Below are 72089 nucleotides of genomic sequence, written 5' to 3' on the forward strand. Positions count from 1 at the left end.
CGTTGGTTCTAGATGTCTCGAGCCAGCCGGAGAACTGACTACCCCTAGAGGGAAAATAAGACCTCACTTGCCTCCAGAGAAATTGAACCCCAAAGATATAGAAAGCCCCCCAACAAATAATAACGGTGAGGCAAGAGGAAAGCACAAACGTAGAGATGAACTAGATTCAGCAAAGTGAGGCCCACTAGTCTAGATAGACAGAAAATAGATAGTGGACTATGCGGTCAGCAGAAAACCCTACAAAAACATCCACGCTGAACATTCAAGAACCCCCACACCGACTGATGGTGCGGAGGGAGAATATCAGCCCCCTAGAGCTTCCAGCGAGCCAGAAAATCAAATATTAAGCAAGCTGGACAAAGACACTGAAAAATGCAAACGATCCAAATTATACAAAACGGACTTAGCTTTTCTTGCATGAGACAGACTGAAAGGAATCCGGAGGAGACCATATAAGTCTGGATACAACGATGCCAGGCAAGAGACTGAGTCCGGAGGAGACTTAAATAGGGAACACCCGCTGCTTAACGACACAGCTGGAGCTCAGGCCTGCAACAAGACATGCCTAACACAATACCGTTAGTGACCACCAGAGGGAGCCCAGAAACACAGTTCAACACAGTACCCCCCCCTTGAGGAGGGGTCACCGAACCCTCACCAAGACCCCCAGGGCGATCAGGATGAGCAGCGTGAAAGGCATGAACCAAATCAGCCGCATGAACATCAGAGGCGACAACCCAGGAATTATCCTCCTGACCATAGCCTTTCCACTTAACTAAATACTGGAGTTTCCGTCTAGAGATACGAGAATCCAGAATCTTCTCCACCACGTACTCCAACTCGCCCTCAACCAAAACCGGGGCAGGAGGCTCAACAGCAGGAACCATAGGCACCACGTACCGCCGCAACAAGGACCTATGGAACACATTATGAATAGCAAATGACGCTGGAAGGTCTAAGCAAAAAGACACCGGGTTAAGGATTTCCAAAATCTTATAAGGACCGATAAAGCGAGGCTTGAACTTAGGAGAGGAGACTTTCAAAGGAACATGCCGAGAAGACAACCAAACCAAATCCCCAACACGAAGTCGGGGACCCACACCACGGCGGCGGTTGGCAAAACGCTGGGCCTTGTCTTGTGACAATTTCAAATTGTCCACCACATGGTTCCAAATCCGCTGCAACCTATCCACCACAGAATCAACCCCAGGACAGTCAGAAGGTTCAACCTGGCCCGAGGAGAAACGAGGATGAAAACCAGAGTTGCAGAAAAAGGGTGAAACCAAAGTGGCAGAACTAGCCCGATTATTAAGGGCAAACTCGGCCAGTGGCAAAAAGGTAACCCAGTCGTCCTGATCAGCAGAAACAAAACATCTCAAATAAGTCTCCAACGTCTGATTAGTTCGCTCGGTCTGGCCATTAGTCTGAGGATGAAAAGCTGACGAAAAAGACAAATCAATACCCATCTTAGCACAAAAGGATCGCCAGAATCTGGACACAAACTGGGATCCTCTGTCAGACACAATATTCTCAGGGATGCCGTGCAAATGAAACACATTCTGAAAGAACAAAGGAACCAAATCAGAGGAGGAAGGCAACTTAGGCAAGGGCACCAAATGGACCATTTTAGAAAAACGATCGCACACCACCCAGATGACAGACATCTTCCGAGATACCGGAAGATCCGAAATGAAATCCATGGAAATGTGCGTCCAAGGCCTCTTTGCGATAGGCAAGGGCAAAAGCAACCCGCTGGCACGAGAACAGCAAGGCTTAGCCCGAGCACAAATCCCACAGGACTGCACAAAAGAACGCACATCCCGCGACAAGGAAGGCCACCAAAAGGACCTAGCCACCAAATCTCTGGTACCGAAAATCCCAGGATGTCCCGCCAACACCGAAGAATGAACCTCAGAAATAACTCTGCTGGTCCATCTGTCAGGGACAAACAGTCTCTCTGGTGGGCAACAATCAGGCCTATCAGCCTGAAATTTCTGCAGCACTCGTCGCAAATCTGGGGAAATGGCAGACAAAATCACTCCCTCTCTGAGAATACCAGCCGGCTCAGAGACTCCCGGAGAATCAGGCACAAAACTCCTAGAAAGTGCATCAGCCTTCACGTTCTTCGAACCAGGCAGGTACGAGACCACAAAGTCAAAACGGGAGAAAAACAATGACCAACGAGCCTGTCTAGGATTCAGGCGCTTGGCAGACTCGAGGTAAATCAGATTTTTATGATCAGTCAAGACCACCACACGATGTCTAGCTCCCTCGAGCCAATGTCGCCACTCCTCAAATGCCCACTTCATAGCCAACAACTCCCGATTACCAACATCATAGTTCCGCTCAGCAGGCGAAAATTTTCTAGAAAAGAAGGCGCATGGCTTCATCACAGAGCCATCAGAACTTTTTTGCGACAAAACGGCCCCTGCACCAATCTCAGAAGCATCAACTTCAACCTGGAAGGGAAGAGAGACATCCGGCTGGCACAAGACTGGCGCTGAAGTAAACCGACGCTTCAGCTCCCGAAAGGCCTCCACGGCCGCAGGAGACCAATTAGCAACATCAGAACCCTTCTTGGTCATATCCGTCAAAGGTTTAACCACGCTGGAAAAATTAGCGATAAACCGACGGTAAAAATTAGCAAAGCCCAAGAACTTCTGCAGGCTCTTAACAGACGTGGGCTGAGTCCAGTCATGAATGGCACGGACCTTGACTGGGTCCATCTCCACAGTAGAAGGGGAAAAAATAAAACCCAAAAAAGAAACCTTCTGTACCCCAAAGATACATTTTGAGCCCTTCACAAATAGAGCATTCTCCCGCAGAACCTGAAACACCATCCTGACCTGGTTCACATGGGACTCCCAATCATCAGAAAAAACCAAAATATCATCCAGATAAACAATCATTTATTTATCCAGATATTTCCGGAAGATGTCATGCATGAAGGACTGAAACACAGAAGGGGCATTAGATAATCCAAAAGGCATCACCAGGTACTCAAAATGACCCTCGGGCGTATTAAATGCCGTTTTCCATTCATCTCCCTGCTTTATGCGCACAAGGTTATACGCACCACGAAGATCTATCTTGGTGAACCAACTGGATCCCTTAATCCGAGCAAACAAATCAGACAACAATGGCAAAGGATACTGAAATTTAACCGTGATCTTATTCAGAAGACGATAATCTATACAAGGTCTCAAAGACCCGTCTTTCTTGCCCACAAAAAAGAATCCTGCACCAAGAGGAGAAGAGGATGGGCGAATATGTCCCTTCTCCAAAGACTCCTTTATATAACTCCGCATCGCGGCATGCTCTGGCACAGATAAATTAAAGAGTCGTCCCTTAGGAAATTTACTACCAGGAATCAAATCTATAGCACAATCACAGTCCCTATGAGGAGGAAGGGCACTGGACCTGGCCTCATTAAATACATCCTGAAAGTCTGACAAAAACTCAGGGATCTCAGAAGGAGTAGAAGAAGCAATAGACACTAATGGAGAATCGCCATGAATCCCCTGACACCCCCAACTAGACACAGTCATAACTTTCCAATCTAAAACTGGATTATGGGCCTGTAACCATGGCAGACCCAAAACGACAACATCATGCATTTTATGCAGTACCAGAAAACGAATCACCTCCTGATGTACAGGAGTCATGCACATGGTCACTTGCGTCCAATACTGAGGTTTATTCTCTGCCAATGGCGTAGAATCAATTCCTCTAAGAGGAATAGGATTTTCCAAAGGCTCCAGGACAAAACCGCAGCGCTTGGCAAGCGACAAATCCATCAGACTTAAAGCAGCACCAGAATCCACAAAAGCCATAACTGAGTAAGAAGATAATGAACAAATTAAAGTCACAGACAAAATAAACTTAGGCTGAAAAGTACCAGTGGCGACAGGATTAACATTTTTTTTAAGCGTTTAGAGCATGCTGAGATAACATGTGTTGAATCACCACAGTAGAAACACAACCCATTTTGACGTCTATGATTTTGTCGCTCGGCTCTGGTCAGAATTCTGTCACATTGCATAGAATCAGGTGACCGTTCAGACAGCACCGCCAAAGGATTATCAGATTTGCGCTCCCGCAAACGTCGATCAATTTGAATGGCTAGAGCCATTGAATCATTCAGACCTGTAGGGATAGGAAACCCCACCATCACATCTTTAATGGCTTCAGAAAGACCATTTCTGAAATTTGCGGCCAGGGCACACTCATTCCATTGAGTAAGCACGGACCATTTCCGAAATTTTTGACAATATACCTCAGCTTCGTCCTGACCCTGAGAGATAGCCAGCAACATCTTTTCAGCCTGATTTTCAAGATTAGGCTCCTCATAAAGCAAACCAAGTGCCAGGAAAAACGCATCAACATTCACCAATGCAGGATCTCCTGGCGCCAGAGAGAAGGCCCAATCTTGAGGGTCGCCGCGCAAGAAGGAAATAACAATCTTAACTTGCTGAGCGGAATCACCAGAGGAACGAGGTTTCAGAGATAGAAACAATTTGCAATTATTCCTAAAATTCAGGAACTTAGATCTATCTCCAAAAAACGGCTCAGGAATAGGTATTTTTGGTTCAGACATAGGGCTATGGATAACAAAATCCTGAATGCTTTGCACCCTAGCAGCAAGCTGATCCACACTAGAAGTCTGAGTCTGGACATTCATATCTGCAGCAGAGTTCCAGCCACTCAGAGAAAAAGGGGATGGAAGAAGCTAGGCAAACTGCAGCAACAAAAAAAAAAAAAAACTCAGAACTTCTTTTTAATCCCGCTTCTGCGATGCAATAAACATTTTCTTTCGGCCTGGCATACTGTTATGATCCCAGTGGTAGAGGATCTCTGATATTCCGGCAAGATAGCAAAAACATAAATACTGCTCTAGGGAGGTGGAAACTGGGCTAACCGCATACCTGATCCTAACACACACAACTAGAAGCAGCCGGTGAACGTGCCTACGTTGGTTCTAGACGTCTCGAGCCAGCCGGAGAACTGACTACCCCTAGAGGGAAAATAAGACCTCACTTGCCTCCAGAGAAATTGAACCCCAAAGATATAGAAAGCCCCCAACAAATAATAACGGTGAGGCAAGAGGAAAACACAAACGTAGAGATGAACTAGATTCAGCAAAGTGAGGCCCACTAGTCTAGATAGACAGAAAATAGATAGTGGACTATGCGGTCAGCAGAAAACCCTACAAAAACATCCACGCTGAACAATCAAGAACCCCCACACCGACTGACGGTGCGGAGGGAGAATATCAGCCCCCTAGAGCTTCCAGCGAGCCAGAAAATCAAATATTAAGCAAGCTGGACAAAGACACTGAAAAATGCAAACGATCCAAATTATACAAAACGGACTTAGCTTTTCTTGCATGAGACAGACTGAAAGGAATCCGGAGGAGACCATATAGGTCTGGATACAACGATGCCAGGCAAGAGACTGAGTCCGGAGGAGACTTAAATAGGGAACACCCGCTGCTTAACGACACAGCTGGAGCTCAGGCCTGCAACAAGACATGCCTAACACAATACCGTTAGTGACCACCAGAGGAAGCCCAGAAACACAGTTCACAACAGGAGGCGTTGTTGATGCATTCTGGCTTGTGATCTGGCAGTGCCCGTCTTTTTAGGCTTGCCTAAAAGCGCCATAGGCCACAGTTTTTGTGCACTTCTGAAAAGAAGGACACTGCAGAATAGAGGCCAGATGGAGTCCAGAGTAACTGTGCTGCCTCATTTTTGCAAATGGATCCCTCGGGGGTTTCATCTGAATCACTTTACTTGGAGATTTAGATGCAAACCCCAAAGTAAGTTCTCAGCGTAGAGTGCCAGATAAATGTGATCCCAAATCACGTCAAATTACGTCAAATTTTAAAAAAAGTTTAAGAAGGGGTTGTCCTAGTAGTGGACAGCCCCTTTAAGATGCATATGAGTGACCATGAAAGCTGCGTGTCCAGTCTGTTAGCGTTTGTTCTATTTCCTTAGGGTATGACTGTGTATGTTCATGTACACGGTTTGAGAAAATCATGTGCAATGTGGGGCTAGAAGGTGAGTGGTGCATTTTCTTTATGCAATAAGGTTATGTGCACTACAATTGGTATATAATCAGAGTGCGTGCACCAAGTACGATATGTGCTTAGTATGTGAATGATGTGTTTCTTCTACAGCATGTGCCCAGGGTGTAAGTGCTTCAAGTATACTATGTGCCCAGGGTGTAAGTGCACATGTATAGTATGTGCCCAGGGTGTAAGTGCACATGTATAGTATGTGCCCAGGGTGTAAGTGCACCGTGTATAGTATGTGCCCAGAGTATAAGGGCACTATGTGTAGTATGTGACCAGAGTATAAGGGCACTATGTGTAGTATGTGCCCAGAGTATAGGTGCACTATGTGTAGTATGTGCCCAGAGTATAGGTGAACTATGTGTAGTGTGTGCCCAGAGTATAGGTGCACTATGTGTAGTGTGTGCCCAGAGTATAGGTGCACTATGTGTAGTGTGTGCCCAGAGTATAGGTGCACTATGTGTAGTGTGTGCCCAGAGTGTAAGGGCACTATGTGTAGTATGTGACCAGAGTATAGGTGCACTATGTGTAGTATATGCCCAGAGTATAGGTGCACTATGTGTAGTATGTGCCCAGAGTATAGGTGCACTATGTGTACTATGTGCCCAGAGTATAGGTGCACTATGTGTAGTATGTGCCCAGAGTATAGGTGCACTATGTGTACTATGTGCCCAGAGTATAGGTGCACTATGTGTAGTATGTACCCAGAGTATAGGTGCACTATGTGTAGTATGTGCCCAGAGTATAGGTGCACTATGTGTAGTATGTGCCCAGAGTATAGGTGCACTATGTGTAGTATGTGCCCAGAGAATAGGTGCACTATGTGTAGAATGTACCCAGAGTATAGGTGCACTATGTGTAGTATATGCCCAGAGTATAGGTGCACTATGTGTAGTATGTGCCCAGAGTATAGGTGCACTATGTGTAGTATGTGCCCAGAGAATAGGTGCACTATGTGTAGAATGTACCCAGAGTATAGGTGCACTATGTGTAGTATATGCCCAGAGTATAGGGGCACTATGTGTAGTGTGTGCCCAGAGTATAGGTGCACTATGTGTAGTGTGTGCCCAGAGTGTAAGGGCACTATGTGTAGTATGTGACCAGAGTATAGGTGCACTATGTGTAGTATATGCCCAGAGTATAGGTGCACTATGTGTAGTATGTGCCCAGAGTATAGGTGCACTATGTGTACTATGTGCCCAGAGTATAGGTGCACTATGTGTAGTATGTACCCAGAGTATAGGTGCACTATGTGTAGTATGTGCCCAGAGTATAGGTGCACTATGTGTAGTATGTGCCCAGAGTATAGGTGCACTATGTGTAGTATGTGCCCAGAGAATAGGTGCACTATGTGTAGAATGTACCCAGAGTATAGGTGCACTATGTGTAGTATATGCCCAGAGTATAGGTGCACTATGTGTAGTATGTGCCCAGAGTATAGGTGCACTATGTGTAGCATGTGCCCAGGGTCTTGGTGCCCTATGTGTAGTATGTGTCCAGAGTATAGGTGCACTGTGTGTAGTATGTGCCCAGAGTATAGGTGCACTATGGGTAGTATGTGCCCAGAGAATAGGTGCACTATGTGTAGAATGTACCCAGAGTATAGGTGCACTATGTGTAGTATGTGCCCAGAGTATAGGTGCACTATGTGTAGTATGTGCCCAGAGTATAGGTGCACTATGTGTATTATGTGCCCAGGGTCTTGGTGCACTATGTGTAGTATGTGCCCAGAGTATAAGGGCATTATGTGTAGTATGCGCCCAGGGTGTTGGTGCACTATATGTAGTAAGTGCCCAGAGTATAGGTGCACTATGTGTAGTATGTGCCCAGAATATAGGTGCCCTATGCGTAGTATGTGTCCAGAGTATAGGTGCACTGTGTGTAGTATGTGCCCAGAGTATAGGTGCACTATGTGTATTATGTGCCCAGGGTCTTGGTGCACTATGTGTAGTATGTGCCCAGAGTATAAGGGCATTATGTGTATTATGTGCCCAGGGTGTTGGTGCACTATATGTAGTATGTGCCCAGAATATAGGTGCCCTATGTGTAGTATGTGTCCAGAGTATAGGTGCACTGTGTGTAGTATGTGCCCAGAGTATAGGTGCACTATGTGTAGTATATGCCCAGGGTCTTGGTGCACTATGTGTAGTATGTGTCAAGAGTATAGGTGCACTATGTGTAGTATGTGCCCAGAGTATAGGTGCACTATATGTAGCATGTGCCCAGGGTATAGGTGCACTATGTGTAGTATATGCCCAGGGTCTTGGTGCACTATGGGTATTATGTGCCCAGAATATAGGTGCACTATGTGTAGTATGTGCCCAGGGTGTTGGTGCACTATGTGTAGTATGTGCCCAGAGTTTAGGTACACTATGTGTAGTATGTGCCCAAGGTGTTAGTGCACTATATGTAGTATTTGCCCAGGGTGTTGGTGCACTATGTGTAGTATGTGCCCAAGGTGTTGGTGCACTATGTGTAGTATGTGCCCAGGGTGTTGGTGCCCTATATGTAGTATGTGCCCAGGGTGTTGGTGCAGTATGTGTAGTATGTGCCCAGAGTATAAGGGCATTATGTGTAGTATGTGCCCAGGGTGTTGGTGCACTATGTGTAGTATGTGCCCAGAGTATAGGTGCACTATGTGTAGTAAGTGCCCAGAGTATAGGTGCACTATGTGTAGTGTGTGCCCAGAGTATAGGTGCACTATGTTTAGTATGTGTCCAGGGTGTTGGTGCACTATGTGTAGTATGTGCCCAGAGTATAGGTGCACTATGTGTAGTATGTGCCCAGGGTGTTGGTGCACTATGTGTGGTGTGTGCCCAGAGTATAGGTGCACTATGTGTAGTGTGTGCCCAGGGTGTTGGTGCACTATGTGTAGCATGTGCCCAGAGTATAGGTGCACTATGTGTAGTGTGTGCCTAGAGTATAGGTGCACTATGTGTAGTGTGTGCCCAGAGTATAGGTGCACTATGTGTAGCATGTGCCCAGGGTGTTGGTGCCCTATATGTAGTATGTGCCCAGGGTGTAGGTGCACTATATGTAGTATGTGCCCAGGGTGTTGGTGCACTATATGTAGTATGTGCCCAGGGTGTAGGTGCACTATGTGCAGTATGTGCCCAGGGTGTTGGTGCAATATATGTAGTATGTGCCCAGGGTGTTGGTGCCCTATATGTAGTATGTGCCCAGGGTGTTGGTGCCCTATATGTAGTATGTGCCTAGGGTGTTGGTGCACTATATGTAGTATGTGCCCAGGGTGTTGGTGCAGAATGTGTAGTATGTGTAGTGTATGAGTGGCGCGTTTGTTTTATGCAGCATGTATGGTATAATGCATTTCCAGTAAAATTGCTCCATGTGCAGTGATCGTCCAGTATGTGAGTGCTGCACGTGTCCAGGTACACAAGTTGTCATGGTGGCCCCTATAGTCTTCTTCCCCAGGGCCCTTCCGCAGTCTTGCAGCCCCTTGGAATGACTGCAGTGCCTCACATCACATCTCAGCTCAGTTCACAGATAAAATCCCCACAGATCGTTTCTTCTCAGCTCTAGATTGCTGAAATATGTCTCCACACTGAAGAGGTAAACCAGAGGAAAATGTAAAAATAATAAAGTTTATGTAGCAATAAATGAAATGACATTTACACCAACAATTCCGATACTTCCTAATTCAAGAAGTGAATACAGAATAATCCGCTCACGGTAAACTCCGCAGCCATCTGATTAAACAGGACAATTTACTGGAGCTGCCGTAGTGTAAGAGCGCCGGGTATTCGTCTTCTCGAGTGGTTTAATGCCGCAGTACAGTGCAGATACCAGATAAATAACGCCGGAGTCAATGAATTGTAATAGAACGCTGTATATTTAACATTACCAGCGACGTTTAAAATGCTAATAGCAGAAATAACTTCTCCTCTCTGACAACAATGAAGGAGATTAAATAAGTTTCAAAAATTAAACGCTGTTTTACTAAAGTAGGGTAAACCATACAGACTGCAGTTTATGAGAAAGCAGAGAGAGATGGATAGATAGTGCTAGGGAGCACTACACGCCACAGCAGGCGGAACTTGCGGGATGGCACATTGATCAGCGATGACCAGGGCAGCCTGGCATGGAGGACAGCAGTCAGACAAGCAATGCAAGAAAAAGCAGAAGACACAGCTTTGCTGTTTGTATCAGATACATTTAGCATTTAGTGTAGTTATGGAGAGAGAGTTGCAGGAGCCGGGTGAGAGGCTAAATACTGTCTCTAGGCGGGGATTAAGGCTTTGCAGTACATTGCTAAATATATAGCTGCGGTAGTTCAAAACATTTTTTGGGGGGTGAAGACATTGACTATATTGTCATCCATAGATTATTAAGCACTCTGTAGTACATTTCAGTGTTATACAACAGTCCAGAAAAGCTTTGAAAAATCTTTCTGTATGCACTTACCAATCCATATACCATTACATGCTCTGTGGTACATTTCACTGTTTAATAAAAGCCCAAAAAAGTGCTGTACTCAATTACTCATCCATATACTGTTACGTGTTCTGTGGTACATTATGGTGGCATATAACTCTCCAAAAAAGAATTTGTGGTGAAATATGTATGTTTATGTGTGTGTGTGTGCAGTGAACCATGTATAGGTTTATTGTGTGACTAGTAAAAATGTAACATCTGTCCTGAAGGCTGCAGGTCTCACCCAGGTGTTAATATGTATTTTCCTGAGACAGCAGACTTCTGTCCCCAATCTCACCAGGGCGTCGTGCTGGGAACCAAGAAGAAAGGGAACATTTGACACCTCCTAGCTCTTTGGAAGAGAGATATCAATTGCAGCCTGGCACTGTCTATCTGTGGGAACTTTTACACAGGGAGTCTCGGAGCAAATGGTGTGTTCTTTGGGGGAGCCGCCGCAGTCCAATCAAAAACAAGCATTTATGGTGTTGGCCTGAGGGGCTGGTCTGGAAGTCTGACCTCCAGAGTAAGGGTATGTGTCCACGTTCAGGATTGCATCAGGATTTGGTCAGGATTTTACGTCAGTATTTGTAAGCCAAAACCAGGAGTGGTGATAAATACAGAAGTGGTGCATGTGTTTCTATTATACTTTTCCTCTATTTGTTCCACTCCTGGTTTTGGCTTACAAATACTGATGGAAACTCTTGACCAAATCTTGATGCAATCCTGAACGTGGACACATACCCTAAATCTATAAATTAGGCCTGTATACATAGAATCGTGTTCACATGTGAGAGCAGCCTGGGAAGCTGATGTGTTCCACCAAGTCTATATTCATCCTACCCTCAGGGAGCAGAAGTAGACTACCAGTTAGATATTTCTGTAAGTTTTCTCCTGTTTATTTTATACTGTTTTGCATACCTGTATGTCTTTTTATTATCATATTTTATACCTTTTTCTTACTGTAAGCACTGAACCTTTTTGTATTAAAGCATAAAACTTTAACAGTTGAACCTGGTATGTTCTAAAGAATCCATAGCCTAAGGTGTGTGACCCTTATGAATGGTAGACAGTATTAGTAATCTCCGGGACTCATCGCCCTGTGTATTCGGTGAGTGGTGGCAGCATGTGGCAGCCACCTGGACCGCGGTCTAGTGGTTCCACATTTAACCTCAATAAATACGATTGAGAACTTCTACATCTGTGCCTCCGTTTCCATTCGTTACAACAGCTTTGCCAATTCTGGTGCTTTGCCTGGCTCTTCACACTTGCCCTGTAGCATTGGCAAGAGGGGTTCATATTTTTGGGGTTGATGTCACCTGTGTATTGTCCTGTGACATCAAGCCCATGGCTTAGTAATGGAGAGGATTCTATATACTAATCCTACAGCTGTATTGTAAATAAAGACACAGCAAGAATAAAGTCCTCTAATTGAAAGAAAGACGCAGACTCCTTTAATAATCTTAATTAAACCATACTTACGACCTCGCCTAGTTCCACCGAAGCTAAATAGTTTTCAACCTTGACGGTGCCAACATGCGACTGTCCAAGTTTTTCTCAAGTGCTAGCGGGGATGTCACCGAGTTCACTGCAGTTCAGCATGGCTGGGAACAGAGTCTCAGTGACCATAGGTAACCTCCATGATGTCATCTCCAGTCACTGAGGCTGCGCTAGCGGCAGTTCATTCCCCTGTGGTTCTCAGCCTGGACGGTTGCATTTTCGCACCATCCAGGTTGAAAACTATTTAACTGCTTACCACCAGGTCCTCATTGAAACTTCAATTCAAAGCTGCAAATGCTGGGCCAGACCCTGATACCTCATGCATGTCCCATGGCTGACTACTTTGGGTCAATTCATGCCACTTTTCATGGTGTCTGCCCCAACTTTAGCTGTTTGGAAAGCTTTTTGCCACCCCTTAAGGTGTTGTACATACTTTTGGTTTGGCCTCCCATTGAATCAAATGGGGTCTTGTAAATTTGTCAAACCGCTCGGAGAACGTTTTCGGCGAACATCTTAGGCTACTTTCACACTTCTGTTGAGAAACACGTGATGGTGTCTCCGCGGTGTTGGATGTTTTGGTCTCCCCGAGGCCAATCATCTGTGCCTTTACAGCCTTTTACTAGGCACTGCTCCTAATAGCCATATTCCTACTCCACACTGATGAGGGGAAAACACCCCGAAACAGCTGTCTGTGGATGGATACCATGCTTGGCATAGGTGGTTTTCCTGTATTGGATGTTTTCCTTTATTGGATGCTGCCCTTCCCGTGGTTGTTCCTTCCCGGGGAAAGGTCTGGCTATTCACTGCTTGCGTTGAGAAACACATGATGGTGTCTCCGCAGCTATCCTACATGCATTTGCATATTTCCCATAAGGGATGGGGGCAGTGTTCTGGATCACTGCGTTGAGAAACACGTGTCGGTTAGGGTTGAGCGAAACGGGTCGTTCATTTTCAAAAGTCGCCGACTTTTGGCTAAGTCGGCGTCTCATGAAACCCGATCGGACCTCTGTGCTTGTCGGCCATGCGGTACGCGACTTTCGCGCCAAAGTCGCGTTTCAATGACGCAAAAAGTGCCATTTCTCAGCCAATGAAGGTGAACGCAGAGTGTGGGCAGCGTGATGACATAGGTCCTGGTCCCCACCATCTTAGAGAAGGGCATTGCAGTGATTGGCTTGCTGTCTGCGGCGTCACAGGGGCTATAAAGGGGCGTTCCCGCCGACCGCCATCTTACTGCTGCTGATCTGAGCTTAGGGAGAGGTTGCTGCCGCTTCGTCAGAAGCAGGGATAGCGTTAGGCAGGGTCCACTAACCACCAAACCGCTTGTGCTGTAGCGATTTCCACTGTCCAACACCACCTTCGGTGTGCAGGGACACTGGAAGCTACATTTTTTTTTTTCCCTCAGCGCTGTAGCTCATTGGGCTGCCCTAGAAGGCTCCGTGATAGCTGTATTGCTGTGTGTACGCCACTGTGCAAACCAACTGCTTTTTTCAAAGCACATATCCTCTTGTTCCTTCCTTTCTGCACAGCTATCTTTTTTGTTTGTCCACACTTTTTATTTAATTTGTGCATCAGTCCACTCCTATTGCTGCCTGCCATACCTGGCTGAGATTACTGCAGGGAGATAGTAATTGTAGGACAGTCCCTGTGTTTTTTTTTTTTTTTTTTGTGGAAGATTAAGATTGACATTTCTGCTACAGTGCCATCCCTGAGTGTGCCATCTCTCACTGAGTGGGCCATAGAAAGCCTATTTATTTTTTTCCTTGATTTGTGTTCTAAAATCTACCTCAACACAAAAACACTACATCAATCAGTGGGAGAAAAATATTGGCCTCAGTCAGGGCTTGTGTGCCACTCCTGTGTGTGCCATCTCTCATTCAGTGGGCCATACAAAGCCTATTTATTTTTTTGGTTTTTTTAATATTATTGGGTTTCTAAAGTCTCCGTGAAAAAAAAAAAATACATAAAAAAACAGTGGGAGAGTAATATTGCCCTTTCAGCTTGTGTGCCAGTCTTGACTCCTGGGTGTGCCACCTCTCTCTCTCTAATTGTGGGCCATAGAAAGGCTATTTTATTTTTTTATTTTTTTTATTAGTATTTGGTTTCTAAATTGTCCCTGAAAAAAACATTTTATCTTATTTGGTTTCTAAAGTCTCCCTGAGAAAAAAAAAAAAAAAAAAATTAGGTGGGAGAATAATATTGACATTAGTGCTTGAGTGACAGTCCTGCGTGTGTGTCATCTCTGTGATTTTGTGCCACAGAAAACAGAGTGTGTAACATTGTGCCTGATTTTCCTTGTGGTCTCACCAACCTGTTAAGGGATATAGAAATCATACTGAAGTTATAGCTCACCGTGTAAGTTGTTTGACAGCAACAAATAAAGTTACTTTGGTTAATTTTTTAAAACAATGAGGAAGTCTGGTGCAAGAGGTCGTGGCCGTGGGCGTTCATTGTCAGCTGGTAATGATGGTAGTGGTAGTGGAGCATCAGGTGGTCGTGGGGATAAAAATATTCCACCTAAGTCTGGAGCTGTGGAGCCAGTTTCGTCGTCTGGCTACACAAGGCCTCGAACGCTCTCTTTTCTGGGAGTAGGAAAAACGCTTTTAAAGCCGGAGCAGCAACAGCAAGTTTTGGCTTACATTGCAGACTCAGCCTCTAGCTCTTTTGCCTCCTCTTCCGAAACTGGTAAATGTAAAAGCAGCGCGTCGCTTGTGGATGTTCACGGTCAGGGACAAGTCGCTTCCTTGTCCTCCTCAGCAAAAACTACAACAAGAGAGAAGGATGCAGCAGGCGACACAACGGGTCACTCCATGGAGCTCTTTACACATACCGTCCCTGGCTTAGAAAGTGAAACACTTAACAGGCCATGCCCATTACAAGTATATTCTGACATGGAGTGCACTGATGCACAGCCACAGCCAGAGTACTATGCTGCTCCTTTGACTCAGACCACCACATTGCCCTCTCAGGGTACAGATCCACAATCAGACCCTGATGAGACTATGTTGCCCCGCCACGAACGCTATACCACAGACCGACACAGTGACACAGACGAAGTTGCACACGAGCTCGAAGAGGAGGTAATAGATGACCCGGTTGTTGACCCCGATTGGCAGCCATTGGGGGAACAGGGTGCAGGCAGCAGTAGTTCAGAAGCGGAGGTGGAGGAGGGGCCGCAGCAGGCATCAACATCGCAACAGGTTCCATCTGCCGGGCCCCTATCTGGCCCAAAACGCGTGTCAAAGCCAAAACCTGTTGGAGCACAGCGTTGCCATCCGGTTAAAGCTCAGTCTGCAATCCCTGAAAAGGGATCCGATGCTAGGAAGAGTGCAGTCTGGCATTTTTTTAAACAACATCCAATTGATCAGCGCAAAGTCATCTGTCAAAAATGTTCTACTAGCTTAAGCAGAGGTCAGAATCTGAAAAGTCTCAATACTAGTTGCATGCATAGACACTTAACCACCATGCATTTTCAAGCCTGGACTAACTACCAAACGTCCCTTAAGGTTGTAGCACCCTCGGCCAATGAAGCTAGTCATCAACGCAACATCCCTTCCGTCACTGTAAGGCCACCATTTTCCGCACCACCGGCAGTATCTGTGCAGGTTTCTTTGCCAGCCAAAAGCAGTCAGGGTCAGGGAATCACCAGTTTTGTAGGCAGAAATATTGCATCTAGGGCACCGGCGGAAACAATACCGTCTCCAACCGTCTCTCAGTCTGCCATGTCCACCGGCACACCCGCAAGTTCCACGATCTCCATCTCTCCAGTTCAGCTCACACTACATGAGACTCTGGTTAGAAAAAGGAAGTACTTATCCTCGCATCCGCGTACACAGGGTTTTAACGCCCACATAGCTAGACTAATCTCGTTAGAGATGATGCCCTACCGGTTAGTTGAAAGCGAAGCTTTCAAAGCCCTGATGGAGTACGCTGAACCACGATACGAGCTACCCAGTCGACACTTTTTTTCCAGAAAAGCCATCCCAGCCCTGCACCAGCATGTTAAACAGCGCATCGTCCATGCACTCAGGCAATCTGTGAGTACAAAGGTGCACCTGACTACAGATGCATGGACCAGTAGGCATGGCCAGGGACGTTATGTGTCCATCACGGCACACTGGGTGAATGTGGTGGATGCAGGGTCCACAGGGGACATCAATTTCGGGACAGTTGTGCCTAGCCCACGGTCTAGGAAACAGTTGGCTGTAGGCGTTCGCACCCCCTCCTCCTCCTCCTCCTCGTCCTCCTGCAGAAGCTACAGCTCTTCCACAGACCGCAGTCGGCCAACCACTCCATCGGCAGATGACACTGTTGCACACCAGTTGTCCCATTATGGGCCAGCTACTGGCAAGCGTCAGCAGGCTGTATTGGCTATGAAGTGTTTGGGCGACAACAGACACACCGCGGAAGTTCTGTCCGAGTTCTTGCAACAAGAAACGCAGTCGTGGCTGGGCACAGTAGATCTTGAGGCAGGCAAGGTAGTTAGTGATAACGGAAGGAATTTCATGGCTGCCATCTCCCTTTCCCAACTGAAACACATTCCTTGCCTGGCTCACACCTTAAACCTGGTGGTGCAGTGCTTATTGAAAACTTATCCTGGGTTCTCCGACCTGCTCCTCAAAGTGCGTGGACTTTGCTCACATATCCGACGTTCGCCTGTACACGCCAGCCGTATGCAGACCTATCAGCGGTCTTTGAACCTTCCCCAGCATCGCCTAATCATAGACGTTGCAACAAGGTGGAACTCAACACTGCACATGCTTCAGAGACTGTGCCAACAGAGGCGGGCTGTTATGTTTTTGTGGGAGGATACACATACACGGGCAGGCAGTAGGATGGCAGACATGGAGTTGTCAGGTGTGCAGTGGTCGAAGATACAAGACATGTGTCAAGTCCTTCAGTGTTTTGAGGAATGCACACGGCTGGTTAGTGCAGACAACGCCGTAATAAGCATGAGCATCCCCCTAATGCGTCTGCTGATGCAAAGTTTGATGCACATAAAGGAGCAGGCGTCTGCACCAGAGGAAGAGGAAAGCCTTGATGACAGTTAGCCATTGTCTGGTCAGGGCAGTGTACAGGACGAGGTAGCGGGCGAAGAGGAGGTGGAGGATGAGGAGGATGATGGGGATGAGTATATTTTTAATGCGGAACCTTTCCCGGGGGCACTGGAAATTGGTTGCGTGTCAAGGCCGGGTTCTGGTTTTTTGAGGGACACAAGTGACGTAGATTTGCCTGCAACTGCCCCTCACCCAATCACAACCGGAGATTTGACAACTGGAACTTTGGCCCACATGGCGGATTATGCCTTACGTATCCTAAAAAGGGACACACGCATAACGAAAATGATGAACGATGACGATTACTGGTTGGCCTGCCTCCTTGATCCACGCTATAAAGGCAAATTGCAAAATATTATGCCACATGAGAACTTGGAACTAATTTTAGCAACCAAACAATCAACTCTTGTTGACCGTTTGCTTCAGGCATTCCCAGCACACAGCGCACATGATCGTTCTCACACGAGCTCAAGGGGGCAACAGACTAGGAGTGTTAGGGGTGCACACATCAGAAGTGGCGTTGGACAGAGGGGTTTTCTGACCAGGTTGTGGAGTGATTTTGCTATGACCGCAGACAGGACAGGTACTGCTGCATCAATTGAAAGTGACAGGAGACAACATTTGTCCAGTATGGTTACTAACTATTTTTCATCCCTTATCGATGTTCTCCCTCAACCGTCATTCCCATTTGATTACTGGGCATCAAAATTAGACACCTGGCCAGAATTGGCAGAATATGCATTGCAGGAGCTTGCTTGCCCGGCAGCAAGTGACCTATCAGAAAGAGTATTCAGTGCTGCAGGTTCAATATTAACCGAAAAAAGGACTCGTCTGGCTACCCAAAATGTTGACGATCTAACATTCATTAAAATGAACCACAACTGGATTTCGAAATCTTTTGCCCCACCTTGCCCGGCCGACACCTAGCTTTCCTATGAAAAGCTCTTGCCTGTGGACTACTGTGAATTACTTTTCTAATGTCTAATTTGCTGCAGCTGATTGTCCAGCATACGACATGTTTACACCTCCCTAAATGGCCAAACTCCCCACACGGGGCCGTGGTATCGCGACTTGGCGCAAGCACCCGTGAGACTGCTGTTTGTCTGAAGAGGTGGGTGTACTCGCTTTTGGTCGACGGCATTGCTACTGGGTTCCTCATAGTACAATAAAGTGTCTCTGGCGGTGGTGGTGCGCACCCAACGTCAGACACACTGTTGTAACATGAGGGGCCTTGGGCCTGTAACGCCGGCCACAAGAGAGTTCACCCACCCCCAGGTCAAACATTGCTCTACCACTTCCACAGTTATCTCTCACACTTCCACCAATGTTAAGTCTATGCGCTGACATCCTTCCATACCTGCCACTGACAATACCATTGTGTTGACATGTATGATGGTACTTAACATAGTCAGGGGCAGTGTCCTCTATTTACCACAGTAAATACTTTGCGCAAAATTAGTAGGTCTGAAACAACGCAGAGGATCCCACCCCTGAACCTAATGATTGCACCCTTTAGTGTTTTTGTTTTGTTTTAATGCGAGACATTCACATTTAGTTGTTGTTTTGGACTACTAACTGGCAGACACTCATTACAATCGGCCTCCGTTGACCAGACCACTGCTGCCCGTGTACCCCTGTAACTAATAATAAAGTGCCTACAGCCAGCCCAATTTAATTATGTTAGGCCTTCGAAGCCTGTCTGCGGTCCCTCCTTCCACTAGGCCTCCACTGACCAGACCACTGCTGCCCGTGTACCCCTGTAACTAATAATAAAGTGCCTACAGCCAGCCCAATTTAATTATGTTAGGCCTTCGAAGCCTGTCTGCGGTCCCTCCTTCCACTAGGCCTCCACTGACCAGACCACTGCTGCCCGTGTACCCCTGGAACCAATTATAAAGTGCCTACAGCCAGCCCAATTTAATTATGTTAGGCCTTCGAAGCCTGTCTGCGGTCCCTCCTTCCACTAGGCCTCCACTGACCAGACCACTGCTGCCCGTGTACCCCTGTAACTAATAATAAAGTGCCTACAGCCAGCCCAATTTAATTATGTTAGGCCTTCGAAGCCTGTCTGCGGTCCCTCCTTCCACTAGGCCTCCACTGACCAGACCACTGCTGCCCGTGTACCCCTGGAACCAATTATAAAGTGCATAGAGCCTATTTTTTAATTTAATTTAATATTAATAAAGCCAGGATGAACTACGATATACCACGCTATGAGCTACCCAGTTGACAATTCTTTTGCGAGAAAAGCCATCCCACCCCTCCACCTGCATGTTAAAGACCGCATTGTCCTTGCATTCTGTCAATTTGTCAGTCCAAAGGTATACCTGACAACAGACACATGTGGAGCGCCCCCACACCGCCGCAGGGCCGAGGGGTACCCGGAGCCGGGCCTCTGGGTCTCAGTCCTGGGGTTGTCACGGTGGCTAGACCCGGTCCGTGGCCCTGTCTGTCAGTGGGGGACATCCGGTGCAATAAGTCGTGTTGTAACGGTGCAGTTGTGGGGTGCAGGTCGCGGTAAATAACGAGGACACCAGGTTGCAGTCTCTTTACCTCTTTACTGGAGATCTCTGAGTCCTCAGTCCAGAATACGGTTCACCAAGCTGCGCAAGTCCGGCCGGTCCAATGGCACCTCCAGAGTTCACTTCACAGGTGGAAATCGGTGCCTTCCTTCTTAGCGCTATGTGTTGTAGTCCTTCCCTGCTGTGCTTACGGAAAGTACCCCACAACCGTTGTGTCTGTTTCTTAAGTTCCCTCACAACTCGATTAAATGATGTTCTTCTAATCTCCCGTCTCTTCCTGATGTTACAGTTGGAACGGCACCCGTTTGTCGGATAGGCCTGGAGTTCTTCCGGGACCCTAGAGACGCCCCTCTCCCGCAATTGCCTCCCAAGACTTCATAGGTGATATGTGTTAGACAGCCCGCCTCAAACTGACTGTCCTGCCGCTGTTTAGAGTATTGCTTGAAGCTGAATGTTATAATACTCCCTCGGCGTTCCGGCCACCGGTAATGCGCCTCAGTAGGGTGTTGCTCCGGTCTTACAGCACGACCCCTACTGGAATTCTCCTATTGCTTGATCTCGTTTCTCACTCAGCACAATCTATCTCGCTTCTAGTCCTTTCTTGGGGCACCGCCGCTATTCTGAGCAGGCACGGTCCCGTTACGTTCTTTCCAATGCCAAGCCTCTGCCAGGATCCCACCCCTGGCAGAGACCCTACTGTCTCTTCCTCCACAACACCCTCTGCCACAAGGTGTTGCTTCGTTCAATCCAGTCAGCCTTCTCCTCTAACTTCCTGCCTGACCCCCAGTTTACCCACTATGGTGGGGAGTGGCCTAATGAATAGAACCCTTAGCTCCCCCCGGAGGCCCTGCTGTGAAATGTATTGGTGTCTGTGATACCTGATCAGATGAACTCCTTCAGTGCCATCGGACGCACCATGGCTCCCCATAGTGGCGGAGCCACAGTACTGCAACGACCAGGACTCTGGGGCGCTGCACATGGACCTGTAGGCCTGGCCACGGAAGGTTACGTGTCCTTTGTGGCTCAATGGGTTAATGTATTGGATGCATGGTCCACACAAGGGACAGCCTGCAAAGTCTGTCTGCAGTCCCTAATTCAAGTTGGCCTCAACTGAATAAAGCTGAGCTTCTACCTTCTGGCTCAGATTAACTGCTGTTTTTTAAAAAATTGGCTTTTCCGTCCTTCTAAAGGTGTCTGCCCCTGCCTGGTGTTGTCCTCAACTGAATAAAGCTGAGCTTCAACCTTCAGTTCCAAACATACAACAAAAAACTGGTACAATACAAAAAGTGGCCTCCAGCTACAAAAAATTTCTCCTACAAGTAGTTAACTGACAGTTTATTTTCCAGTGAAAACACAGATATGGCATCCAACGAGTGTTGTCCTGTCTCGTCTTCTTTATATTATTGCCAAGAAGCTGCAACTGAATAAAGCTGTGCTTCAACCTTCTGTTCCAAATTACCATTTTTAAAAATGCAATTGGCTGTTCCGGCCTACTAAAGGGGTCTGCCCCTGCCTGGTGTTGTCCTCAACTGAATAAAGCTGAGCTTCAACCTTCAGTTCCAAATTACCATTTTTAAAAATGCAATTGGCTGTTCCGGCCTACTAAAGGTGAATGTCTGCCCCTGCCTGGTGTTGTCCTCAACTGAATAAAGCTGAGCTTCTACCTTCTGTTCCAAATTACCATTTTTAAAAATGCAATTGGCTGTTCCGGCCTACTAAAGGTGAATGTCTGCCCCTGCCTGGTGTTGTCCTCAACTGAATAAAGCTGAGCTTCAACCTTCAGTTCCAAATTACCATTTTTAAAAATGCAATTGGCTGTTCCGGCCTACTAAAGGTGTCTGTCTGCCCCTGCCTGGTGTTGTCCTCAACTAAATAAAGCTGAGCTTCAACCTTCAGTTCCAAGTTACCATTTTTAAAAATGCAATTGGCTGTTCCGGCCTACTAAAGGGGTCTGCCCCTGCCTGGTGTTGTCCTCAACTGAATAAAGCTGAGCTTCTACCTTCTGCCTCTTACTAACTGCTGTTTTTTAAAAAAAATTGGCTGTTCCGGCCTACTAAAGGTGTCTGTCTGCCCCTGCCTGGTGTTGTCCTCAACTGAACAAAGCTGTGCTTCAACCTTCTGTTCCAAATTACCATTTTTAAAAATGCCATTGGCTGTTCCGGCCTACTAAAGGTGTCTGTCTGCCCCTGCCTGGTGTTGTCCTCAACTGAATAAAGCTGAGCTTCAACCTTCAGTTCCAAATTACCATTTTTAAAAATGCCATTGGCTGTTCCGGCCTACTAAAGGTGTCTGTCTGCCCCTGCCTGGTGTTGTCCTCAACTGAATAAAGCTGAGCTTCAACCTTCAGTTCCAAATTACCATTTTTAAAAATGCAATTGGCTGTTCCGGCCTACTAAAGGTGTCTGTCTGCCCCTGCCTCGTGTTGTCCTCAACTGAATACAGCTGAGCTTCAACCTTCAGTTCCAAATTACCATTTTTAAAAATGCAATTGGCTGTTCCGGCCTACTAAAGGTGTCTGTCTGCCCCTGCCTGGTGTTGTCCTCAATTGAATAAAGCTGAGCTTCAACCTTCAGTTCCAAACATACAACAAAAAACTGGTACAATACAAAAAGTGGCCTCCAGCTACAAAAACTTTCTCCTACAAGTAGTTAAATGACAGTTTTTTTTCCAGTGAAAACACAGATATGGCATCCAACGAGTGTTGTCCTGTCTCGTCTTCTTTATATTATTGCCAAGAAGCTGCAACTGAATAAAGCTGTGCTTCAACCTTCTGTTCCAAATTACCATTTTTAAAAATGCAATTGGCTGTTCCGGCCTACTAAAGGGGTCTGCCCCTGCCTGGTGTTGTCCTCAACTGAATAAAGCTGAGCTTCCACATTCTGGCTTTCGCCCTATACTATCAGATATTAAACTGCATTTGGCCTGCTAGTGTGGTTGGGCCCTTGAAACAGTGTCTGCTGCTCTTGGGTTTGCTACTCCACTGAACAAAGCAATGCCGCCTGTTTAGTCCTGTTACCAATTTTGAACTGCATGTAGCCTACTTTATTCTTTGGCCCTATATCTGTTTCCTCCTCATCCTGCCCATTGCCCAGCCACTGCTAGATGAGTCTGCTGGTACATTGACCTAGACCACTACATTCCCCTTGCACTCTACACAGCCAGAATCTGACCCTGCTGAAAGTAAGGTTCCCCTTCCCGCATGTTATACCACCTTACACAGGGACAGAGAGGAAGGTGCAGATGAAAGTGCAGGTTCCTTCATCAGGTGGGGGGGCATACTCGTTGGCGACGTCACTGGCACAGGGCCCCTCAGAGTACGCAAAAGTGTCGCTGCTGGTGGGAGGCGCCCCCGCCATGCAAACACACCGCCGTACTTTGAGGGGCCCTGTGCCAGTGCCAATGCAAACGAGTGGGCCCCCCCTGCTTGCTCAGGATCACAGCACTTGCAACGTTGAAATACTTACCTTTCCCTGCAACACCGCCGTGACGTAGCCCGCATTTCCTGGGCCCACGAAAAACTTGAGCCAGCCCTACTCCCCCCACAACTTTTGCCAAATGACCCCCAATTCCCTATGCCCAACTATTATTATAAAGTTAATTAAGATTGACAAGCTTCAGAAACAAGAATGGATGTTTTTGGCATTAAAATGGGCACTGTAGGTGTTTTCCTGGCCTCCACTCACTGCCGACTATGCTTCCCCATTGACTTGCATTGGGTTTCGTGTTTCGGTCGATCCCCGACTTTTAGCGATAATCGGCCGACTGCACTCGACTCGACTCTGGACAAAATCGGGTTTCACAAAACCCGACTCGATCTTAAAAAAATGAAAGTCGCTCAACTCTATTGATGGTGTCTCCACGGTGTTGGATGTTTTGGTCTCCCCGAGGCCAATCATCTGTGCCTTTACAGCCTTTTACTAGGCACTGCTCCTAATTGCCAGATTCCTACTCCACACTGATGAGGGGCAAACACCCCGAAACAGCTGTCTGTGGATGGATACCATGCTTGGCATAGGTGGTTTTCCTGTATTGGAAGTTTTCCTTTATTGGATGCTGCCCTTCCCGTCGTTGTTCCTTTCCAGGGAAAGGTCTGGCTATTCACTGCTTGCGTTGAGAAACACGTGATGGTGTCTCCGCAGCTATCCTACATGCACTTTTACACTTCCGTCTTATGGCCTACGTCGCAATGCGTCGTTTTGGAGAAAAAACGCATCCTGCAAAGTAGCCCGCAGGATGTGTTTTTTCTCCATAGACTTGCATTAACAACGCATTGCGACATATGGCCACACATCGCATCCATCGTGCAACGGATGCGTCGTGTTTTGGCGGCTGCGACGCACAAAAAAACGTTCAACGTTCAAACGCCCCCTCCTCCCCGGAACTCACAATGGGCAGCGGATGCATTGTAAAACTGCATCCGCTGCCCACATTGTGCTACACGACAGAAGTGTGAAAGTAGCCTAAGCGAAAGGTTCGCTCATCTCTAGTTATAAAAGGACAGGCACCACCCAGCCCAGAACAATGATCCCATTGCACATCTCTGTATTGTAGGAAGAGAGTGTGCACAGTATAATGAATCAGAGCTCTGTAGTGTTGATACTGGTGCTGAAGCTGAGCCATCATACTAACAGCCCTTCTAAGAGCTAATTGTTTGCAACACATACAATCTGCATTTAGCCTAGGGAGGGAGAGAGAGTTGCTGGAGCAGGAAGAGTGACAGAATCCAGTCTATAGACAGGGATTAGGTCTGTGGAGTCCATTGACAAATACAATACAGACCAAAAGTTTGGAGATACCTTCTCATTTAAAGATTTTTCTGTATTTTCATGACCATGAAAACTGTACATTCACACTGAAGGCATCAACACTATGTATTAACACATGTGGAATTATATAATTTACAAAAAATGTGAAACAACTGAAAATATGTCTTATATTCTAGGTTCTTCAAAGTAGCCACCTTTTGCTTTGATGACTGCTTTGCACACTCTTGGCATTCTCTTGATGAGCTTCAAGAGGTGGTCACCGGGAATGGTCTTCCAACAATCTTGAAGGAGTTCCCAGAGATGCTTAGCAGTTATTGGCTCTTTTGCCTTCACTCTGCGGTCCAGTTCAGGTCTGGTGACTATGGAGGCCAGGTCATCTGGCGTAGCACCCCATCACTCTCCTTCTTGGTCAAATAGCCCTTACACAGCCTGGAGGTGTGCTTGGGGTCATTGTCCTATTGAAAAATAAATGATGGTCCAACTAAACGCAAACCGGATGGAATAGCATGCCGCTGCAAGATGCTGTGGTAGCCATGCTGGTTCAGTATGCCTTCAATTTTGAATAAATCCCCAACAGTGTCACAAGCAAAGCACCCCCACACCATCACACCTCCTCCTCCATGCTTCACGGTGGGAACCAGGCATGTAGAGTCCATCCGTTCACCTTTTCTGCGTCGCACAAAGACACGGTGGTTGGAAGCAAAGATCTCAAATTTGGACTCATCAGATCAAAGCACAGATTTCCACCGGTCTAATGTCCATTCCTTGTGTTCTTTAGCCCAACAAGTCTCTTCAGCTTGTTGCCTGTCCTTAGCAGTGGTTTCCTAGCAGCTATTTTACCATGAAGGCCTGCTGCACAAAGTCTCCTCTTAACAGTTGTTGTAGAGATGTGTCTGCTGCTAGAACTCGGTGTGGCATTGACCTGGTCTCTAATCTGAGCTGCTGTTAACCTGCGATTTCTGAGACTGGTGACTCGGATAAACTTATCCTCAGAAGCAGAGGTGACTCTTGGTCTTCCTTTCCTGGGGCGGTCCTCATGTGAGCCAGTTTCTTTGTAGCGCTTGATGGTTTTTGCCACTGCACTTGGGGACACTTTCAAAGTTTTCCCAATTTTTCGGACTGACTGACCTTCATTTCTTAAAGTAATGATGGCCACTCGTTTTTCTTAGCTGCTTTTTTCTTGCCATAATACAAATTCTAACAGTCTATTCAGTAGGACTATCAGCTGTGTATCCACCAGACTTCTGCTCAACACAACTGATGGTCCCAACCCCATTTATAAGGCAAGAAATCCCATTTATTAAACCTGACAGGGCACACCTGTGAAGTGAAAACCATTCCCAGTGACTACCTCTTGAAGCTCATCAAGAGAATGCCAAGAGTGTGCAAAGCAGTCATCAAAGCAAAAGGTGGCTACTTTGAAGAACCTAGAATATAAGACATAAGTTCAGTTGTTTCACACTTTTTTGTTAAGTATATAATTCCACATGTGTTAATTCATAGTTTTGATGCCTTCAGTGTGAATTTACCAGTTTTCATAGTCATGAAAATACAGAAAAATCTTTAAATGAAAAGATGTGTCCAAACTTTTGGTCTGTACTATATATAGCTGCAGTTTTTTTTGTGGGTGCTTACAAAAATTTAATATATTTTGATCCATCAAGTACTATGCGCTTTGAGGTCCTATTTTGTGCTATATAACACACCCAAAAATTGTTGAAAAAATGTTTCTGGGCTACATACGGGTGCTTCTCAGCAAGTCAGAATATCATCAAAAAAAAAAATTTATTTCAGTTCTTCATTACCAGAAGTGAAACTCATATATTATATAGAGTCATTGCACACAGAGTGATCTATTCCATGTGTTTATTTCTGTTAATGTTGATGTTATCTCAGTAAATTAGAAAAATTAGCCACAGTTTTTCACTTTAATTTTTGGAGTGTTGACTAGTGTTGAGCATTCCGATACCGCAAGTATCGGGTATCGGCCGATATTTGCTGTATCGGAATTCCGATACCGAGATCCGATACTTTTTTGGTATCGGGAATCGGAATCGGAAGTTCCCAGTGTATGGTTCCCAGGGTCTGAAGGAGAGAAAACTCTCCTTCAGGCCCTGGGATCCATATCCATGTAAAAAATAAAGAATTAAAATAAAAAATAGGGATATACTCACCCTCGGACGCGCCCTGGTAGTAACCGGCAGCCTTCTTTGCTTAAAATAAGCGCGTTCAGCACCTTCCATGACGTCACGGCTTCTGATTGGTCGCGTGCCGCTCATGTGACCGCCACGCGACCAATCACAAGCCGCGACGTCATCCCTCAGGTCCTAAATTCCCTTCTAGGAATTTAGGACCTGAGGGATGACGTCACGGCTTGTGATTGGTCGCGTGGCGGTCACATGAGCGGCACGCGACCAATCAGAAGCCGTGACGTCATGGATGGTACTGAACGCGCTCATTTTAAGCAAAGAAGGCTGCCAGTTCACAGCGGCAAGGTCCAGGCTGCGTCGGAGAGGTGAATATATCAATATTTTTTATTTTAATTCTTTATTTTACACATTAATATGGATCCCAGGGCCTGAAGGAGAGTTTCCTCTCCTTCAGACCCTGGGAACCATCAGGGATACCTTCTGATACTTGAGTCCCATTCACTTGTATTGGTATCGGGTATCGGTATCGGATCAGATCCGATACTTTGCCGGTATCGGCCGATACTTTCCGATACCGATACTTTCAAGTATCGGACGGTATCGCTCAACACTAGTGTTGACTGTTTTCTTCTGATTTTCTATTTTGGAGGTGTGGACATTACCTTAAGGTCGGGGTCACACTTGTGTGGGCAGTGCGAGAAACTCGCGCATCAATATCTGGCACTGCCGCCGGCACTCAGAACCGGAGCGTGCGGTACATGTATTTTTATGCAGCTGAACACTCCGGTCCCGAGTGCAGCGACAGTGTCGGATATTGATGCGAGAGACTAACAGGTTTTATTGCACCGGGTTTCTTTGGGTAGTGCTGCCAAACTTTCTATAGATAGATAGATAGATAGATAGATAGATAGATAGATAGATAGATAGATAGATGATGGCTATACTGTCCTATTTCACATGAAGCTTTTTTGTAGGTTATTATTTCCTATTTCAGTTTTTCAAACTTTTCTCAGCAAAGAAAGTTCCTGATAACAAGCGCCTTGTAGAACAAAGTTCATTCCAATTATTGATGCTCTTAAAAATGCCAGAATAATTAATTCCAGGGAGTGGAGAGAATCTGTCGTGCTGCTGAGGAGAATTGTTAACAGGTGTCATATTTAGAAGGTGATGTTCTGGCTCAGCTTTTATATGTAGCTGTGGGATTTCTAAACCAACATTTTATCTCAGGAGAATGTACATGTTACCGACAATTAACACAGTGACAAGCCAGACACATCCACTGGGCAGACTAACATTCAATATCTCCATTAACAGATGAAGGGACCAAGTTAAAGACTAACAAATGATGGCTAAGACTAGACAGACCGGACGGGGGGGGGGGTAGACAGAAAACACAAAAAAGATCCCCCTTTAGAGCAGCCGCTTGACATCACCTCACTACTTATTATCTGGGTCAAGAGGTGTTGATGCCCCTATCCCATTTTCTTGACTGATATTTTCCTGTGTAGGTTCTTTCCAGGGGCTCTACAGCAGCCATGACTCAGTAAGGAATATTTACCAGTGCGCTATGTCCGGTACTGTATGTGCCTAGTATGTGAATAGTATGTTCATTCTACTGAAGCTGCCCAAGGTGTAAGTCGTTATTCACCTCAAACCTTCAGCATTGTCGTTCCACATACAGATACACACTAGGGTTTGATCAAAACCTGATTAACCCACACTCAACACGAAACCCAGGACTTCCAAGGTAATGGTATTGCGCTATCCTTCCACATCCTTAATTTTCATTACTGGTGTTCTATGGCTCAATAGAGCCTTCACCATAATTAAAGGAGTTTTCTATCACTAATGATTCCTCAGTACATACGCAGTAGAGAAACTCCAATTGCGCATGAGGAAGACACATCTAGCTACTAAAGCATTTAATGTCAGCCATGACTTCTGGCCAGAAAAGAATATCAAGACTTCCTGTATAAGACATCATCATATTGCGGACCATGGGCTTCAAGTGACCAGAGGGTTTCTCGGGAAAATTGCGGTGTTTCAGATCACTTACTACATTAAAAATATGTATTTAGAAATCAGGATCAGTAGTGGAAAAGCCTTCAAAAACATCTCTAGAACTCGATCTTTTCTTACATTTGACTCTGCTAAAACTTTTACTGATTCATTCATGCTTGGACTATTGCAACTCTCTACTAATTGGTCTCCCTCTTTATAAACTCTCTTCTCTCCATTCTGTAATGAATGCAGCAGCCAGGATCATATTTCTGTCCAACTACTACAGTGATGCCTCCACCTTGTGCCAGTCATTGCACTAGTTACCCATCTGCTACAGAGTCCAATATAAAATTATCACTCTTACACTAAAAGTTCTCCACATTTCTGCATCACCCTACATCTTCATCCTCTCTGTCTGCCATCCTACCTGTCCTCTTTGTTCTGCTAATGACCTAAAACTATTGATGGGCGAATCCGAAAAGCAAAATTTGGGCACCGTACCGAACACTTACTGTTCGGGCACAGACCCTAATCACGGACTTCTCCAGGAAGTCCGTGTTACCATTCGGGTTCAGCATGACAAATATTGGGTGCTTCCCACGCTGTCATCTGCATGACAGTGCAAGAAACACTGGCGGCTTTGACCGGCGTAAAATTATTACCTTCCCTATTCTGGGACGGCAGCTAGTTGCTATTTTTAGGCTGGGATGCTAATATCCATGGCCCCCTGACAGCCTGGGAAGCAGCTGTCTGCTTTAGCTTGGTTAGCTGTCAAAAATGGGGGACCCCATGCCTTTTTTTTAAATTGTTCATTTAAATAATAAAAATAAAACATTGTGGGGACTCCACTATTCTTGATAACCAGCCCTGATAAAGCTGACAGCTGAGGGTTGCAGCCCACAGCTGTCAGTTTTACTATTCTGGTTATCAAAAATAGAAAGACCCCCCATTATATTATTTTTATATTTATTTATTTATAGCGCATTCGCAGGATGATGAATACTCCTATCAGCCACCGCCGGCTCTCAATGTTATTAGTGGCAGCAGGCATAGGCTCATAGGAGTAGTACTCTCATATCAGCTGACATCTCTGTAAACTTTTTACCACTGGTCACGGCTGCTCACTAGTGCTGTTATCTGACAGTGCTGGAATCGGCAGCTCTCTGACTAGGGTTAATGATCTTAACACCTATCAGAGACAGTGTTTGCCATGCAGATGACAGTGTGACAAACAATGGATGCTTGGGCCCCCTATTCATCTGAATGGGGTCCGGGTTCGGGTACTGTTCTGGTACCCGAACCAATCTTTTTTTCACTGGACCCGATTTTCAGAGGCTCACCCATCACTACCTAAGACTAACATCCTCTATAATCCCAACCTCCGGGACTTCTCTCATGCTGCATCAGTTTTCTGGACTGCACTACCGCAGACAATCCAGTTAATTTCCAGTTTCTACAATCTCAAGCATGCTCTAAAAACACATTTCTGTAGACTGGCTTAACACCTCACTAATCTAACTATCTATCCCCTGTTCTCTCTTCCATACACTCAGTATCACTCTGTATCTGTATTATTATTATTATTATTTACTTATATAGCACCATTGATTCCATGTTGCTGTACATGAGAAGGGGTTACATACAAGTTACAGATATCACTTACAGTAAACAAACTAACAATGACAGACTGATACAGAGGGGCGAGGACCCTGCCCTTGCGGGCTTACATTGTACAGGATTATGGGGAAGGAGACAATAGGTTAAGGGTTGCAGTATCTCCGGTGTTGGTGAGGAGGCAGTGGGGTCAGTGCAAGCTGTGTGCTTTCCTGAAGAGGTGGGTTTTCAGGTTCCGTCTGAAGGAACTGAATGTGGTTGATAGTCGGACGTGTTGGGGCAGAGAATTCCAGAGGATGGGGGATATTCGGGAGGAGTCTTGGAGGCGATTGGATGAGGAGCGAATAAGCATGGAGGAGAGAAGGAGGTCTTGGGAGGACCGGAGATTACGTGAGGGAAGATATCAGGAGATTATTTCAGAGATATATGGAGGAGACAGGTTATGGATGGCTTTGTAGGTCAGTATTAGTAATTTGAACTGGATACGCTGAGGGAATGGGAGCCAGTGAAGAGATTTGCAGAGGGGGGAAGTGGAGGAGGAGCGAGGAGAGAGATGAATTAGTCGGGCAGCAGAGTTAAGGATGGACTGCAGAGGTGCAAGAGTGTTAGCAGGGAGGCCACAGAAAAGGATGTTGCAGTCGTCAAGGCGGGAGATGATGAGGGCATGCACTTGTACAAATACTGACTGGTGACTGGTTTTTCCAGCGTTATTTGAATACCCCTATTCATTATACTGATGGCTGGGCCATACATACATGACATGCAGTTTTATTTTTTACCTTTTTGTGTCCTCTATTCCTCATTGATTGTGAGCAGAACCCTCACCCCTCTTCATATATGTTTAATTATGTGATTATGTGTTACGCAGCAATGACATATCTTGTTTGTGCAAGTTCCCTCTGAATTGTAAAGTGCTGTGGAATATGTCACCTTTATAGAAATATAAATTATTAATATTTGTATGGCTTATCTACCACAATGACATTAATGACCATCTTTGGGATGGGTCATCAAGATAAGATGGGTGGTGGTTCGATATCCGGCGACCCTACCGATCAGCGGTTGGATGTAAGCAGTGTGTGGAGAAGAGCACCACTGGTTTAACACGCTGTAAAATGGTAGGATCGATTTTACCAAATTTGAGGACCACTGAAAAAAAAAAGAAAAAATCTTGATGGCATTGCTCTAGAATGGAGCAGCGACATACGGTGGTACACCTCTTCCAAAATGGCTCTACACCACATGCTACTCTATGTGGAACAGTCCACGATGGAATTTTGCAGTAGTTTAAGCGCATATGATAAATATTGAACTCATGCTTGTTCCTATAAATAAAGCACGTTATAATAGCGGTTTCACTTACCGTAATGATTTATCGCACCTATGACATAAATCACAAAGCATTACCTTCTCGTAGGTTGTCCCTTGTTTTTTTGCATTTTAATGAATCTGCTCATTAGCTGGTTCCATATAGTTTCCAGGGCTCAGGCTGGAATAAGACATGTAGGGATTAGGGAGGCACTTGTGTAAAGTACTGTATAACTGTATTAAATCATTAGTACAGCTACGGATTCCGTTTGACATGATATTAGTTCCCTGTTCATTACTGTGACCTGGATACATCATTATAAATGGAGATGCGAGGAAAAGTTTCTCCGGCCAGAGCCCACGGTATATTTACAAAGCTCCTATCGGAGACGTATTTATTAGATTCTTTCGCACTAATAATTGGTAGAAGAAACCAATTTATGTTCAGTGATTAGATAAGAGGACAGGACTCTAAAGTAATGGCTCCCCCACCGTGCTGATATATGCTCAGGTGCAAAGCTCACATATTTAGACAATTAAATTTAGCTACATTTTAAAATTAAGTAATATGAGGCAGGTATATAGATTCAGAATGTATCACTGAGTTATTGATATTCTAGAACGCACTAGAAAAATATTGCAATGTTATTGAACAGATTAATTATTGCACTAATTCCTCCAACCACTGGATGGTGCTGTAATTAAATTAATTATTGTGTAATAGCACAACTTGTGGTCATTAGTGGTATTGCAAGTAAACCATAACATAGTTAAAAGAAATGTTGTCATTACTTGGAGAGTTTGTACTGGAACTATATTTGATCTGTTGGGGAGAAAGGGCATTATATCAAATAAAACATCACTATGGTCAATGGGGGTGCCACTATAGCAATACCGAGAGTGAAGGGATTTCACTGTATAATGTCGGCCACCATCTGATGTGCAGGGGGAGCTGCAATACAGATCTATTCAAGTAAGAGAGTCTGGCTGTAGTTCCCCACACAGCTGGGTGGTTCGGAGTGGCACTGTTCAGCGGGTACAAAAGGAGGCACAGTCTTAAACCATCACTGCAGCCCTTTTATACAGCATTTATGAGAAATGGAGGTCTCAGAGATTAGACCCCCAATTATAGCATTTTTTTTAGAGAAAATATTAATTATCATACTAAATACTCCAACCACTGGGTGGTGCTGTAATGCAATTATGGAATGGCATGTTATTGCGTAATAGCACATCTTGTGGTCAAAAATGGTATTGCAAGTAGAGCATAATTTAGTTAAATGGTAAAAAAAATGTGCTGTTACATACAGTAACCATCTGTAGGGGAGAATATGTGAGAGAATATTGATGGCACATCAGTATGATTAGCGGAGGTGACCCCTTTAATGACTTCGAGAGTGAATGGACTTCATTGTCTATTCCTGCCATCTGAGGGGAATTGCAACACAGATTCATCCAAGTAATTGAGTCTTTTTGCAGTTCCTTGCACAGATGGATGGTCAGGAATGGCACTGTTCAATATATACTAAAGTTAGTCACAGTGTTAAACAATCACTACAGCCCCTCTATACAAAACTTAGGAGAAATGGGGGAGAGATTAGTGCCCCAATTGTAGCATATTTTAGTGAATATATTAATTATTGCACTAAATACTCCAACCACTGGGTGGTGCTGTAATACTATTATGGAACTACATTTTATTGCGTAATAGCACAACTTGTGGTCAAGAATGGTACTGCAAGTAAACCATAATTTAGTAAAAAAAAAAGGTATCATTACATGGTGAGTTCATAGAGTAACCAGCCAGCTTTAATGTATAGGGGACAAAGGCAATCTTGTAAAAAGTGATGGCAAATAAGTGAGCTGCAGTTCCCTGAACAGCTGGGTGGTCAGGAGTGGCAGTGTTCAGGGGATACTAAAGGGAGGCACAGTGTTGAACCATTACTGCTGTGCTTTTATATGAAAATTATGAAATTGGAGGTCCCAGAGATTAGACCCTTGATTGGGTACACATATGGAGATAAAGTGGATGCCTTTTTGTCATTCTAGCTTTCATTCTATTTAGACCCCTAATAATAGCATATCTTAGTTATTATTACTTTACAGAATAAGAAAAAAAAAGTCTATAATGTCCCTACAGCGCCTCCGCAGGGGAAATGTGGCATTACATTGTGTCTGGCAAAATTTAGCAGCTGTTTGTATAATGCACAAACCTGTTGGGACCTCCAGAGGGCAAGATACACTTTTTTTGTAGCCATTTTTGCCTATGGCTAATAGATGAGATTGCCAGAATTCATAGCTCCAAAATAGAGATGAGGAAATGATAGAACAATGAGCAAAAAGGGTTTTTTTTTACACCCTTCTCTCACGGCAAATGGTTTAATTTGAATAAATCTGGTTGAATTCAATTTTCAGGAGCTTCTCTGCTCCCGTCCCCCATGATCAAACAGAGAGAGTGCTCGTAAATAGTCTTTGAGTATGTATTTTTGCTAGAACAGCAGTTCAAAGCAGCTTCTAAAAGAGCATGGACTGGGCAGCTAAACCAGCACTATCAGCATTATGTGCTTCCGTCCCCATGATCAAACAGAGAGAGTGTTTATAAATGTTACTGTAATCAAAAAGCCACCATGTGTATACAACTTGAGAGTATAAAACTCTCCCCGGATGCCCCAAGGGCCTCCACTTTACTGGACAACTCCAGAAATATTGTGACGCAAGCAAATGGAGTACAGCAGTCCAAAGTATCATTATAATATAATTTATTAATCAGCAAATCAGAACAAACAAACATTCAAGTATATCTGCTGTCAGCAGAAAAATACCAATCAGGAAGGCAGTACATAAAAGATATGATGGTACATTAGGTGGGATGTGGAAAGGGTAAATAACACCCCTAACTGATGCACATGGTATAACGTCAATAAAGTATGTCACAGGGAAGTAATACCATAAGGCACTAACGTATGTGCGTAATCCCCGCCCCAATGAACATACAAAATACAATTGGCAATATTGATTATGTGCACTTACCCATGGTACAGAGGGAACCCAACCACAGACCACCTAAGAGCCCTGGACGCGCGTTTCGCTGTACTCCATTTGCTTGCGTCACAAGAGAGAGTGTTTATAAATAGTCTTTGAGTATGGATTTTTGCTAGAACAGCAGTTCAAAGCAGCTTCTAAAAGAGCATGGACTGAGCAGCTAAACCAGCACTTTCAGCATTATGTGCTCTCGTCCCCCATGATCAAACAGAGAGAGTGTTCGTAAATTGTGTTTGAGTATGGATTTTTGCTAGAGCAGCAGTTCAAAGCAACTTCTAAAAGAGCATGGACTGGGCAGCTAAACCAGCACTTTCAGCATTATGTGCTTTGATACTCATGGAGCAAGGTTGGAATCAAACAGCCGGAGGAGCACAAGCAGGGAACAGCAAGCGGTAGTAGACATCCTTTTAAGTAGCAATAGGAGTTTGTATGAACAACCTGGGGAAGAGAGAGGGACCAGTCTGGATAAGACAGAACTAACAACTAGACACAACACTCAAGCAATGAGAGAGTGTTCCATGTGGCTTTAAGTAGGCCTAGACAGCTTCAATATCTGCCATCTTAGAAAAGGGCGATTGCAGAACCCAGAAGTAGCCTCCAGTGGTAAGGAGGGGAATTGCAGCATAATTATCAACGTGAACCACAGCAGCCACTAGTGGTCAATCCGAAGAAGGACAACAGAATCCTGTTATTGTGTTTGGTAGAGAAGGAGGCAAAATGAGATAATAGAATATATTATAAAGATTTACAACTTTGCAAAGGCTGAATGAATAATTAAATAGAAATGAAGTTTAGTTTCTCTTTAATAATAAAGATTTTTGAATAGATTTTTCCTGTTGCCAACCAACAGCACACCATGTGGTCGGTTATGGTATTACAAGTGGATTTATTGTGATATAATGTTACTGGGGAATTGCATAAGGAAGATTAGATGTAGCAAAGTTGTATGCAAAGTGATTTCATGCCGAGTGACACTTTTTTTTCCCATGAAATCTTTTCTCGTGTTTGCAGATTTTACACCCCCGAGTTCCATGCTCATTTCTCATTTCTTATTTTGCATATTTAATTTTTATAATATTACAAGTTACAACTGCGTCAGATGGGCTTTAAATCTCGGGAATGTCATTTTTCTAATTGTCCTCATATTCCGGTCCCGGATATCCAGCGTCAGTTATTACACCCAATACTGGCGATAATTGACATGTTTGTTATACCATCTGGAAAAATAAAGTTTAATACGCAATAAAGCGATTGATGAACAGTAACAAATCACAAATCCACAAAGGGAAAATATAATACAACTAAAGGCCAATACTTCCATCTGTCTTCTGCTAAAATTTGCATTTGTGGTAAACCAGCGAAGATCTAATCTGAGGACAAACACATATAATGTACAATAAAGACAATTCTGCAGAAATGTACACTGTGCTCTCTGACATCTCCTCCTATTCGCCTTCTTTTCTCTCTTCAGCCCACAAAATCATAACCTGAAATACTCTGTGCTGCGGGGAGGACACTATTTCCTTTTATTTTTTAACACTCACCTCTTTTTCTGCCCTCATTAGCTCTTTCACATGCAACCCTGGCCTCATTAACATCTTTCCAAATGGACAGGTCACTACCAGCTGCAAGATCAACACACTCTTCTCCTGCTGCGCTCATCATTCCCTAGATCAGATGGGTCTCAGGCCGGCGTCACACTCAGCGTATGTAAATACGGTCCGTTTTTTACGGCCGTAATATGCAGAAATGTTCCCAAAATAGTGATCTGTATGTTATCCGTAGGCAGGGTGTGTCAGCGTATTTTGCGCATGGCATCCTCCGTATGTAATCCGTATGGCATCCGTACTGCGATACTTTCTCGCAGGCTTGCAAAACTGCATTAGCAGAGCTCCTGGGTGTAAAATGATTTGGACATGCCAGAATGCCGGAAGGTATGGGATACTGTTGTTTTTTTATTTTTCCTTTTTTACAGAATAAGGGTCTTCAGGTGGATTGAGAGAGCAATAAAATATTACAACACCCTGTGTCTTTATTTCATTAAAGTACTTTGTAATAATGTGTGTGTGTGTTTTATTAACCATTTCGTACTATTGGATTAATAATGGATAGGTGACATAATTGACGCCTCTCCATTATTAATCTGGCTTAATGTCACCTTACAATAGCAAGGTGACATTAACCCTTCATTACCCCATATCCCACCGCTACACGGGAGTGGGAAGAGAGTGGCCAAGTGCCAGAATGTGCCTTTTCTGGGGTGTCTGGGGGCAGATGTTTTTAGCCACGGGGGGGCCAATAACCATGGACCCTCTCCTGGCTATTAATATCTGTCCTCAGTCACTGGCTTTACCACTCTGGCGGAGAAAATTGCGCGGGAGCCCACGCCAATTTTTTCCGCGATTGAACCCTTTAATGTAACAGCTAGAGCCCGCAAATTTTGCACATACACACTACTAACATTAGTAATGTGGAATATGCAAAAAAAAAAGGGATATGAGATGGTTTACTGTATGTAATCATGTCTCATATCCTGTCGGGTTTGGGAAGAGATAGCAAAAGCCGGCAATTGAATTACCGGCTTTTATGATATCTAGCGCTGTATGAAATATAAATATATACATATATATGTGTCCTACTGATATATATATATATATATATATATATATATATATATATAATTGTCTAAGGGTTTTTCCGTCTGTCTATCTGACAGCATGGCGACGATGATGTCATAATGGAAATCCCAATTCTCTGATTGGTCGAGGCCGCCGATACCCGATGCATTAGAATCGGGCCACAATCTAGTATATATATATATATATATATATATATATGTATATATATATATATATATATATATATATATATATATAGCTATTCTATGTGTAGACATTTATTCTACCTATTCTATTCTATTCTGTCAGTGTGATTTTACTGTACACCGCACTGAATTACCGGCTTTTCCATAGAACACCGCTGTGTATTTCTTGCAGGTCACACTGCTGGTCCGTGTGTAATCCGTATTTTCTCGCCCCCATAGACTTTCATTGGTGATTTTTTTGCGCAATACGGTGACAAACGCAGCATGCTGCAAGTTTCTACGGCCGTACAAGACCGTATAATACGGATCCGTAAAATACGGCAGATAGGAGCTGGGCCATAGAGAATCATTGTGCCGTGTGCAATCCGTATTTTCTGCACCTCTCATACATCCGTAAAACTCGTTAGTGTGACGCCGGCCTCAAAGTTCTGCATTTCTGACTAATCCATAACACTGAAAGAGCCCCATGCAGCCCTAGCCTTACTAACATTATCGCATGATTGAAAAGGTCACTGCCCCTCACAAAATCAGTACACCCCTCTCCTGCTGCGATCATCATTTCCTCCATCTGATTGGTCTCAAGGTTCTGCATTTCTGCCTACTCCTTAGTACTGCCCCATGCAGCCCTGGCCTCATTAACACTATTGTATGATTTAACAGGTCGTTGCCTCCCACAAAATCAGTACACCCCTCTCCTGCTGCCAACATAATTACCTCATTCTGATTGATCACTAGGTAATGCATTTTTACCTAATTTACCTGCTTCTGTCACATGCATCCTGTTCGTCACCAACTCCATGACATTAATAGACAGGTGACTGCCTCCTGCAAAATCAGCACACTCCTCAAAATAGTTTGTGCCGCTAAAAGAACAATATTCCCTTCTAGTTGTCTCTTCTCCCCTTTTTATATCAGGTCATTGTCATCTGCAGCCCTGTCCTCACTAGTCACTGCCATCTATAAGATCAGCACGCTTCACTTCTGAAATACTCTGTGCTTCAGGCAGGGAATACACTACTCCCTTCCCCTTTGTAACACTGTCAACTATCACATTTCTTTTTTTCTTGTCACTTATGACTATGCCCCTGACAAATGCAGCATCACCATGAGACAATTTGGCAGGTCACTGCATTCTACAAGATCAACACACTCTTCTCCTATGGCCATTATAACTGATACCATCTGATTGGTGTCATGGTTATGCATCACTGGCTAATTCATAGCAATGCTCATGTACTGCCTATCTAATAGCTGATAAATAAGAAGGTCACTGTTTCCCATAAAATCAGAACACTCTTCTACTAAAATACTCTGTGCTGTTGGGGTTCTCTGCTGCTTCCTTTAAATAAAAAAGAGTCTCTGAGCTGCCACTTGCTTCTACATCCCTGAACTCCATTAAACTTTGCAACTGCTACATGCAGTCATGTATTTACTAGTAACAATATAATGACATTGGACCGGTCACTGCATCGCACAAAGTCAGCACACTCCTCTCCTGCTGCAGTCACAGCTCCAGTGATTTTATCAACTGTAAAAAATGTCTCCAGCAATCTCATCACAAAGTTTTACATTTGCTGGTGCAAAGATTCTGTCACGGGGTTTCCGCAACAGGGAGAAGGCAGAAGACCATGGCGTCTGATTGCTCCTTCTCCTGCACTGAGAAGAAGCACTTCTCCTTCATTTAAATGGTGCTTATTCCTGTATGGTGCAATAAATGGGGCCAGTATATACTGTCTGTAGCAATTCATGGGGCCCATAATACTGTTTGGAGGACTATGTGGTGCCCATAATAATGTATGGAAGACTATGTGGCCCCCATAATAATGTATGGAAGACTATGTGGCCCCCATAATAATGTATGGAAGACTATGTGGCCCCCATAATAATGTATGGAAGACTATGTGGCCCCCATAATAATGTATGGAAGACTATGTGACACCCATAGTAATGTATGGAAGACTATGTGGCCCCCATAATAATGTATAGAAGACTGTGGCATCCATAATAATGTATGGAAGACTACGTGGGACCCATAATAATGTATGGAAGACTACGTGGCACCCATAATAATGTATGGAAGACTATGTGACACCCATAATAATGTATGGAAGAATATGTGGCACCCATAATAATGTATGGAAGACTATGTGGCACCCATAATAATGTATGGAAAACTACGTGGCACCCATAATAATGTATGGAAGACTATGTGGCACCCATAATAATGTATAGAAGACTGTGGCACCCATAATAATGTATGGAAAACTACGTGGCACCCATAATAATGTATGGAAGACTATGTGGCACCCATAATAATGTATGGAAGACTATGTGGCACCCATAATAATGTATGGAAAACTATGTGGCACCCATAATAATGTATGGAAGACTATGTGGTGCCCATAATTCTCTATGGAGGACTATACTGTTCGGTCTAAAATAATAAGTTTGCAGTCGCACTGTGCGCTGCGACTATTCGCCGGTTTTTGTAGAATTTACAATAGATATCACTCATGTAATGTAAGAAGTGAAATCTTTGGCATTGTACTATACCTGTATTTCTTGTCTGTGCATCATGAATCGTGGTATGTGTTAAAGGGGGAGGGTCCACTGAGATTCTTTCACCTGGGGCCCACAAAAACCTGGATTCGGCCCTGCTGATCACCCCCTTAAATTTTGCCTATTTTGGTCATCATTTGTAAAGAATCCCAGACCCGAGGTTTCTTCTGTGCTAAGTTGATAACACATTGTAAAACGATGCAGAAGATTAGGAGAATTCACTTTATGTATTGCACCTCTTAGTTCTCGAGTCATTTCCCAGCTCATGAATAAACACTTTGCATGGAGAGCAGTCCCCTTTGACTTCCACCTTATTACCGGCGCGGTGACTTGTAGACTGTTTCGCATGATAGGATTAGTATTTTTACTGTAGTTAAGCCTCCTCTGAATCAAGGTACAGACACCGGTTCCCGCTAATGAGGACATCCAGTACTTATCCTTATAAATGATGCATCCTAAACACCGTAGGTTACAAAGACAAAAAAAAGTGCTGATAGGATTTGGAATTTCTCCGATAATCTGCTTTAAATTTGCAGATTCCCTCACGAGTGATTCATTTTTTTTCTTACACTGTAAACCATTAAGCCGAGAATTTTTGCCGTTCTGTAAAAGTGACACTGAGTGAATGCGGAATTCTCTGCAGAATATCTTTATGGCTTCATTTACATTTGGAAATGTCACTTGCACTATGAAAATATATTCAAAGGGAAATTTGCATTGTGGAAAATTTGCTGGTTGTAATTAAAAGGGATTCTGTTTCCGGAACATCTCACCGTACAATTTTCTGTATATATCTTACCGATGCAAAAAAAAGAGGGGTCAACAAAAAGGCAAACTAGCACTGAACACCAACTGCATCCCAACCCTCACCTCTGTCGGACGTAGAAACAGTTTCAAAATTTGCCAAAGAGTTAACACATGCAAAGCAATAGTGATCTCAGCTGACAATGTAACCAAAGAAAGGTGACAGATTTGGAGTTGTCTTTTACCAGGACCAGGATCAACAAAATATACCATCCAAGTCAACCAGAGTTGGGTTGCGTACAAAGTGAACATCTGCTTTTGCCCTTCCTGCAGTGCCACATGGGTCTCCGAGAGGCAACTTTCTATCGCAACCACTCTCACCTTCCCGAAACTCTCGGCCTTGCACCAGCCACTTAGTATATGGATGTTGCCCTATGCTTCGGTGGGTTCTCAGGGCTCCTATAGATTTCCCATTTATCCACATATCTGGCGATGCATTGTGTAAGATCTCTGACCACGTAAAGAAAGGCCCACAGTCTCTTGCCCAAGAGACAGGGGCTAGATGTTGCATAAACTCCAGTAAATATGGGTATTCTTGTACTTCTCAAGCAGTACTAGGTGGTTCTAGTTGCAGGTAGAACCTAAATGTCCTAGTTTAGGGTTTTACCATTTAGGAGAAGGGAGCGGTTATGAAGGTATTTGTTCAATAATATCATACTTTGCTTTCTAAGTAACAGTCAAGGTCAACAGTGGTTTTTCTTTTATCCAAAAGTTCAACATTAATATTAGTAGCCATTCTACGCAAAAAGTCAACATCAGCAACAGTGGATCTTTACTCGAACTTTAACAGTTGGGGATTAGTGATGGGCGAACCCCTGATAATTGGGATCGGTGGGTTCACCCGAGTTTTTTTGTAAAATTTGAGCTGGAGGCCAGAGATGACTCGAACTTGCGTCCGAACCCCGAGCTTGGACTTTGAACAAAGCATAAAATTAATAATAAACATTATAATTATACTTACCAGTCCAGCGACGCGTCCTCTCATCTCGCTGTTTCCTGGGGCCACTCATTAACTTCCGAGTTATTCACTCCACTGATTGGCGCTCAGCAATTTTCGGCTGGTGTCTGCAGTGTTCGTTCGGTGACATCACTGCAAAAACACTGCAGGAAAAAGCTGAAGACTGCTGAGTGCGGTGAATACTGTCGGAAGTTAATGAACGGCCCCGGAAGCACATGAGATAGGGAGACAGCGTCACTGGACAGATAAGTATAATTATGATTTTTATTAATTTTATGCTTTTACAGGCCCTGGACCTGAACTGTAACACAAGTTTCCCATGGAAACCCGTGTTCAGGACCTTGTGACCGAACACTATGTGTTTGGTATGGGTTCAGAACTTTACAGTTCGGGTTCACCCATCGCTATTGGGGATAGTCTACCTCAAAAATCTATATCAACAACAATGGATGTTTTACCCAACAAAAAGTCAATATCAACAATGATGATGAGCGAAGAGAAAATCAAATACATGTCAAATTTTAGGAACTTCAATGAACATGTCAGATTCGAACAATTTGCAATTCGATTTACATTAATTGCAAACAAAAAAATGCCAGTTGCCATTATGCTCAAAGCAGAACATTGAATCAGTCAAAGAAGGCTGACATGTCAGGTGTAGCCATATGGACCTCCCCATTATCACATTGCAGCTATCAAATAGTGTAATAGTGTAAAGCACAAATCAAAAGGGTCTATCTTAGCCTGTATAAAAGAAGGAGCAGGGAATGCAGTAGCCAATCTGAGGTCAATCTTGAAGTGTAGAACAGTTATGATCAGTTTACTTATAGCCATATACGTTCAACTCAGTTTGACATTCCTGAGGCTGTTTTTCTGTTAAATAGCTTGAAACTGATACAATACAGTCCGAAGAGACCTCAGTAGTGTTACACACATCTTCCTGAAAAATTGGAGCCTTATTAGTATTTGCAACTTGTGGCTAAGGAGTTAGCTGAAAATTTAATTTTTGGACAAATTTAATAAAGCTGATGAATTTGAATTTTAAAGCTTCACTCATTTCGAATGGATCGTCTATCCAAAGAGTCAACATCAACAATGATGGATTTTCTTTACAAAGAATTAACATAAAAAATTGTTTGTCTCCTATTCAAATGTTCAACATCAGAATTTGATGATAGTTTATCCAAGAAGTCAACATCAACAATGGTGGGTCTTCTATCCAAAAAGTCAGTATAAAAGACGGTCGGTCATCTATCCAAATGTTCAACATCAATATTTGGGGATAGTCTGCTCAAAAAATCAACATCAACAATGGTAAATTCTTTATCTAAATGTTCAACATCATCATTTGGGAATAGTCTACCCAAGAAGTTAACATCAACAATGGTGGGTCTTTTATCCAAAAAGTAAGTATCACCAAGTTAGTAGTGATGAGTGAGTGTATTCGTTGCTCAGGTTTCCCCGAGCATGCTCGGCTCACCTCCGAGTATTTATGACTGCTCGGAGATTTAGTTTTCATCACAGCAGCTGAATGATTTGCAGCTACTAGCCAGCTTGATTACATGTTGGGATTCCGTAGCAACCAGGCAACCATTATCTAGACACTATGCTTCTCTTAATACATCCTAGAACCGTGTTTGCCTTTTTTGTGTCTGCATCACACTATTGACTCAGTCATGTGCAGTATGTGATCTATTAGTAGACCCAAGTCTTTTTCACTCGTGCTGTTGCTTAGTTCTATTACTCCCATTCTATAGATGTTTTTTTCGTTTTTCTTGCCCAGATGTAGAATCTTCCAGTTCTCCCTGTTAAATACCATTCTATTAGTTGCTGCCCATTGCTCAAGTTTATCTAGATCCTTCAGGGGATAGTCTACTCAACAAGTCAACATCAACAATAGTAAATTCTCTATCCAAATGTTCGACATCATCATTTGGGAATAGCCTACTCAAGAAGTCAACAACAACAATGGTTGTTCTTCTATCCAAATGTTCAACATCAGTATTGGGTATAGTCTACTCAACAAGTCAACATCAACAATGGTGAATCTTTTTTCTAAATTGTCAATGTCAAAAATGGTTGCTCTTCTATCCAAATGTTCAACATCAATATGTGGGGTTGGTCTACTCAAAAAGTATCCATCAACAATAGTGGATCTTTTATCTAAAAAGTCAGTATCATCAACGGTTGGTCTCCTATCCACATCTTCAACATCAACATATAAGGATAGTTTACCCAATGAGTTAACATCAACAGCAGAGTATCTTCTATCCTAAAAATCAACATCAACAACAGGTGTTCTTCTATCCAAATGTTCAATATCAACATTGAGAGGTTTTTAGGGTCTGTTTTAATGAAAATATTGTAAATTTGTCTCTTATTCTGCTATGCATATGTGGGTTTTAAATGTTATTTGACATACTCCGTAAGTGTTTGCCTCTTTCATCCACAGTAACTTGGGTTTATGGTCAATCTGTCACACTTCCTTAAAGAGTAAAGGTGAAACTACTCTGTATTAAAAACCTCATGTGAATGTTTTCACATGATGATTGTAAATTAGTCACACGGCCTGCCGCTTTGTTGCCTTCATCTTTCTTCTTATGCTGTTTTATTAACGTGTTCTTTGTAGGTATTATATGGATGACATTCTGTGACTTTCCATATCTCATTGATGCATCATTCAAAAGGCCAAATTTCATCTGTAGAACATTGTTTCCTTTAGTGAAGCAATTGTCCTATCTGTGCAAACAAAGGATAGCTATTTGAGAGCAACAGATTAGAAAGTTGAAAGTCGAAATTGCGAGCTGTTTGAAATGGAATGACAACACAATCTCTTCTGATGAAGTGGTGATAAGAGGAACCACCGTAACAGCTGGATATCTTGCTTCGCACCTCGTATAATTAGATTCCATTTTCCTCTAGTTTTTGTGTTTGTGAACAGTAAGGTCTCATTTAATCTGGCATTTTTCAACCTTTTTTGATTACCCATTTTCCAGACATAACACATGGGCCACCGTTATTTCCGTAAATTAATACGGTGCCTCGGGTCAAATCTGGAATATGAACTTAATAATAGGGGTGCAGTATGCCTATCTGCATGCAATATGAAAGTTCTCATTTTGTCCAATTTTCATTATTTATTGGTTTCCTCATTCTCACTACTGAGACCTCCGCTGAACAGGGGTCTGATGTACCCTTTTTGAGTTGAATGGTGGTCTCACATGAACCCCGCTCTCCATTGGAAGTCTACGATACTGACAAAGATGGTCAAGCATAGTGCTTGGGTTTCGACATCTGTTTTCTAGAGATTGAGGGTCAATGCACATAAGCAACCACCATTTTGGAAATTGGTGGAGTCTGAATTTCTAGGTTCCACTTATCTAACAGTTATTAGCTGTCCAGTGGATGGGTAAAAAAATGTATTACTGAGAAAACCCTTTAACGAGGGCTAGAAAGCTCTTATTCTGATGACTGGGAAAGGAGGCTCTCAGTGGTCAGACTCTACTTATCGAGGCATTATCATTTTTCCAGTGTTTTCCTATGGAATACCCATTTAAGTTATCACTTATTACAGGTTTGAAGACCATTGTTGCAGAACAATATTCCCTCCTTAAGCTGCTATGATGTGTATGAGACCTTCTTTGTAGCATGCAAATGTTGGGTCTTTCGTTGAATCCCATAGTTGGTCTCCATGAATGGATATTTTCTCTCTTCACGCCTCTTTAAAGACCACACTATTCTAATTAGAAAGACTGTCTACTGAGCTTAACATATATACTAAGGGAAGATACTGCTACTGCTCCTCCTCCTTGTCTTCTCTTTTACTTTAGACTGATTTTTGGAGGGAAATTTAGAAGGTCACTGAACATTCACAGTCAGTGCAATTGATAGCAATAGTCCTCAACTCTCCTATTGCTGCAGTAGCTGAATTGATGGTGAGTCTGAAGTACAGTACACACCACCTTACTTGTACATGGAACAGCCATCACAATTGTTAAAATGAATTACACAAGCACTCCTCTCAACATGTTTCGCCATTAACCTGGCTTCATCAGAAGTGCAGAGGTTTATGTAGCTGTTAATATGGCTTGATCAGGTTTACAATGATTTATGGATTAATAGTGAAACATGTTAAGCAGGGCTTTTTAATGTTTTAACAACTGTAGTGTCTGTCCCTGGCATCTGTAAAGTGGTTTGTACTGCAGACCCATCATCTATACAACTACTGCAGACAGGAAAAGTGAAAAACAGACTACGGGAAGGAAGCAATAAGCCCTAAAACATAAAGTGAGATGAGACAGTAATATTAATAATAAATGGAATTTTTCATTAGATACCCACTCACATACAAAGTAACGGTGTAAATGACCTATAACAGAATACATGCTTGGTATAAAGGGGATAAGATCTAGTAACACGTATCACATCAGAAAATAGCCGCATAAAGCATAAATAGGTTAGAACATATATCTCAAAAGGATGGCAGTAGGTGACAACCAAGAACTGTGTTGTATGAAAAAGCCGTATAAGAAAGAGGTACATGACATGACAAGTCTGTAAACATGTCATAGGTATAAAGTGCCGCCCATAGTGCAGTCAGTAGCTAGTGCTTATCCATGTGGGAGAGAAAGGATGATGAACCGTGCATTGCAACCCCGACGCGCGTTTTGGTGGGCTTCCTCTGGAGGCTATCAAAGTGCTACCAATCATTGGGGGTTTGGGTTCTTAAGCCATCATCAATCTCTCTAACACTGTTCTGAAGTATGTGCAGCGCCCCAGAGTCCTGGTCGTTGCAGTACTGTGGCTCCGCCACTAAGGGGAGCCATGGTACGTCTGATGGCACTGAAGGAGTTCATCTGACCAGGCATCACAGATACCAATACATTTCACAGTCGGGCCTCCAGGGGGAGCTAAGGGTTCTATTCATTAGGCCACTCCTCACATACTGGTAAAACTGGGGGTCAGGCAGGAAGTTAGAGAGAAAGCTGACTGGATGGGAACCAGGCAACACCTTGTGGCAGGGGGTGTTGCAGGGGAAGATTCGGTAGGGCCTCTGTCAGGTTTGGGACCCTGATGGAGACCTGGCTCCAAGGAAGAACGTCACGGGACCGTGCCTGCACAGAATAGCGGCGGTGCCCAAAGAAAGGATAAGAAGCGAGATAGATTGTGCTGAGTGAGAAACGAGATCGAAGCAAATAGGAGAATACCAGTAGGAGTCGTGCTGTAAGACCGAGGCAACATCCTACTGAGGCGCACAACCGGTGGCCGGAACGCCGAGGAAGTATTTATATATCTAGCTTCAAGCAATACTTCAAACCAACGGCAGGACAGTCAGTCATAGGCGGGCTGTCTCACACCAAATCACCTAAGAAGACATAGAGGGCAACCTGTGGAGAGGGGCGACTCTAGGGTCCCGGAAGAGCTCCGAGCCTACCCGTCATACGGGTGCCGTCCCAACCAGAACATCGGGAGGGACGGGGGATTAGCAGAACATCATCTAATCGAGTTGTGAGGGAACATCAGAAACAGACACAACAGTTGTGGGGTACTTTCCGTAAGCACTGCAGGGAAGGACTACAACACATAGCGCTAGCAGGAAGGCACAGATTTCCACCTGCAAAGAGAACTCTGGAGGTGCCATTGGACCGGTCGGACTTGCGCAGCCTGGTTATCCGGATTCCAGACTGAGGACCCAGAGATCTTCAGTAAAGAGTTAAAGAGACTGCACCCCTGTGTCCTCGTTATTTACTGCACCGCACCACCACCACTATCTACTTCTATCGCTGTACGCCCCTCGGCAGGGTCGTGGACCGGGTCTAGCCACCGTGACAACCCCAGAACAGAGACTCAAAGTGGCCCGGTACTGGGTACCCCTCGGCCCTGCGGCAGTGGGGGCGCTACATATGCAGCTCCTGCCTGAGAACAGAGTGGTGTATGAGCTCAACAGTAAGCCTTTGGGCCTGTATACCACTCTCACAGAGCTGAGAACGGACCCATAGAGTATCTATTTCCCCCTACATTACTCTATAGGCACGCTCATGCAGGAGCTATGCACTTCAGGGCAGTGTTTGAGAGATAGATGGAGGGGGTCTCATGACCTGAGCCCCCACCAATTGGCAACCTTTTCCAATCTTTATAATGTATGAAAATAACCATCCCTGGATCTTCTAATGACCTTGGTTCCTCACCAGTAGAGATCATATACCGGTCGTCTCCAACCTGTTTATCTTTTGCAAGGCTACTGGTCCGGACAGCCTCAGCCTATTGGAAACCACTATTATCAGCTATTCTATATTTGACCTAATCAACCGAGAAAGCTTTTTGAAAGGTTGTCTTTTTTATTTTTTAGAAATAAAGTTGGAATAATTCAAATCACTTCGTAATTTTAATCTTTTTATAGTTTACTTGAGCAAAAAAAAAAAAGGAAAAAAAATCTAAATCATCTGGATAAGTATAAAACAGGGAACAAATGATGCAAAATGTTAATCCTAAAACAACCAGCTACGGCCGAGCTTTACAAAGGGAAATAACTTGTTAAGCGATAGGTACATTGACCATAAAGGATTCATTTGCACAGCTGGACTGTGGCTCTAAGTGCTCAGAATCAATTCATTACAATGGCTCCAAGTGGAAGGATTTTCTCTTTTAAAGTTAAGCCGAGCTCCCTAGAAACACTTAAACTTTGGCCGCACGAATAAACAATTGCATTAAGGGGCATTCATGTTTATATAAAACATTTCCTTGGTATAAATCTTCCTCTGCTGTCCGTGTTGCTGCGTGCGGCCTGCTGTTTTTATGACTTGCTGCCTGCATTTTATCAGAGGCACTACAAGCTATTAATGTGGACTGGAATATAAAGCGATAAAAAAAATGAGAAGTGCACAAAAGTTTATGCCTGCAAAAAGTTTTATTGCCTTTCTGTAGCTATAAGGTCTCTGTCACGTCTAAGTTCAGGTGCCTTAGAGGAACCAGAGGAACCTATGACTCATGAGAAGCCATCAGAATTAAAATGGCACTTGGAGGATGGGAACACTGGTACCAATTTTACATCAGAGCCCAGAAGGTTCAGGTTTTTCTGATGTTTGGGCAAACAGTATTAAAGGGGTTTTCGGCTCTTTAATATCATGTACTTACTTCCCGATTCCATGATTCTCCTCCATCCTGCTGGCCAGGTCACTCCTCCTCTTCAGGTATATGACTGCTGCAGCCACGTGATCATGCCGAAAGTGAAAAAGAGGATCGGAAGATAAATATATACTTTTTTTTAACCACATTGGGCAAAAAAAAACCCTTTAAAGGGAACCTGTCTTGTTAAAAAAAGTTATTAAACTGCAGATATGGGGTTAATCTGGACATTAATTGTGCTCTGAAGCTGCTCAGCGCCTGCATTGAGAGACCGGCTAACGGTAAGAAACTTTTTTCCTCCCGGCAAGCCTCAAGCTTTCATTTATGGAGGTGCTGCTTGTGTCACAGCTCAGTACATAGTGATTGGCAGCTGTAATCTTCCTTTGGCAGTGACTGCAGTCACCCCTCATTGCATAGTGAATGGCGTCTAAAACAACACCCCAGCACTGACAGCCGGCTTTAATGCTGAGCCAGCTGTCAGTCAGTGCTGGGGTGTGGTTTTAGACGCTGCTTATTATGCACTGAGCGGTGACTGTAGCCACTGCCTTATGACTGAAAGCCCATGGCTGTCAGGAGGAATAAAGTTAATTTTCTCCCCGGTAGCTGGAATCTTATTGAAGTCAACGGGCAGCTTCAGAACATTATTAACCTGTAGATTAACACCATAGATTATTTTTACATGATGTTATAGATTCATAGAATCATAGAATGGTAGAGTTGGAAGGGACCTCCTGGGTCATCTGGTCCAACCCCCTGCTCAAAGCAGGATTTACTAAATCATCCCAGGCAGATGTCTGTCTAGTCTGTTTGAAAACTTCCATGGAAGTAGAACTCGCCACCTCTCGTGGCCGCCTGTTCCACTCATTGATCACCCTCACTGTCAAAAAGTTTTTTTTCCAATATCTAATCTGTGTTTCCTCCCATTCAGTTTCATCCCATTGATTCTAGTCTTTCCTTGTGCAAATGAGAATAAAGATGATCCTTGTACATTGTGACAGCCCTTCAGATATTTGTAGACAGCTATTAAGTCTCCTCTCAGTCTTCTTTTTTGCAAGCTAAACATTCCTAAATCCTGTAACCGTTTCTCATAGGATATGGTTTACAGACCAGTCACCATTCTGGTCGCTCTTGTCTTGCTCCAGTTTGTTGATGTCTTTTTTAAAATGTGTGCCCAAAACTGGACACAGTATTCCAGATGAGGTCTGACCAAAGAGGAGTAGAGGGCAATAATGACTTTGTGTGATCTAGACTGTATACTTCTGTTAATACATCCCAGAATTACATTTGTCTTTTTTCCTGCTGCATCACACTGTTGACTCATGTTCAGTCTGTGATCTATTAGTATACCCAAGTCTATTTCACATGTGCTGTTGCTTAGCCCTATTCCTCCCATTCTGTATATGCTTTTTTCATTTTTATTGCCCAGGTGTAGTGCTTTGCATTTTTCCTTGTTAAAAAACATTCTGTTAATTGCTGCCCACTGCTCCAGTTTATTTTCATCTTTTTGAATCCTCTCTTTTCTCTAGTATTAGCCATCCCTCCTAGCTTTGTGTCATCAGCAAATTTAATCAGTTTACCCTCAATTCCTTCATCTAAATCATTGATAGAATGTTGAACAATACAGGGCCCAGGACAGAACCCTGTGGCACCCCACTTGAGACATTGTTCCAACTGGATGGGCAGCCATTTACGACCACTCTTTGGGTCCTATCACTAAGCCAGTTATGAATCCACCTAACAGTTGCCTTGTCCATTCCATACTTAGTCATTTTTTCAATAAGGATGGTGTGAGATACTTTGTCAAATGCTTTGCTGAAGTCAAGATGTACTATATCTACAGCATTTCCCTGATCCACCCAGTCAGTGATTCTGTCATAGAAGGAAATTAAGTTAGTCTGACATGACTTATTAGTTACAAACCCATGCTGACTGTGGTTAATCAGTTCATTCTTATCCAGGTACTTACGTACATGTTTAATAATTTGTTCAAAGATCTTTCCTGGTATAGAAGTTAGACTCACCGACCTATAGTTTCTTGGGTCCACCTTCTTCCCCTGTTTGAAGATAGGAACAACATTTGCTCTTCTCCAGTCTTCTGGGACTTCTCCTGTTCTCCAAGAATTTTCAAAGATTTTGGAGAGTGGTTCAAAAATTGCTTCTGCTATCTCTTTCAGTACTCTGGGGTATAATTCATCTGTACCTGAAGACTTGAATTAATTTATATTAGCTAAATGTTTCCTCACTATCTTTCTGTTTATAGATATCCTGGATTCTTCTATTCATTTAATAGGACAGTGAAAATCAGTTGATGTTACATTTCCTTTCTGAGAGAAAACAGATGCAAAATAGGAAATTAAAAGTTCGGCCTTCTCAACATCCTTTCTTACCATTTCATCATTTTCATCCTGTAAAAATCCTATAGCATCTTTGGCTTTTCTTTTACTTTTGACATATCCCCAAAATCCTTTTTTATTGCTTTTGACGTCTCTTGCAAGCCTTAATTCATTTTAATCTTTAGCTAATCTGATGTGTTCCCTTTAGCATAAAAAATTACATTAAGGTCTCTAACCCCTTTCATACATATGTGGCTTCTCTCCTTTTTGAAACTTATTTTCTAATACCTTCGTAAGTAGTTCTAAGTTAATGATGGATGGAAAAAGAATAGAGGACTTAGAACATTCATTAATTTTATGGACCACCTAATCATTTCATTTATATGTGTAGTGCTTAATTTCTCCTGGTGGTGGAACTGTAGGAAATGTGACCATGTACTACCGATTCCTCCCACTGATTGCAGCTGATCCCTATCTTATCAAAACTTAGTTGCAAATATTTCTACGGTGGATATTTTTGTACTTTTTATATTACATTTTTCCCTTGTTCAGAAAGTGGCTATGACCAATCCAGTGCCACATCTCTAATAAGATGATAACCGTCTCATTTAGGGGTTTTTGGACCTTTCAGTCTTGCACTTATTGATCCTCCGAAGATCGGTTCTTTACATTGTCTCCCATGCTTCTTCAAAGGGTAGGTTCATATGACTGATTTCTCCACATGTGTGAAAAATGGTCCGTTTATTCTGATCAGAGTTTGATCGGGGTGGCATTAGTTTTTCTAGGATGTCGAGAGAAAAAAAATCTCCACCTTCTCCATCCTGACCATCCGTGAAAATTGGACCACTCTCGGATTTGATCTGAGTGTAGTCCAATTTTTTTCACCAACCCATAGGCTTGCATTGCCGATTTTTCCAACACTCAGATCAAAATCGAAGATGTCTCTAATTTTTTTTCTAGGGACCACTCAGGCCAAGGAAAAAAAAATTGGACATGTGCACAGCACCATAGAATATCATATGTATGAATGCTATCCATGAAAATATCCATGGTATTACTCATAAGAAAAAATCAGTCATGTGCATGAGCCCTTAACGGTACTTCCAGGAAATTAATCAACAGTTATCTAAGGGTGAACAATAACACTTGCAAATTGATATGGGTTAAAAAAGTAATGTTTTATATTTCTGTGCACTTTTTGTTCCAGGCTACATTCTGCAGGAACCTCCATAAGAGGAGGAGATAGCTACTTCCTAATTTGTCACTGAACTATATGTTCAAAAATCCATATTTTTAAGTTTAAAGGTAGAGATGAGCAAATTAATTTGAATCTCACAAACCCAATTTTACAAAAATGTGGGTTCTCGAGGATCAGAATTTCTGTGGTTCACTGCATATATCTCACAAAATAGGAGTCGGCCAGCAGCCATTTATATGGCTTCAAAAGGACTTGCAAGGGGATCAATATATTATAATACTCACCCAGCCATCAGCTTCTCCACACAACTTTCCAGCCAGTCCCCACAGTTCAGGTTCACAGCAGGTCTTCAGGCTTTTTCACGGGTTCCATCCACATTTTGGTTCCTCCAGCACTGATTAGGGTTCATGACGTCGCTTGGAGTCTCCTAACCTTTTTTTGTCTATATGTTTATTATACTCATATCTGGAGAGACCCAAGAACATAAAAAGACATATTAAATTTGCATTGAATTCATTTGATGCAAATTGAATATTCTCAACAAATTTATGAAAATTTGGAAATTCTATTTTTTTTTTTCTTAAAAGGGTGGTCAAAGATTGAAAAAAGAAAACATGGCTGATTTCATTCTCATTTGTGTGCAGGTTTTGTGTGGTATTGCAGATTATATTTTTTCTTTTCAAAATAGGTAGACTGCAATAATATCACTCCCAGGTGTGGAGCTGTTTTTCAATTCCTAGACAATCCCTTTAAGACCCTGTTCTACTACACAGTTTATTACAATATCAGAGGAGGCTGAAACTATTTAGTCTTAAGTCAGTCACTTCCCAATCTAGAGACTAAAGGGAAGAAAAGTTGAAACCACGAGAAGTTGAAAATAAAAAGTTATCCATTCTAGAAAAATTTCCCCACTAAAAATCTGATCAAAAGTGTTTTTCATTTTGGATCCTTAGTGATCAGCTGTAATCTCTTGTAAAAAAGTGTTACATTTTCCAATAGCACCACCACAGGCAAAATGAGGTATTACACAGCACCCATTAAACCAATGTATTCTTTGTGTCGAGTCTCAATTTTAGTTTTTAATTTTTTCCATTTGTCATCCCTTCCTTGATTGGTAATTATTACATATTTCTTTTTTTATGTCTTTTCTAATCAATGTAATTTCCTTGCTGGTTACACAAGAGTAGTAGACTGCACATTGACGTCCTTACTGCATGTAAATATCTCACCTTCACAATAATGACCTGCGTCGTCCTTTTTTCGTTTACTTTTTCCGTCTGCCAAAACATATTTGCTGTGAAGATTTACATTTAATCTGTGAATAATTGGGGTCATGTCGCTGTATTTGGCAAGAAGAAAGTCAATGGAATGCGACGGACGGGAGAAGAAATTGTCCGTTTTAAAGGATGAGAGCGACCAATACAAAGTTTCATATACTGATTTAACTATATTTGTCTTAGGTCTGTTCCAGAAAAGAAAAACATGGGAAACTTTTGCCAAAATTCATTTGAAAAATTCAAATCAAACCATGGATCAATGATGCTTTTAGTAGTGGCTCCATCAAGCAAAAATGCTCCAAAATTGCAATGATATGAAACTGCAGAAACTTTCAGAAAATTGCAGAAAGAAAAAGTTTAAAACTTAAAAAGTAAATTTCAGCATCACCTGGAATTTATTTTCCCTTATCGCCTTTCCAGTCTTCTACTACTCCAGTGGCAAAAGCTTTTCTGGTCTTCAGCCTTTTTAATCTACAGGCTTTTTGAATGATGTTTTGTGTTGGCATGTTTACATGTGTCAATGTGTCACTGCTAGAGTTGGAAGTACAGGGGCTCTCCAAAAAAGCCTACAGAGCAGCAAAAAATTAAAAAAGCACTCCCATTAAAATTTTAATCACCTTAATATATTGCAGTCATTATATTATATAGCACTGTGTACTTACAATTGCTCATTTTGCCCTTCTGCCCTGTTAATTCTTCTCTTTTTCATTAGGTCTATGACATCACGTGATTAAAAACAAACCTCCATTAATAGTATCGTGAAAGCAGTGAGTGACAGCTCAGTTGTCCAATCTCGTGCAAGAGCATGCTGAGCTGTCAGTATTTTGATAGACAGCTCAGCCATCCAATCTGAGACTGGGAGGTGCTGAGTTTCCTTCAGGTGCTCCCTGTTCTAAGTAATCACCCAGCTACTTAGCTAAGTTGTAAGTCCCAGATCTCTGTCAGTCATAGCATTTGCTTGGCAGTGCTTCCTGCCTTGTATTCCTATGTTCTGTTTGTCGCTCTATTGATGCCTGATCTTGGAGCTTGTTCTGACCATCCGTTTGCTTAGCCCCTTTGCTTTGATTTACTATCATATAGGTATTCTAACTTCGGACCGTGACCTAACTACATCTTTGTCTTTCCCCTTTAATTTATGATGTGCTCTCTTGGTATTTGACCCTGGAATGTTTGATTACCCTGCCACAAGGCTTCTCTGTGATTAGGACATCCCCTTGTCCCTAAGAGACCAGACGCTTGCTTTATGGCTTACATATTTGAAAGACATTCTTCTGACAAAGATTAAAAACCTGCAGTGTTTTGCAACTTTTTAGAGCTTTTAGAGCTCTAAGAGAGTGTCACATTACAATTGGTTATATGCTTTTTTTCCCTACCAATGGATCCAGTTCATATCCAGGATCTGGCCAGGGAGTACCAGAAGCTAGTATCTTCACAGGCCCAGCTGCAGGGTCAAATTTCTAGTCCCAAAAAGGAAAAATAGCCAGCTCACCGATACTTGATGACAGGTGCACGGAACTCCATCCTTATGAGACGTAAATAGCAATTAAGAAATAATGTGATGTTCCGGCTCCTCAAAGATAAAATTGAAAATTTTTTAATTGATAAATATTTAAAACATTAATGTTCCAGGAGAGCACTCCATAGACAAAGGGAAAAGTTACCCATTTTGATCTCCACAATTTTTCTATAATTTCTTTATCAAATTCCTAGCACCATGGGGGCTTCCCAAAACCCTTATTGATATTGAGAGAAGACGTCAGAGCTATCTCGGACTCTGCCTCTATTTTAGTCACCCTGGACATTTCCTTAAGGACTGCCTGGTACATCCTCAAGCAAGCCTATGAGAAACACCTAAGTCTGAATGATTGTCCAATAGGTCACCAAGATTCCCTGGAACCTCATTAATCCTCAGACAAAATATTGCTAAACGCTTAACAACTTTTTAAGAATCAATAGTTATCTGCCTTAGCGTTCATTGACTATGGGTCAGCTGCCAATTTCATTGATTCTGGACTGGTTCTGAAATTATGGATAGGGGCAGTTATGATGGAAAGACCCATTCAAATTTTTACTATTGACAAGACACTGTTACTCCAACATCTTGTCCAGCTGGTAACAATGGAATTCACATTTAGTGTGGGAACACTTCACTGTGTGTCTATTTCCTGCTACATGTTGGACATTTTATCTGCTGGGTTGGTTCTGGGGCTTCCATGGCTATGTATTCACAATCCTGTTATTGATTGGTGTGAGAAGGTGATTGTTAAGTGGAGACCCAATTGTCATAAGAAATGTCTTACTGTAGTTCTGTACAAATTTCCTCGACAAATCTGAACGGTGTTCCAGGGTCCCTGAAAGACTTTGGAGATGTGTTCGCAGAAAAAGAGTCAGAGATATTATCTCCTCATCATGCTTATGTAAGGGGTGTACCAGGATTGACGTGTACCCCATCCCTCTTTATTAATGTGCAATGTATAAAACTGTATATAGTGTATTGTACGATAGGGTGCTGTAGTTTAGGGTAAGTGCAGTACCTCAAGGTGGACACTAGATGGGAGTACATTAGTTTACATAGTTTACATAGGAGGAGTCTACTGTGGGTAAGCCAGGAGCATTTCCTGATCCTAGTCAGTAGGGCCAGGGAGCCAAGACAGTCCTGTAGGGCTTAGAGCCCCGGACAGCACAGTGACCCTGCAATGTTCACAAGAAAAGAGCCCAGCAATCCAGAGCTTGAGTATTGGAAATTGCAGCTGCATAAGGTGGCTCCATCATATGTCCGCTTACTACGTGGGCAGATGCCCTTATGTCTGGTGGGAAACGAACAGGGGAATTCTAAAAGTAGTTAAGCTGGACAGGGAAGATGCTGCATTCCCAGTCAAGACACGACCTGGGTACATGTTGAAGACATGAGGGAGAACACAGGGAAAGAGAAGGATATAAGCTGTGTAAAACCTTATGTTGATGCTGTAATGGATCTGGACGTGCTGAGGAAAGAAACCAGTAAAGTTGTCTGTTTTAAGTTGAACTTGGACTCTGTCTCTTTATGCGTAATAATGCCAGCAGCAGAACTTCAGCAGCCCTGATGGGACCCTGACGGTGCAGAATGTGAAGCAGAAGGTATGCTGAACAGTAGACATTGTATTCTTGTGACGGGGGACAAGGGCTTGATTGAGCAATATATGTCAGCCATGACTATGGCCCTGCTACCCCTCACACTTATGATTGTGCTATTGATCTTGTCCCTAATGCCAAATTACCTAAAGCTCACCTGTATAATGTACTGCCATGGACGTCCTTCCTCCTCTCTTGTAGCTGCTGGATTTTTCTTGCCTCGATTTTGGTTAACTAAAAAAATTATAGTTAAAAAATCTACCCACCTCCACTCATCCTAACCTGTATAATCCGCTTATGGGCTAAATGGTTTTCTAAATTGGATCTTAGAAGGGCTTGTTAGAGATGTGCGAGCGTATTTGGCACTTCTTGATACTCGTTTGAGCATCGGGCAGCACTGGCACGCTCATTACTCAGCCTAGTCTCTCGTGGTGCTTGAGAACATGCTCAGGTCCCCACCCCGCATGTTAGCTATATGCATTACTGTGATTGGCCGGTCGCATCACATTATCGGGTCTACATAATACCCGGTGATGCGATGCTTGCCTCACTGTAGCCTGGAAAAAGAGTAGGGAGTTGCAGGAGATGGGAAAGTTTGCATTAGAGGCATCTAGACAGGGTTAATATTGCCATACAGTCCTTGCTGCTGAAACCAACAGTTCTTTTCATGGCTACATCTGTTCTAGTCAACATAAATATTGCTGTTAACTGTATGTAGTGTAGGAATTAGAGATGAGTGAACTTGTTCGGAAAACATTTGCCAATCTCAAATTCGGCATGAATGTAGCACATTCGGATTCGTGTTCGGTTTCACGAGCATTTTTACTGAAAGCTGGCAAAATTATTTTTTCACCCTAGCTGGATAACATCAAGAAAATGTATTATTGCCACACTAAACATGCAATTATGCTGCAGAGCAGAAGCGTTTTTTATCTCTTTTTTCAGTATGTTAGGTATTCTTTATGCAAACTAGGGGGCAGACCACTGAGGGATCAGTGACCTGTCAGCAGATTGAATTATGAATATCTAATCAGAGCACCACATACACCAACCCCACCTTAGGGCACGAGAATCTCATAAACTGCAAACTGAAAATAAAGATTAAAGAACAACCACAAGACAGATTCCATCACCCAAGGTATCATTTGAATCAGTATAATGGTGCCAACCTGACACTGTGTGTAGTTTACTGTGGACAATCCTGCTGACAGGTTCCTTTTAAAAATCTTTAGGCCTAAAATTGGGGTGAGGCCAGGAGGCCCAATTAGCTAGCCAACTCGTTTGTGGTAAAACTGTGCTTCAGTGAGAAATCAGGAGGCTAGATTTCCACTTAAAAATAGTTAGTCTTAATATTGGGGTGCAGCCAGGAGGCCCGATTAGCTAATTCAAATCATTTGTGATAAAATTGTGTATCAGTGAGACATCAGATGGCCAGATTTCCACCTAAAAATTGTTAGATATAACAGTGTTGTTCAGGCACACTATCTAAGAAAATAAATAGCGATTGTTCTTTTAGAGACTGGTGACTGAGAGCTGTCAGCCTGAGGTTGTGAAAAAGCTGGTTACAAGAGGGGACGGCTACATACAATATGAGTGGGAAAACACAAATATCATGGTGAAAGGGGAAGAGGCTTGGTTTTCGACGTGTACGTGAGTTAGGTGCTAATGTTAATGAAAGCTCAAGTGAATAAACACCATCTCTTCCTCTCCAAAGACCACTGATATTTGTTACTGGACAGGCTACTCCACTCCCTTTCTTTGGCAATCACACACCATTACGCATTGTAGATGAGGGCCAGAAAGTGCAGGTGCTCTAGTGGATGTCAAGCGCAGCATCAAGTGGCTTCTCCTCTTCTTCCTCCACCTTAACATCACACACAGTACAATCCTCAGAGCTGGCACCCCAATCACCCTTGGTAATCCCCACGTCACAACTTTCCAACAGCCCAACTGACTTTTGGGAACCACAGATGGGCCATTCTGCAGAGCTGTTCACGCATTCTATTCCGTGGGCATCAGATGTCTTCTCCAAAGATTAAGGACAAGAAGAGGAGGAGGGAGACTCTCAGGGTCAGGAGTGTGAGGAGCAAGTGGAAAAAAATCCCTGCTTCTGGCAATGATTCATAAAAAATGAAATTCTTTATTGGAGACAATTAAAATTTCAAAAGATTGATGGCATATTGCCGGGAGCAAGAAACAACATGGCAACACTTTTGGAATGCAAGCAGGTTTCTTCCTCAAGGCCTGATGGGAGAAGGAGTGTGAGAACAAAGAGGATGATGATGAGGTTGTAGATCTCACTTGGTGTGAACCCATAGGTAAGCACCAGAGTTGCTCAACAGAGGAGGTGGATTAAGAGGAAGACGAGGAGGTTACATTGCTGCTTTCCACATAGACACGAAGTGATGAAACTGCGACAAGCACAGCATTCTAAACCCAGGCTGTGGCCAGCACCGGTCAAGAGTGTGCAGTTTGCAGGGGCGGCAAGGGTTGCCAAATTTGCAATAAAAACTCAGTAGAGGCAAAAATTGCAATAATTTGACAACTACATGCATGAGCCGGCACATGCGCGATTTGCATGCATGAACCGACACATGGGCAATCAACATGCCTAAATGTGGGAATCTCACTGCTCTAAAATGCAGAATAGAGGGCCTCGCTGACCACCGATCATCCCATCAAACACATCTCCTGCTTCTTCCTCCTCTGTCACCGTGCCAAGTCTTCTCACAAAGGTCTCCGGCTCTCCACCTGTTTATCCCCTACAGTCGGCGTGAGTGAGAGCCCGTCAGCTTTTACAAAAATGGACATGACTGCTGTTTTTGTGTCACCTAGCAAAACAAATCTTTCTCAATCCACCATAACATCTCCACTTGCACGTCACTCACAGTCCAACAGTTTGTCCTGTTCTCCATACTCCACCCTCTCTTAGCACAGCAGCCAGCCCGGGTGCATTTCACCACTGACATCTGGATGAGCAAACATGGGCAGGGACATTACATCTCACTGACTGGAGACTGTGTGACTCTGTTGCCTGTGGGGGCAGTTGAGGATGGGGCTGCTCCACAAGTATTTGAATTCCCAAGGCTTGCGGGACAAACCTCTGTGTCTAACAGTTCCTCCAATGCTTCTGGCTCCTCTGCAGTCGAGGAAGGGGCTGCTCCACAAGTATTTGAATTCCCAAGGATTGCGGGACAAACCTCTGTGTCTAACAGTTCCTCCAATGCTTCTGGCTCCTCCACCTCCTCTAGGGCCTCCACCTGTGCCCTCAACCTCTCTCTTAATCAGACACATGTTACAACAGTGCAGATAGAATCCCCCACTTACATACTGTGCAGCCATGCTCTCAGCAGCGACCTGGGAGTCAGAGATGCATCCAGGCGTCTTTCCCATGCTGTTCCTAATTCATTTGAGCACTGTTTCTATCCATTTCATTAATTGTTCTGCCTCCCCTGCCCTCCTGTTAGAGTCTGCTGGAAAAATGCTCAAATTTACTATTGACTTCATTTATACTCATTACTCGAATCGAGCCCATCCGGCCATCCAACCTGCTCACTTTGAGAGCTGAGCACTCGAGCATTTTAGTGCCTGCTCCTCACTACTGTTTACCCTCTTGGCATCCTTAGATCCAGCCTGACATTGAGACTTGGTGTAAAAGAAAAGGAGGGACAATGCGCCTTTTCCAGGTGTCTTTCTAACAACTATGGCACTTGGTCCCAATTCTGAGGATGTACAAATATTTATGTAATTATTACTACACATTCTTACAAAAGTTTAAAGGTTTGCCAAATATTGTTTAAACATCAAAAATTACACGTGCACATTATGTACAGTATCATAGGGAAAGATTATAATCCATAAGACATCTCCAGGGAGAGGACAAGTCCCCCCCCCCCCTTTGAATATATGGGAAGAGGGAAAACTATGTATAGTTGGAGAAGATCTCATTTTTGAAGTGGGGTTAATTAGATCTAGGAACAAATAAACCAATTAATACTGGAGAAGAATAGGAAAAGGGCTGACACTCTACTCTCCTATGAATCAGATATCGTCTGCCATGGACAGGTTTAAAAAACTGACCGTCACATCCAAACATTGACTAGGTGTGAACAGGTGCTTACCTAGAGTCACCAACTCATATACAAATCAAATAAACAAGGCAGCACACTGTAGCGCCATAGCTTGCAAACATGAAATATGAAAATTGTACTGCATTATTGCACTAGAAATATGAAATATTGAGAATGCTTAACGCAAATTTGCCAATTTCTGTGTAACTGGAAGCCACGTTAAGGAGATTCTCTTTTCCAGGACCTAACATAATGCCAACCCTCTCTTAAACTAAAGTCTTCATCTGTATGGGAACCTATGATCTCCTCTCTTGGACTGAAATCTATATCTCTGTGGGGGGGTAGGGTCCTGCTGTGATTAAAAACTCCTGAGGCTAAAAGGCGGAGTGTTTAGTCAGAAGGCTAATGAATACAAATGTAAAAAACTGACTGTCTCAATTTTTCATATTTCTAGTGCAGTAATGCAGTTCAATTTTCATATTTCATGTTTGCAAGCTATGGCGCTCCAGAGTGCTGCCTTGTTTATTTGATTGCCATGGACAGGTGACTTAAACAGGATATCTGCATCGTAGCAAAGCGGCGGACATGACATGTTCACTCATATCGCTCATATAAAGATAAAATCACAATAAAAAATTACCTCAATATCTTACCCCTGGGACCTTCAGTGGAGAAGATATCCTGTTAATGGGGGATCTCATAAATGTCTGAAGGGCTGGGAAGATCCCACAAACAGCCCCCACGTGATGTCAACAAGGGGACATATGTGAGCATAGCATTGAGCCAGTAAAAATGAAATTTTAGGTCTTTGTCAGTCCTTGGAAGACATAGTTTGCTGTGGGGGTCCTGTCCATTTTCCTAATCTGAGTGTTTCTTCCATGACCAGTCTTAGTAGTTTTCTTTTGTTGACCAATTTATTTTATATAATAATAATAATTATTATTATTTATGTATATAACACCATTGATTCCATGATGCTGTACATGAGAAGGGGTTGCATACAAATTACAGATCACTTACTGTAAACTAACTAATAATGACAGACTGATACAGAGGGGCAAGGACCCTGCCCTTACGGGCTTACATTCTACAGGATTATGGGGAAGGAGACAATAGGTTGAGGGTTGCAACAGCTCTGGTGTTGGTGAGGCGGTAGCTTCAGTAGTGGTGAGGAGGCAGCAGGGTCATTGCAGGCTGTAAGTTTTCTAATTGTAAGCTTTATAATTGTATATATCTTAGGCTGCCTTCACACTATCAGTATTTGGTCAGTATTTTACATCAGTATTTGCAAGCCAAAACCAGGAGTGGAACAATTAGAGGAAAAGTATAATAGAAACATATGCACCACTTCTGCATTTATCACCCACTCCTGGTTTTGGCTTGCAAATACTGATGTAAAATACTGACCAAATACTGCTAGTGTGATGGCAGCCTTATTGTTTATTCCCTTTTTTTATCATCTTGTATATTTTTATAAACATTGCCTATCTCTCTGGATTAAATATATAAAGTTGAATTGCTCTGTTCCTCTTGTTCTGTAAACCGCACCCCTGAAGCCATGCGCTACCTGTAAGGAGTGTCCAATTGGGCCTTTATAAACGATTGTTGGTGGCAGCTAGTAGTTATTTTGTGATTACGAGCTATTAGTGGCACTACGAGGGATATTCAATGCGTTGGAATCAGAGGTGTATATATCATAGTACTTACTGTGAGCTCCCCAATAAGCAGCCTAGTAGTGGAAGCAGCAGCAGCTTAATCTTTCACTCATCAGCCAATTGCATCATTTTCCTGATTATTGAAGGCAGCAGAGTTTAGTTCCCCTGACAAACTGGTAAAAGCAGTGGGATATGTGATCTATTCAATGTCATCTGTGACATATTGGTGGCAGCGGTGGGATCTGCGTCACCCCCACAGCTGTTAGCCGTGACATACAGAATGTTCTTATATTGTCTTATTATACTGTATCCTTAAGCTGTGATTTAAAGAAGTGCAAACTTTAATAAGCATGGCAGTAGAATTTACTTTGAGCGAAATTTCAAGAAAATATCAGAGTTCGAGCAACTGCAATTTAATTTGTGAGAATTCCAAAAAAAATACATAAACAGAGCTCTAACAAAAAAATTGGTAATGGTTAGATGTTTCATTCACAGATTCGAGGGTGTCTGGGTATTAACTATAAAGAGTGTTCTTGCAGTAAGGTATAGTACTATGGTTATATGACCTGGTCACAGTTTGATATTTCTTATGGCTTGATTATTGACTTATTTGAAAATGTAAAACTATTATGGTAAAGTAAACTTATTAACTAGTGATGTGAATTGAATTAGGATGATATTTAAGAGATTTGCTGGACCCAGTGAATTTATCCAATTTGTGATTCAATTTATACCAGTCACACATAAAAAACAGAAGATTGCAACAGCCATTGAAGGCTCATATGACCCCAGCCTGCGTTGCTCTAAATTTCTGATAATGCCCTGCAGCTATCACATCATATGGTATTGAACAGCCAATCATGAGGCACTATTATATCCAGTATAAAAGCCAAAGCAGGGAATGCAGCAGGCATTTTGTGGTGAATCTGGATAGTGGGGGGACACTCACAGCTCAGGAATAGAGACAAAGAAAAAAAGTCTTAAAGCACTGAATAAACATTACAGAGAGTGTGTAACAGCACAGCAGTGAAAAACTGTAAATTTAAATTTAAAAAGATTTGCTTGTCTCTATTATCAACTACAAAAAAACCTAAATTGCAGCATCCTGCAATGTCCTTGGTCACCTGGTTACATTTCTTTTCCTTCTGTATCTGCTTTGTTTATTTTATAAGGATAAAAAAGTCTATATTTTGGATAGGTATAATAAATGACAGCCCGCAAAAGGAAACCAGGCACAGCCTGTAAGAAAAAGTATATTAGGGCAATACGTGCAATTTTTGTTCTGAAAACGGAATAGAAGTTGACAAGAAAAAATGTTAAATATTTTTCAAATTTACAAATTGAATTATATATCAATATGTCACTTTTACATGACAAGAATGCGGACAGATGCCACAGACCCTTTGAATTTTTTTTTTCAGTACCGTGCTCCGGCCTGTCTCTATAATGTGGGTTTTCGATGCTGTTCTCCGCAGTCTCGTTGTCTGTTAGTGGCGGTAACATGTCGGGATAATTATTGTTCAGCTCGAGTAATGTGATTGTTTCCTGCTTAGCGGTCCATTTAAAACAATTCAATAGTCTATAAAAATAAGGCAGTCAACCCAAGGGACCCGGCTAATAAAAGATGCAAAAGAATAACATAAAATCCAAAATTAGCAAGAATAAAGCCGTAATGTGAGTGATAGCAACATCAAAGTGTAATTAATCGAGATGAAACGAAAAATATGAAAATGATATTCTCAAAGCCAAGAATGTATATATTATTTATTGGATGCAGATTTTATTTACTATTTTTTACATTTTAAGTTATTTTATGGCTACAAAGAAACTTTTAGATTCTAAATGTCACTATCGAATTTCTTTGGAACTTGATTGGGGCTTCTTATCCACCATCCGAACTGACCTGCATTGTATTTGTAACTTTTCAACAATTTTTCTCTTCAATCACAATCCAGGGAGATTAGCTACAGTGCCATGGGTTGTAAACTTCTTGATTATGTTGCGCACCGTTGACAAAGGAACATCAAGATCTCTGAAGACTTGTAACCTTGAGATTGTTATTATTTTTCAACAGTTTTGATTCTCAAGTCCTCAGACAGTTCTCTTCTCTTTCTGTTCTCCATGCTTATTGTACAACACACAGACATACAATGCGTAGATTGAGTCAATCTCTCCTCTTTTTTATCTGGTTTCAGGTATGATTTTCATATTGCCCACACCTGTTACTTGCCACAGGTGAGTTTGAACGAGCATCACATACTTGAAACAAAGTTGTTTACCCACAATTTTGGAAAGGTATCAACAATTTTCTCCTGCTCATTTTTGGGGACTTGTGTGAAATTATGTCCTATAGTATTATGTTATTTTTTGTGTTGTTCCAATATACACAAAGGAAATAAATACGTGTATAACAAAAAATGTGTTATTGCAATAATTTTCTGGGAAAAATAATTCAATTTCAAGAATACCAACACTTTCAGCCATATTTTACAGTACATACCTTGAGGAAGCACCAAATTGGGACAAATATCTTGGGAAATCACCAAATGGTGAAACACGCTTAGATGAACCACCAAATGGTGGAACATGCCTTGAGGAAGCACCAAATGAAGGCACATTCCTTGAGGAAGCACCAAATGGCAGAACATGCCTTGAGCAAGCACTAAATGATGGAAAATGCATTAAGGAAGCACCAAATGGCAGCACATGTCTTGAAGAAGCACCATATGGTGCCTCGTTGAGTGCTTTTACACCAAAGAAATGGTTATACTACTTTAAAAGTCACCTGTCATTCTTTTCTAGGAACCAGCTGACAATATACCCAGCAGGAATATGTTCCAAAATTCCCTCATTTCCTCCTTGAAGAGTCATATTTATAGATCAGAGAATCTGCTGAGATATGAATTAGGCAGTCTTCTCGAATTTGACCAGGAAATTCGAGTTGCATTGTATAGAAGTTATTCGATGAGAAGCAAATTTGCTTTTTTATTGTGTGTGGTCTCTTTATAAACTAGAGCATAATAAGTATATGATGACAAATATATATTAATCTCACCTCTTTTCTATCATGGCCACCGTAGCTCTTCTTTCGCAATTTTCACTCTCTGTCAAGCTTCTGGCACCCCACTTCGTTGTGATGTCTATGATCTACTGAACACCAGAAGCCTTGCGGGATGTGAAGACTGGGGAATAGTGTTGAGCGATACCTTCCGATATTCAAAAGTATCGGTATTGGATCGGCCGATATCCCAAAAATATCGGATATCGCCGATAGCGATACCCGATACCAATACAAGTCAATGGGACACAAATATCGGAAGCTATCCTGGATGGTTTCCAGGGTCTGAAGGAGAGGAAACTCTCCTTCAGGCCCTGGGGTCCATATTCATGTAAAAAATAAAGAATAAAAATAAAAAATATGAATATACTCACCCCTCCGACGGACCCTGGCTCTCACCGGTGCAAGCGTCTGCCTCCGTTCCTAAGAATGCAGTGAGTGAAGGACCTTCGATGACGTCGCAGTCACATGAGCGGTCACGCGACCAATCACAAGACGTCATCGCAGGTCCTACACTCACTGCATTCTTAGGAACGGAGGCTGCCGGTTGCACCGCTGGGGTCTAGGGTCCGTCGGAGGGGTGAGTATATCCATATTTTTTATTTTTATTCTTTATTTTTTACATGAATATGGATCCCAGGGCCTGAAGGAGCGTCTCCTCTCCTCCAGACCCTGGGAACCATACACACCGCACACGCCTGGGAACTTATAGGAACTTCCGATTCCGATTTCCGATATCACAAAAATACCGGAACTCGGTATCGGAATGCTCAACACTACTGGGGAAGAAGAAGCGAGATTAAGCGGGCTCTGGTAGCTGTGCAGGTATGCAGTGATGTATTTCTTTTTTATTTTTCACCATTTTTCTCACTGCAATTTAGGAAAATGGTGACATTTGGCTGAGTTCATTTTCTGTAGTACTTCACAACTGGTTATGGTTATAACTATGTCAGTAACTAACAAGTAAACACACGTAAAAAAAAAACCAGCAGAATCTTAAAATAAAAAAATAAAATTGCCATATTTTTGTCCTCAGGCAAAGATGCGGTATCATCACGTTATCTGCTGAGACTTTTTGATAAGGACTATAAACTGATTACTTTTCCTCTCAGCGCCTTATTTCTGTTTATAAGCTTGCAATCCTCATGTTCTGCACATTTTAGCCGATTTACCAGATAGGCTTTATCACATATCTTTTCATTTTCATCGTTATTAAGGTAAGAGACATGAGCTCGATTTTCGAGAGGAATTCAGAAGCCGGTCGGATTGTAAAATTCCCAAGTCAAATTTTAATAACAAATAAAACAAAAAATAATATGAAATGTTTTTTGGATTATTTTTATGTATTTTGTTCTTAATTAAGTATTGCTATTGTTGTTTTTAACTTTTTTATTGCACTGTAAAATTGAAAAAGGTCCCCAAGTTCACTCAAGGTCCACCTATCCACTAGATCAGAAGTGGACATATCGCCAGTGGCCATATGCACCGGAGTACCACCAGCAAAAGTGACTATTTCAGCTGTATTTGTTTCCGAGGACACACATTCAGCTGAAGTGAAATGTATAGCGGTGCAGGGTACCCAACAACTCACTGCATTGCAATACACACTGCCGGCCAATCAAAAGGCCGGCAGCTGACATCAGCATGTTCGAGACTGGGGCAGTGACGTCATGCGCCATGGTGTGCACGCTGACGTTAACTGCTGGCTCCTGCACCCGGTAAAGAAGAAACGCCACATGGTGTGGGAACTGGGGGAAGGTGAGTAGAATCATTTTTTATGGGTTGCAGAAAAGGGCACAGTACCCCAAGAAGAGGCAGACTACATCAGGACAGGGCCCAGGATGAGACACTTTATCCCAGGAAGGGCTCAGGATAAGGCACATTATCCCCAGGAAGAAGCCCAGAATGGAGCACATTGCCCCAGGAAGGGGCACACTGTCCAATGAATGCCCCTCCATGCATACAGTGTTATGTGGTCTGTGAACATTTTTGTGATCTTTAAAACTAATAAAAACCTTTTAAAAATGTTGTAGGCTTCCATTTCTTGGCCATCACACATCTGCTTCTTCACCCCCTCCTCCTCCTCCTTATCCTCCATCTCCGATGTGTTATCTCAGAGGTTGGGATGAGAGAATGTGCTCAGTGATACTTGGTTACCACTTGACCTTCACGGTGCTCGGATGTGCTCTTTACTCAGCGAGCAATGCTCGAGTTCAAATTAGAATCCACGCACCACATCTTTGGTGCCTGTTACAGGGCCAATAAGCATGTGGGGATTGCCTGTGAGTCACTGTGATGCCATAGCCATCTTGGTTATGGCATTACTGTGATTGGCTGGCATAATCAGGGATTATAAAAGGACAATCGGCGCCAGGGTCGGCGCACTGATGCCATCGAACAGCTCTGTGACACTTCGTATTCGAGTGAGAGATTTCTTGCCTAGGCCTTTGTGCACACAGTATAACCAATCAGGGGCCTGTAGTGTTAATACTGGTACTGAAGCTATGTCGTTATACTAATAGCCCTTCTAAGGGCTAATTGTTTGCTTTGCTGTTTGCATCACATAAAATCGGCATTTAGCCTAGGAAGAGAGAGTTGCAGGAGCAGGGAGAATGACAGAATCAAGTCTCTAGACAGGGATTAGACCTGTGCAGTCATTTGGCAAATATATTGCTGCATCTATTTTTGTGGCAAAAAAAATTGAATATATTTTGCTCCATCAAGTATTATGTGCTTTGAGGTCTTTTTTTGTGTTATATAACACACCCAAAAATAGTTGAAACATTTTCCAGGGCTACACTTCTCAGCCATGCACTATTCGTTAGAGTGGAGTACATTTCTGTGATCTCTAAAACTGAGAAAATAACTTGAATTTATAAAGTTGCATCATACCATGAAATAAGGACCCCTCAAAATAATCACCATGGCTGTACTGATCCCGGCAAACAAAAAATATGGCAGAATTGTTGTCTCTTTTCAATTCCAACCCAATTGATTTTTTCCCTTTTTTATTAGGAACATTATATAGTAAAATAAATGTTGCATTCAAAATTACTGGGGATGAGCCAACGTGCTCGGTGAAACTCAGTTACCACTCGAGTATCATGGTGCTCAGATGTGCTCGAGCAATGGGCGGTGCTCAACTGAAAACTCAAATCCCCGCCCTGCATCTTTAGAACCTGTTATGCAGCCTATAAACATGCAAGGCTTGCCTGTGAGTCACTGTAATGCCGTAGCCATCTTGGTTGTGGTATTACTGTGATTGGCTGGCCGTTTAACATGATCAGAGGTTATAAAAAGAGGAGTTGCCTGGTTCGGCACACTGATGCCATTGTATAGCTGTGTGACACTTCATATTGGAGGGAGAGAGTGCTTGTCTAGTCCTGTGTGCACAGCATAGCAAATCATAGACCTGTAGTGTTGATGCTAGTGCTGAAACTGAGCAATCATTCTAACTGCCCTTTTAAGGGCTAATCGTTTGCATCACATACAATCTGCATTTAGCCTACGAAGGGGGAGAGAGTTGCAGGAGCAGGGAAAGTGACAGAATCCAGTCTGTAGACAGGGATTAGCCTTGTGAAGTCTGTTGGCAAATATATAGCTGGAGCTTTTTTTTTAAGGGGGCTCACAAAATTTAATATATTCTGATTCATCAAGTATTATGTGCTTTGATGTCCTTTTTGTGTTATATAACACACCCGAAAAATATCCAAATAAAAACAAACAAACGGCTGCCGCGCTAAAAACACACATGAACATATAACGGTGCCCACCTTCACGTATCCGCGTCCTCCCGTGTCTGCACAATCAGAAATGTAGGAGCGGCTCTGCTGAGTGTGTGCCCAGAGTGGCTGGTGGTACGGGTGGCTGAGCTACGTTCGTGGGTGGGGAGCATCCTCCCTAGACACCCCAGATAGCTCACAAATCACTGACTCCAGCAGCCAGCGGTGCGCCTTGGCCGAAAGCGCCGCCGTGTAGTAGCGTGGTGTGTGGGGGGCGTGGCGTCACCTGTCCGTAGGAAACGGACATGTACAGGGGCCCCTGTAGCCGCTCCTACATTTCAGACACGGGAGGACGCAGATACGTGAAGGTGGGCACCGTTATATGTTCATGTGTGTTTTTAGCGCGGCAGCCATTTGTTTGTTTTTATTTGGATATTTCTTGTGGGCAGGTTCGCATATCCCACCTGCTAGGTTGCCAGCAGCTTACACGTACAGTTCTATTGGACAGCGCCAGTGTAATCTTGCATTTGTTTTACACCCGAAAAATAGTTGAAACATTTACCTGGGTTAAATTTGTAAGTCATACACTATTCTGTAGTGTGGAGTACATTTCAGTGATCTTTAACACTGAGAAAAAGCTTTTAAAGATTTTGTAGAGTTCCATTTCTCAGCCATATAGTGTTACATGGTCTGGGAACATTTCTGTGATCTCTAAAATTGAACAAAAGCATTTAAAAATTTGTAGGATTCCATTTCTTAGGCATACAGTGTTACATGGTCTGGGAACATTTCTGTGATCACTAAAACTGAACAAAAGCTTGTAAACAATTTGAAGGCTTCCACTTCTCAGTCATAGAGTGCTGCATGGTCTGCGAACATTTCTGTGATCTCTAAAACTAATAAAAATCTTTTAAAAATTTTGAAGCCTTCTATTTCCCAGCTATACAATGTTACATGGTCTATGAACATATCTGTGATCTCTAAAACTGAGAAAATAACCTAAAATAATAAAGTTGTATCATTCCATGAAATAAGGACCCCTCACAATAATCACCATAGATAGCCGTGCTGACCCTGGCAAACAAAAAATATGGCAGAATTGTTGACTCTTTTCAATTCCAACCCAATTGAATTTTTTTTCCCTTTTCATTAGGTACATTATATAGCAGTATGAATTTTTCTTTCAAAATTACTGGGGATGAGCCAACGTGCTCGGTGAAACTCAGTTATCAATCAAGTATCACGGTGCTCGGATGTACTTGAGCAATGGGTGGTGCTCAAGAGAAAACTTGAATCACTGCCCTGCATCTTTAGCATCTGTTATGGAGCCAATAAACATGCGGGGCTTGCCTGTGAGTCACTGTAATGCTGTAGCCATCTTGGTTGCGGTATTACTGTGATTGGGTGGCCGTGTGACATGATCAGAGGATTCAAGAAGGACAGGAGTTGCCTGGTTCAGCATACTGAGGCGATTGCACAGCTGTGTGACACTTCGTATTGGAGGGAGAGAGCGCTTGTCTAGTCCTGTGTGCACAGTATAAGGAATCAGAGACCTGTAGTGTTGATACTAGTGATGAAGCTGAGACATCATACTAACAGCCTTTCTAATGACTAATCTTTTGTAACATATACAATCTGCATTTAGCCAAGGGAGGGAGAGAGAGTTGCAGGAGCAGGGAAAGTGACAGAATTCAGTCTGTAGACCCTGATTAGGCTTATGAAGTTCGTTGGCAAATATATAGCTGCAGCATTTTTTTTTTTTTTTTTTTTTTTTTTAAGGGGCTCAAAAAATTGAATATATTCTGATCCATCAAGTATTATGTGCTTTGAGGTCATTTTTTGTGTTATATAACACAATCAAAAATAGTTGAGACATGTACCTGGGCTAAATTTCTCAGCCATACACTATTCTGTAGTGTGGAGTACATTTCAGTGATCTTTAACACTGAGAAAAAGCTTTTAAAAATTGTGTTTGTGGTGTTCCATTTCTCAGCCATACAGTGATACCTGGTCTGGGAACATTTCTGTGATCTCTAAAAGTGAACAAAAGCGAATAAAAATTTTGTAGGGCTCCATTTCTCAGGCATACTTTGTTACGTGATCTGGGAACATTTCTGTGATCCCTAAGGTTATGTGCACACATAGATGGAACCTCTGCGGATTTTTCCCCACCAGTTTTGAGAAATCCGCAGGTAAAAAGCACTGCGTTTTACCTACAGATTTACCGCGGATTTACCGCGGATTATATGCAGTTTTTGTGCGGATTACACCTGCAGTTTTACACCTGCGGATTCCTATTATGGAGCAGGTGTAAACCACTGCGGGATCCGCACAAAGAATTGACATGCTGCGGTATAAACAACGCTACATTTCCGTGCGTTTTTTCCTCAGCATGTGCACTGCGGATTTTGTTTCCATAGGTTTACATGGTACTGTAAACTCAGGGAAAGCAGCTTCGAATCTGCTGCGGATCCGCAGCAAAATCCGCAACGTGTGCGCGTACCCTAAAACTGAACAAAAGCATTTAAAAATTTTGTAGAGTTGCATTTCTCAGTTATACATTGTTACGTTATCTGGGAACATTTCTGTAATCTCTAAAACTAATAAAAAACTTTTAAAAAATGCTGTAGGCTAACATTTCTCAGCCACACAGTTTTACGTGGTCTGTGAACAATTTCTTTGATCTCTAAAACTGAACAAAATCTTTTGAAAATTTTGTAGGGATCCATTTCTCAGCCATACAGTGTTATGTGGTCTGGAAACAATTCTGTGACCTCTAAAATTATTAAAAAGCTTTTAAAGATGTTGTAAGCTTCAATCTCTCAGCCATACATTGTTACGTGGTCTGTGAACATTTCTGTGATGTTGAAAACTAATAAAAAGCTTTTAAAATTGGAAGGCTTCTATTTCTCAGCCATACAGTGTTAAGTGGTCTGT

This window comes from Ranitomeya variabilis, chromosome 3, assembly GCF_051348905.1.
Source record: "Ranitomeya variabilis isolate aRanVar5 chromosome 3, aRanVar5.hap1, whole genome shotgun sequence".
Taxonomy (NCBI): Eukaryota; Metazoa; Chordata; class Amphibia; order Anura; family Dendrobatidae; genus Ranitomeya; species Ranitomeya variabilis.